At 48.9% G+C, this 71,062-nt stretch overlaps 2 protein-coding genes across 3 annotated transcripts; both read right to left on the bottom strand.

Annotated features, from left to right (window-relative positions):
• Positions 1–11,951: 11,951 nt before the first annotated feature.
• Positions 11,952–27,232, bottom strand: LOC121291767 (zinc-binding protein A33-like). Of its 2 annotated transcripts, XM_041213307.1 has the most exons (6): positions 26,813–27,232; positions 23,711–23,806; positions 20,448–20,681; positions 19,893–19,915; positions 19,687–19,802; positions 11,952–12,949 (listed from the first exon to the last, which is right to left on the bottom strand). In XM_041213307.1, exons 1-6 carry the CDS (start codon positions 27,218–27,220, stop codon positions 12,405–12,407), a joined length of 1,422 nt encoding a protein of 473 aa, XP_041069241.1. In that variant the 5' UTR covers positions 27,221–27,232; the 3' UTR covers positions 11,952–12,404. The 2 variants fall into 2 exon arrangements, with proteins under 2 accessions (XP_041069241.1, XP_041069242.1); XM_041213308.1 differs by lacking the exon at positions 23,711–23,806.
• Positions 27,233–29,785: 2,553 nt separating this feature from the next.
• On the bottom strand, positions 29,786–70,273 carry si:ch73-95l15.5. The gene is made up of 10 exons (XM_041212239.1): positions 70,017–70,273; positions 56,489–57,577; positions 53,924–54,064; positions 48,185–48,295; positions 46,653–46,769; positions 44,967–45,104; positions 42,370–42,549; positions 40,467–40,661; positions 36,571–36,762; positions 29,786–32,552 (listed from the first exon to the last, which is right to left on the bottom strand). Exons 2-10 carry the CDS (start codon positions 57,509–57,511, stop codon positions 32,448–32,450), a joined length of 2,202 nt encoding a protein of 733 aa, XP_041068173.1. The 5' UTR covers positions 57,512–57,577; positions 70,017–70,273; the 3' UTR covers positions 29,786–32,447.
• Positions 70,274–71,062: the final 789 nt, after the last annotated feature.

Here is a 71,062-nt window from a genome sequence, read left to right as displayed (position 1 = left end):
GTAGGTACACCCACAGTGCTGTTAGGGAGGGAGTTCCAGGATTTTGTCCGTGTGGTGTAGGTACACCCACAGTGCTGTTAGGGAGGGAGTTCCAGGATTTTGTCCATGTGGCGTAGATACACCCACAGCGCCGTTAGGGAGGGAGTTCCAGGATTTTGTCCATGTGGTGTAGGTACACCCACAGTGCTGTTAGGGAGGGAGTTCCAGGATTTTGTCCATGTGGTGTAGGTACACCCACAGTGCTGTTAGGGAGGGAGTTCCAGGATTTTGTCCATGTGGTGTAGATACACCCACTGTGCTGTTAGGGAGGGAGTTCCAGGATTTTGTCCATGTGGTGTAGGTACACCCACTGTGCTGTTAGGGAGGGAGTTCCAGGATTTTGTCCGTGTGGCGTAGATACACCCACAGTGCTGTTAGGGAGGGAGTTCCAGGATTTTGTCCGTGTGGCGTAGATACACCCACAGTGCTGTTAGGGAGGGAGTTCCAGGATTTTGTCCATGTGGTGTAGGTACACCCACAGTGCTGTTAGGGAGGGAGTTCCAGGATTTTGTCCGTGTGGCGTAGATACACCCACAGTGCTGTTAGGGATTTTAACCCAGTGACAGTGAAGGAACGGTGATATATTTCCAAGCCAGGATCGGGTGTGGCTTGGAGGGGAATATGCAGGTGGTGGTGTTCCTTTATCTGCTGCCCTTGTCTCCTAGATGGTAGTGATTGTGAGTTTGGAAGGTGCTGTCGAAGGAGCCTTGGCGAATTCCTGCAGTGCATCTTATAGACAGTGCACACTGTCAGTGGTGGAGGGAGTGAATGTTTGTGGATGAGGTGCCAATCAAGCGGGGCTGCTTTGTCCTGGATGGTGTTGAGCTTCTTGAGTGTTGTGGGAGCTGCACTCATCCAGGCAAGTGGGGAGTATTCCATCTCACTCCTGACTTGTGCCTTGTAGATGGTGGACAGGCTTTGGGGAGTCAGAGGTGAGTTACTCACCGCAGGATTCCCAGCCTCTGACCTGCCCTTGCAGACACAGTATTTATATGGCTGGTCCGGTTCAGTTTCTGGTCAATGGTAACCCCAGGATGTTGATAGTGGGGGATTCAGTGATGGTAATGCCATTGAATGTCAAGAGGCGATGGTTTGATTCTCAATTGTTGGAGATGGTCATTGCCTGGCACTTGTGTGGAATTGGAGTGCTGTTTTTGGGCTACAGTGGAGAGCTTTGCATGGAGTTTGGTGACTGAAGGAGTTTAAGGGTTAAATTAAACGTTAAATTCTATCTAAAGTCTTGGATTTCTTTAATTTAGCAATTAACTAAAAAGTTGCTGTTCGGGTTGGAAGATGGTGAGTTTTAGTCCAGCCTTAAAGCAGGGCAGTTTAAATTTTTAAAAAATTGCAAAATAAGTCATGGCAGTTGTTTCCAGTCTCGCCCTGGAATTTGAGGAGCTCAGCATTGACTATCCACTCTGTCATAACAACTCTGTTTTTCAGCAGTGAGGACCTGGGGCCTTTTGTTAAACTTGGCTAAAGTGAATTTCTGCTGTTGGATCTTCTGCTCCTGACATTGAATTAAAACCAAAATTCAGAAAAGAATTCAAATTCTGAGGGAGCAAACAGGGCAGGACAATAACTGCACTCACCTTCGCGTCAGAAATCTCTCGTTCTTTTGCTGAAACTCAGCAAGCCCCTCAGTCTATTTGAGGGAATGTGCAGTGATTTACTGAGGCCTCCATCTTCGTTGATGACCACGTAGGACTGGGATTGGCCATGACCACACTCCCCAGCGCCCGAGTCACTTCATGACTGGACGCAGATCCCACAAGTGACTCCCTCTGGAATGCCCTCCAGTTGCCATCAATGATACAGGGAGATGGGGAGCTTTGTCCCCAGTGTTTACGCCTGGTAACACCTGGTACCTGTTTAAAGAGTGGTTCATTCATACAGGCCCAAGGCTTCCTGGCTAATAAAACCCTGAAGCGATCCCACTATTGAGGCCTTGTGACACTCAGCTGCCTGATTGCTGCTGAATTTAAAGATAAACTTGAGCAAAGGGCAGCATTGCAAAGCCCCATATTGTATCCCTTCCTTGTATTTTGTATGCTGGCTGTCCTCATTGTGGAGCTCAGTTAACTCAGTTTGCAAAGCGTATGGTGCAGAATGCTGCCACAGCGCATGTTCAATCCCTGTGCTGACTGAGGTCGTTCTTGGATCCTGCCTCCTCACCTTGCCCCATACTGACATTGTTACGGACAGGATCAGCGCTAATTTCTCCTCTCAACTCACCCGTCCGGAAACAGAAAGGTATTTTGACTTTTTTTTCTCCCTCTTTATAAGCGGTTGCTTATTTCCCAATCCCTCACTTTTGGTGTGATGCAATTTTCTATTAATAGCCCCACAGCAAACTCGAGATAGGGTGAGCACAAAGGGTTAGTTTATTTACACATACTCAAAACGCAAAAAGAGGGATTGCAACATGCACCTCACCTTCAGATCGTAAAGAGAGGGATTGAGAAATTAAAGGTTTACAGTGCAGAGGCCACAGAGAAAAAAAAATTGTTTCATGTGGGTTCCAGAGACCAGAATCAAAGTCCAGTGACGTATTTCTTCATGGAGGTCAACAAGTTGAAAACGGATGCTGTATAATTCACTTTTCTAGTGGTGTTGGCTTCACATGATGAGATAGGCACACAGAGATGACTCAGTCCTATGGGTGAAAGTGCAGAATTTCTAGTAGAAGCGATGTAGATGAGGCCAGGCATTCACCTGGGCAGAGATTCCTTTCTATGCAGCTGCCAGTTAGATGCTAAACAGCAGACTGAGCCTTGCAGCTCCACAAGCCAGAGGCTCATATCACATGACTCCCACCTCACCACACTATCTTTGACAAAGGATGCATTTCCCTTGTTAGTGTCCCTGAGGTTGTTAAATGTCTCAACCATCAAGAATTCAATGGAAGGTTGTCGGGCCCTCTGTCTTAGCAGACGAGCAGAGACCTGTTAACCAGCCTGCATTATTAAATGTAGATGATTTTTGTAAAGCTCTCTTTGAATTGGATCTGTACAGCTCACGGGGTGGTGGGGGGGTGTTGTTAATGGCTCCCCAGAGATAACGATGTGCGAGTATACCTGACACTGCCTGGTCGGAGGTCACAGGCAGACATAGATTCAACTACTTTAAGGATCTGTGTTCAGGTTTTTTTTTAATTTTAGAAAGAGCCATGAGGTTATTTATATACATTTGATAAAAATGTACAGCATGAGGTCTTAGTCCCTCATGATATCGTGACATAAGCCACGATTAACAATCCTTGATGGGTAGCAGCAAAGGATGAAAGCAGATGACCACTCTGTGCTAGCTGTCCACTGCAGCTTGTAACAGGTAACCAGCCCACGCTTGTAAATTCCAAAAACACCTACCGTTAATATGATTCCATGATTGGACAGCACTTGTTGAACAATCCTGAGTGTGGTCACAGCTATGCTAACAACCAATTTAAGATAGTCAGTTGTGCTTGTAATGTGGCTCATTTACACCTGCTAGAAGTGACATATATTCATACACAGGGATCCATTCCCTGCAAACAAAAGGAATATCTTCAAGCCTCGTGCCTTTTTTGAATTACCCAGGACCTTTGGGAGCCTGTAGTTTCCTGTTGCTTTCTCCATGGTAACGCCTCGGCCAAACGAAGTCGACTTGTCAACCAATCAGCACGCAGTTTTTCCTGTGGTATGAATTGTTGTGATTGAATGTCACCGTTCCCACCCCCTTCACTTGTTCCTCCAGTTCTTTGTTTTATACATTCATTCCCGGGATGTGGGCGTCGCTGGCTGGGCCAGCATTTATTGCCCATCCCTAACTGCCCCTTCAGAAGGTGATGGTGAGCTGCTTTCTTGAACAGCTGCAGTCCATGTGGTGTAGGTACACCCACAGCGCTGTTAGGGAGGGAGTTCCAGGATTTTGTCCATGTGCTGTAGGTACACCCACAGTGCTGTTAGGGAGGGAGTTCCAGGATTTTGTCCATGTGGTGTAGGTATACCCACAGTGCTGTTAGGGAGGGAGTTCCAGGATTTTGTCCATGTGGTGTAGGTATACCCACAGTGCTGTTAGGGAGGGAGTTCCAGGATTTTGTCCGTGTGGTGTAGGTACACCCACAGTGCTGTTAGGGAGGGAGTTCCAGGATTTTGTCCGTGTGGTGTAGGTACACCCACAGTGCTGTTATGGAGGGAGTTCCAGGATTTTGTCCGTGTGGTGTAGGTACACCCACAGTGCTGTTAGGGAGGGAGTTCCAGGATTTTGTCCGTGTGGTGTAGGTACACCCACAGTGCTGTTAGGGAGAGAGTTCCAGGATTTTGTCCAGTGTGGTGTAGGTACACCCACAGTGCTGTTAGGGAGGGAGTTCCAGGATTTTGTCCGTGTGGTGTAGGTACACCCACAGTGCTGTTAGGGAGAGAGTTCCAGGATTTTGTCCATGTGGTGTAGGTACACCCACAGTGCTGTTAGGGAGGGAGTTCCAGGATTTTGTCCGTGTGGTGTAGGTACACCCACAGTGCTGTTAGGGAGGGAGTTCCAGGATTTTGTCCGTGTGGTGTAGGTACACCCACAGTGCTGTTAGGGAGGGAGTTCCAGGATTTTGTCCATGTGGTGTAGGTACACCCACAGTGCTGTTAGGGAGGGAGTTCCAGGATTTTGTCCAAGTGGTGTAGGTACACCCACAGTGCTGTTAGGGAGGGAGTTCCAGGATTTTGTCCGTGTGGTGTAGGTACACCCACAGTGCTGTTAGGGAGGGAGTTCCAGGATTTTGTCCATGTGGTGTAGGTACACCCACAGTGCTGTTAGGGAGGGAGTTCCAGGATTTTGTCCATGTGGTGTAGGTACACCCACAGTGCTGTTAGGGAGGGAGTTCCAGGATTTTGTCCGTGTGGTGTAGGTACACCCACAGTGCTGTTAGGGAGAGAGTTCCAGGATTTTGTCCATGTGGTGTAGGTACACCCACAGTGCTGTTAGGGAGAGAGTTCCAGGATTTTGTCCATGTGGTGTAGGTACACCCACAGTGCTGTTAGGGAGAGAGTTCCAGGATTTTGTCCATGTGGTGTAGGTACACCCACAGTGCTGTTAGGGAGGGAGTTCCAGGATTTTGTCCATGTGGTGTAGGTACACCCACAGTGCTGTTAGGGAGGGAGTTCCAGGATTTTGTCCATGTGGTGTAGGTACACCCACAGTGCAGTTAGGGAGGGAGTTCCAGGATTTTGTCCATGTGGTGTAGGTACACCCACAGTGCTGTTAGGGAGGGAGTTCCAGGATTTTGTCCATGTGGTGTAGGTACACCCACAGTGCTGTTAGGGAGGGAGTTCCAGGATTTTGTCCATGTGGTGTAGGTACACCCACAGTGCTGTTAGGGAGAGAGTTCCAGGATTTTGTCCATGTGGTGTAGGTACACCCACAGTGCAGTTAGGGAGGGAGTTCCAGGATTTTGTCCATGTGGTGTAGGTACACCCACAGTGCTGTTAGGGAGGGAGTTCCAGGATTTTGTCCATGTGGTGTAGGTACACCCACAGTGCTGTTAGGGAGGGAGTTCCAGGATTTTGTCCATGTGGTGTAGGTACACCCACAGTGCTGTTAGGGAGGGAGTTCCAGGATTTTGTACATGTGGTGTAGGTACACCCACAGTGCTGTTAGGGAGGGAGTTCCAGGATTTTGTCCGTGTGGTGTAGGTACACCCACAGTGCTGTTAGGGAGGGAGTTCCAGGATTTTGTCCATGTGGTGTAGGTACACCCACAGTGCTGTTAGGGAGGGAGTTCCAGGATTTTGTCCATGTGGTGTAGGTACACCCACAGTGCTGTTAGGGAGGGAGTTCCAGGATTTTGTCCATGTGGTGTAGGTACACCCACAGTCCTGTTAGGGAGGGAGTTCCAGGATTTTGTCCGTGTGGTGTTGGTACACCCACAGTGCTGTTAGGGACAGAGCTCCAGGATTTTGTCCATGTGGTGTAGGTACACCCACAGTGCAGTAAGGGAGGGAGTTCCAGGATTTTGTCCATGTGGTGTAGGTACACCCACAGTGCTGTTAGGGAGGGAGTTCCAGGATTTTGTCCATGTGGTGTAGGTACATCCACAGCGCTGTTAGGGAGGGAGTTCCAGGATTTTGTCCATGTGGTGTAGGTACACCCACAGTGCTGTTAGGGAGGGAGTTCCAGGATTTTGTCCATGTGGTGTAGGTACACCCACAGTGCTGTTAGGAAGGGAGTTCCAGGAGTTTGTCCATGTGGTGTAGGTACACCCACGGCGCTGTTAGGTAGCGTGTTCCAGGAGTTTGTCCCAGCGACAGTGAAGGAACTGTGATATATTTCCAAATCAGGATGGTGAGTGATTGTAGGGGAACTTCCAGGTGGTGGTGTTCCCATCTATCTGCTGCCCTTGTCCTTTCAGATGGTAGTGGTCATAGGTTTGGAAGGTGCTGTCAAAGGAGCCTTGGTGAATTCCTGCAGTGTATCTTGTAGATGGTACACACTGTGCTACTGTGCGTCGGTGGTGGAGGGAGTGAATGTTTGTGGATGTGGTGCCAAACAAGCGGGGCTGCTTTGTCCTGGATGGTGTTGAGCTTCTTCAATGTTATAGGCGCTGCACTCATCCAGGCAAGTGGGGAGTATTCCATCACACTCCTGAACTTGGTATATCTGTGTCAATTCATATTTACCATGTATTTACTCTCAATGTTAACTCAACAATGACAGGTTATAGAGAGAATTTTTTTTCTTAAAAATGAGTAAAATTTAAAAATGCCACTGAGCAGTCATTGTGAAGTAATTTTGATTTTTATTAAACACTAGTCTGATCACTGGGACACAGCACAGCAAAGCAATGTTTCTGATTGAGGCAAACTAATTGGGAAAATGGGAATCAAAAAGGCAGAAACCTTTGGCAGAATCATGTCATACAGATTTGAGAAAATTAATTATATATCCTTAATTATATTAATTATATATTACTAACCCGAGCTGTAAGGCAAGACAATGTATATCATGACAGGAAGTTAACTTGTAGGTAGAGAAAGTGATTCGAGTGTCAGGTGGAATATTGGTCTTTATTGCAATGTGATTGGGGTATAATATGAAGGAAGTCTTGTACAGGACATTGGTCAGTCCATCTCTGAAGGACAGACATACCTTTGAGGGTATTCAACAAAGGCCCACTAGCTTCACTGGAATGAGGGGGCTGTCCCATGAGCAGGCGCTAGTATGACTCGATATTCACTGGAGTTTAGAGGAACGGTGGTCTCACTGAAAAACAAGGTTCTGAAGGGTTTGACAGGGTTGAGGCTGGGAGATTGTTTCTGTCGGGTGGACAGACTAAAGCACCAGGCTGGGGGCTAAGGGGCTGATCATTTAGGGCTGAGATGAGGAGAAATTCCTTCACTCGGATCTTTGGAATTCTCCACCCCAGAGGGTTGGGGATGCTCTGTTGCTGAGTATATTCGAGGCTGACATTAACAGGTAGTTGGTCATTGAGGGGGAATCAAGGGGTTTGGGGAGGGGCCAGCAAAGTGGAGGCGAGAGTGTGAGGAGGAGCAGGTTGGGGACGGGTGGGGAGGAGCAGGTTGGGGTGGGGTGGGGAAGGTTGGGGTGGGGTGGGGAGGGTTGGGGTGGGGTGGGGAAGGTTGGGGTGGGGTGGGGAGGGTTGGAGTGGGGTGGGGAGTGTTGGGGTGGGGTGGGGAGGGTTGGAGTGGGGTGGGGAGGGTTGGGGTGGGGTGGGGAGGGTTGGGTTGGGGTGGGGAAGTTTGGGGTGGGGTGGGGAGGGTTGGGGTGGGGTGGGGAGGGTTGGAGTGGGGTGGGGAATGTTGGGGTGGGGTGGGGAGGTTGGGGTGGGGTGGGGAAGGTTGGGGTGGGGTGGGGAGGGTTGGGGTGGGGTGGGGAGGGTTGGGGTGGGTTGGGGAGGGTTGGGGTGGGGTGGGGAGGGTTGGGGTGGGGTGGGGAAGGTTGGGGTGGGGTGGGGAGGGTTGGGGTGGGGTGGGGAAGGTTGGGGTGGGGTGGGGAGGGTTGGGGTGGGGTGGGGAAGGTTGGGGTGGGGTGGGGAGGGTTGGGGTGGGGTGGGGAGGGTTGGGGTGGGGTGGGGAGGGTTGGGGTGGGGTGGGGAGGGTTGGGTTGGGGTGGGGAGGGTTGGGGTGGGGTGGGGAGGGTTGGGGTGGGGTGGGGAAGGTTGGGGTGGGGTGGGGAGGGTTGGGGTGGGGTGGGGAGGGTTGGGTTGGGGTGGGGAGGGTTGGGGTGGGGTGGGGAGGGTTGGGTTGGGGTGGGGAGGTTGGAGTGGGGTGGGGAGGGTTGGGGTGGGGTGGGGAGGGTTGGGGTGGGGTGGGGAGTGTTGGTGTGGGGTGGGGAAGGTTGGAGTGGGGTGGGGAAGGTTGGGGTGGGGTGGGGAGGGTTGGGGTGGGGTGGGGAAGGTTGGGGTGGGGTGGGGAAGGTTGGGGTGGGGTGGGGAGGTTGGGGTGGGGTGGGGAGGGTTGGGTTGGGGTGGGGAGGGTTGGGGTGGGGTGGGGAGGGTTGGGGTTGGGGTGGGGAGGGTTGGAGTGGGGTGGGGAGGGTTGGGGTGGGGTGGGGAGGGTTGGGGTGGGGTGGGGAGTGTTGGAGTGGGGTGGGGAGGGTTGGGGTGGGGTGGGGAGGGTTGGGGTGGGGTGGGGAGTGTTGGAGTGGGGTGGGGAGGGTTGTGGTGGGGTGGGGAGTGTTGGGGTGGGGTGGGGAGGGTTGGGGTGGGGTGAAGAGGATTGAGTTAGGATAAAGAGTGAGGAAAGATGAGGAGGGGCAGACTGGGCTGGGGTGGGGAGGGTTGGAGTGGGGTGGGGAAGGTTGGGGTGGGGTGGGGAGTGTTGGGGTGGGGTGGGGAGGGTTGGGGTGGGGTGGGGAGGGTTGGGGTGGGGTGGGGAGGGTTGGAGTGGGGTGGGGAGGGTTGGGGTGGGGTGGGGAGTGTTGGGGTGGGGTGGGGAGGGTTGGGGTGGGGTGGGGAGGGTTGGGGTGGGGTGGGGAGTGTTGGAGTGGGGTGGGAGGGCTGGGGTGGGGTGGGGAGTGTTGGGGTGGGGTGGGGAGGGTTGGGGTGGGGTGAAGAGGATTGAGTTAGGATAAAGAGTGAGGAAAGATGAGGAGGGGCAGAGTGGGCTGGGGTGGGGAGGTTGGAGTGGGGTGGGGGAGAGTTGGGGTGGGGTGGGGAGGGTTGGGGTGGGGTGGGGAAGGTTGGGGTGGGGTGGGGAGGGTTGGGGTGGGGTGGGGAGGGTTGTGGTGGGGTGGGGAGGGTTGGGGTGGGGTGGGGAGGGTTGGGTTGGGGTGGGGAGGGTTGGGGTGGGGTGGGGAGTGTTGGGGTGGGGTGGGGAGGGTTGGGGTGGGGTGGGGAGTGTTGGGGTGGGGTGGGGAGGGTTGGGTTGGGGTGGGGAGGGTTGGGGTGGGGTGGGGAGTGTTGGAGTGGGGTGGGGAAGGTTGGGGTGGGGTGGGGAGGGTTGGGGTGGGGTGGGGTGGGTTGGAGTGGGGTGAAGAGGATTGAGTTAGGATAAAGAGTGAGGAAAGATGAGGAGGGGCAGAGTGGGGTGGGGTGGGGAGGGTTGGGGTGGGGTGGGGAGGGTTGGGGTGGGGTGAAGAGGATTGAGTTAGGATAAAGAGTGAGGAAAGATGAGGAGGGGCAGAGTGGGGTGGGGAGGGTTGGGGTGGGGTGGGGAAGGCTAGGGTGGGGTGGCGAAGGTTGGGGTGGGGTGGGGAGGGTTGGAGTGGACTGAAGAGGATTGAGTTAGGATAAAGAGTGAGGAAAGATGAGGAGGGGCAGAGTGGGCTGGGGTGGGGAGGGTTGGGGTGGGGTGGGGAAGGTTGGGGTGGGGTGGGGAGTGTTGGGGTGGGGTGGGAGGGTTGGGGTGGGGTGGGGAAGCTTGGGGTGGGGTGGGGAGGGTTGTGGTGGGGTGGGGAGTGTTGGGGTGGGGTGGGGAGGGTTGGGGTGGGGTGAAGAGGATTGAGTTAGGATAAAGAGTGAGGAAAGATGAGGAGGGGCAGAGTGGGCTGGGGTGGGGAGGGTTGAGTTAGGATAAAGAGTGAGGAAAGATGAGGAGGGGCAGACTGGGCTGGGGTGGGGAGGGTTGGGGTGGGGTGGGGAAGATTGGGGTGGGGTGGGGAGGGTTGGGGTGGGGTGGGGAGTGTTGGGGTGGGGTGGGGAGTGTTGGGGTGGGGTGGGGAGTGTTGGGGTGGGGTGGGGAGGGTTGGAGTGGGCTGAAGAGGATTGAGTTAGGATAAAGAGTGAGGAAAGATGAGGAGGGGCAGAGTGGGCTGGGGTGGGGAGGGTTGGGGTGGGGTGGGGAAGGTTGGGGTGGGGTGGGGAGTGTTGGGGTGGGGTGGGGAGGGTTGGGGTGGGGTGGGGAAGATTGGGGTGGGGTGGGGAGGGTTGTGGTGGGGTGGGGAGGGTTGGGGTGGGGTGGGGAGGGTTGGAGTGGGGTGAAGAGGATTGAGTTAGGATAAAGAGTGAGGAAAGATGAGGAGGGGCAGAGTGGGCTGGGGTGGGGAGGGTTGAGTTAGGATAAAGAGTGAGGAAAGATGAGGAGGGGAAGATTGGGGTGGGGTGGGGAGGGTTGGGGTGGGGTGGGGAGTGTTGGGGTGGGGTGGGGAGTGTTGGAGTGGGGTGGGGAGTGTTGGGGTGGGGTGGGGAGGGTTGGAGTGGGGCTGAAGAGGATTGAGTTAGGATAAAGAGTGAGGAAAGATGAGGAGGGGCAGAGTGGGCTGGGGTGGGGAGGGTTGGAGTGGGGTGGGGAGGGTTGGGGTGGGGTGGGGAAGATTGGGGTGGGGTGGGGAGGGTTGGATTGGGGTGGGGAAGGTTGGGGTGGGGTGGGAGGGTTGGGGTGGTGTGGGAAGGTTGGGGTGGGTGGGAGTGTTGGGGTGGGGTGGGGAGTGTTGGGGTGGGGTGGGGAGGGTTGGGGTGGGGTGAAGAGGATTGAGTTAGGATAAAGAGTGAGGAAAGATGAGGAGGGGCAGAGTGGGCTGGGGTGAAGAGGATTGAGTTAGGATAAAGAGTGAGGAAAGATGAGGAGGGGAAGATTGGGGTGGGGTGGGGAGGGTTGGGGTGGGGTGGGGAGTGTTGGGGTGGGGTGGGGAGTGTTGGGGTGGGGTGGGGAGTGTTGGGGTGGGGTGGGGAGGGTTGGGGTGGGGTGAAGAGGATTGAGTTAGGATAAAGAGTGAGGAAAGATGAGGAGGGGCAGAGTGGGCTGGGGTTGAGTTGGAGGCAAGTGGAAGGAACAAACAGACCTCGATTTCTAATTTAACATATCCAATAAAAATAAAATACTGCAGATGCTGCCAAACTGAAACAAAATCCGAAAGTGCTGGAAAAACTCAGCAGGTCTGGTTGTGTCTGTGGAGAGAGAAACAGAGTTAACACTTCGAGTCCGTGTGACTCTGCTTCAGATGTGAATCGGGACAGGAAGGAATGGGATGAGTTTGCTCCTGTTGGAAAGGGTGGTGGGCAGCGAGAGGGGCAGGTGGAGAAAAAGAGAAGGTCATGGATAGGTTAGAGGTCAGGAACACAAGAAAGAGGGTGCTATTGACACTATTAAAGTCTAAAGCTTTGGTCCAGAGTAGGTGTTAATAGCAGAATAAAGGTCAGCACTGTCTGAAAGCTAAATAGCAGAATGTGTTAATAGCAGAGAAAGAGGTCAGTGCTGTCTGGGGGAGGGGGAGGGGGTGAAGGCAAAGAGGAAGAATATCAAAATGGAGGGCAGAATTCATCATCTGAAGGTGTTGAATTCAATATTCAGTCCGGAAGGCTGTAAAGTGCCTAGTCGGAAGATGAGGTGCTGTTCCTCCAGTTTGCGTTGGGCTTCACTGGAACAATGCAGCAGGCCAAGGATGGACATGTGGGCAAGAGAGCAGGGTGGAGTGTTAAAATGGGCAGCGACAGGGAGGTTTGGGTAATGGTTGCGGACAGACCGCAGGTGTTCTGCAAAGCAGCCGGCCAGTCTGCGTTTGGTCCCCAGTGTAGAGGAGACCGCATTGGGAGCAGCGAATAAATTAGACCAAACTGAAGGAGGTGCAAGTGAAGCTGCTTCATCTGAGAGGAGTTTCAGGTCCTGGGATAGAGAGGAGGGAGAGGTAAAGGGGCAGGTGTTATGCCTCCTGCAGTTGCACAGGAAGGTGCCATGGGAAGGGGATGAGGAGCTGGGGGTGATAGAGGAACAGACCAGGGTCTCCTGGAGGGAACGGTCCTCCCTTTGTGTTTCCCTCATCCAACTGGGGCTTTCAAAAGGGAATTGGATTATTACCTGAAGAGAGAGAGATGTTTGTAGGGCTATAGGGAATAGACAGGGTGGGTGGGGTTGTGGGACACACTGACTCACTCCTGCAGGGAGCTGTCATGGACACGACAGGCCGAATGGCCTTCTTCTGTGCTGTAACCATCGTGCGACTCTATAATTCAATCCAGCAGATTTTGAGGTCCCCGGCATTACTATCCCCCTCAGTCAGACAGGGGCTGAGATTGGGGTACAGCCTCTCGGTGAAGGTTTCAGTGAAAGTGTGGAGATGGGACATGTTGTCCGCGTTGTAGAACGACACCTGACCCCCCTCGTAGTCCAGGTACACCCCGATCTTCCGGGGTTTCGCCTTCGGGGTGAGGGGGGTAGGGGGTGAAGTACAGGCCTCGTACCGGTTGCCATTCCTCAACCCCACAAGCCAGTATCCAGTGACTGGCGCTACTGCAATGGCTCCCTTCCGGTTAATGGACTCTCTCACCATGCCCACGTCCCACTTGGTTTTGTCTCCCACTTGGACCTCCCAGTAGTGCCTTCCCGAGTCAAACCCCTGGGCTCCCAGGACGCTGACGCACTCATCAAACCTCTCCGGTGTGTCGGGCAGCTCGTTCCACTGGACCTTGTGCCTCACACTGCTCAGGTCCTCAGACAGGTTCAGCTCAGGATGTGCTGTCTTTGGGTCCAACGTTAGGGAGGCTGGAGCTTCAGGGAAAACAAGAGAGAGAAAAGAAATAAAAAACAGCGGCAGTTCCTTTTTTAAAAATCCAGACCGAGAGTCAGACAAAGAGTCTGCTTGGAACGTGACTAACGCTGTCACGTTTCTGCGTTTGTGGCTGATCAATGTTAAATCGATCGTTAGTGCAGCTATCGAGGCTCCAAGTCAATAAGCCCAATGACAGCATCACACCCAACAGAGAAACATAAGAAATAGGGACAGGAGTAAACCACTCAGCCCCTTGAGTCTGCTCCGCCATTCAATAAGATCACGGCTGATCTGCTGGTGTTTCGAGTTCCACATTCCCATCTACTCCTGGTAACCTTTGATCCCCTTGCCTAACAAGAATCTATTTGCTTCTGCCTTAAAAATATTCAGTGACCTCTTCTTCCCCCGCCTTCTGAGGCAGAGAGTTCCAAAGTCACACAAGCCTCTGAGAGAAAAAAATTCTCCTCATCTCTGTCCTAAAGGGGTGACCCCTAATATTAAAACAGTGACCCCCTGGTTCTGGACTCACCCAAAAGAGGAAACATCTTTTCCACGTCCACCTTGTCAAGGCCGTTCAGGATCTTGTACACTTCAATCAAATCACCCCTCACTCTTCTAAACTCCAGTGGAAACAGGCCCAGTCTGTCCAACCTTTCCTCATAAGACAACCCACTCATTCCAGCTATCAATCGAGTAAACCACCTCTGAACTGCCTCCAACACATTTACATCCTTCCTTAAATAAGGAAACCAAAACTACACACAGTATTCGAGATGTGGTCTCACCAATGCCCTGTATAACTGAGGCGTTACAACCTTACTTTTATGTTCAATCCCTCTCATAATTAAGGACAACGTTCCATTAGCCTTCTTAGGTGTTTTGAGGAAGAAAGAAACATAACAGCTTTTGAACAAGTGAAAGTGGGATCACAACGATTTACGCTACAGGAGAAAAGGGTGCTGATTGGTTGACAAGTTGAGTCTGATTGCTTCCTCCAACGCCTCAGCCAATGGGGAGCTATCGGCTCCCCGGGGACCTGGGTAATTCAAAAAAGACGTAAGGCTTGACCATGTTCCTTTAGTTTGCCGAGACCGGGTCCCTGCGAATGGTCGTATGTCAATTCTAGCAAGCGTGAACGTTACAAACTCAACTGATTACCTTAAATTTGTTGTTAGTGTAGTTATTAGCACACTCAGGATTGGTCAGAAAGTGCTGTCCAATCACAGAATCACGTCTAGCAGTAGACATTTTGTTTAGGGTTTTGTAAGTGTGGGATGTACTCTGCCTATTGCGAATATCTGGAGGAACGAGTTGTTTGATTTGATGCACGTGACTCATTTTCACCAGCTCAGAGCAAACGGGAGATTGGGAAGCCGATAGTCCCCTTTGCTTTCGGTGTGGCAGCACCGCAGCCAATCACAACTGACTTGCCGTTACTGAGGCAATATCACAGCTTGATTATGAACAACAAAAGGAAAACCTGTGAAGATTAAACCCAAAATGACAGAAAATATTGCTGGAACACACACTAAATAATAAACAGGAAATCAAGCTACCAGGTTAGCCCTACTTCTAACAAGAATCCTATCATTTCAACTGTTGCTACACAGAAATAAGGATAAACATTTTGTTTTGCTACTCTTGTCAGAAAGGAAGTTTTATGTACTTTTTACTCTATGTTTATTAATGAGATGTGGACATCACTGGCTAGGCCAGCATTTATTACCCATCACTAATTGCCCTTGTTCAGAGGGCATTTTTAACAGTCAACTACATGTAGGCCAGACCAGGTAAGGAGGGCAGATTTCCTTCCCTAAATGGGGCATTAGTGAACCAGGTGGGTTTTTATAACAATCAGCATTGGGTTCACGATCGTCATCAGATTTTGAATTCCAGGTACTTATTGATTCAAATTTCACCATCTCCTGCAGCCGGATCCGAACTCAGGTCTTCAGAGGATTGTCCAGGATCTCTGTAATGCTAGCCCAGTGACATGTGTTGTAGGTACACCCACAGTGCTGTTAGGGAGGGAATTCCAGGATTTTGTCCATGTGGTGTAGGTACACCCACAGTGCTGTTAGGGAGGGAGTTCCAGGATTTTGTCCATGTGGTGTAGGTATACCCACAGTGCTGTTAGGGAGGGAGTTCCAGGATTTTGTCCATGTGGTGTAGGTACACCCACAGTGCTGTTAGGGAGGGAGTTCCAGGATTTTGTCCATGTGGTGTAGGTACACCCACAGTGCTGTTAGGGAGGGAGTTCCAGGATTTTGTCCGTGTGGTGTAGGTACACCCACAGTGCTGTTAGGGAGGGAGTTCCAGGATTTTGTCCATGTGGTGTAGGTACACCCACAGTGCTGTTAGGGAGGGAGTTCCAGGATTTTGTCCATGTGGTGTAGGTACACCCCACAGTGCTGTTAAGGAGGGAGTTCCAGGATTTTGTCCATGTGGTGTAGGTACACCCACAGTGCTGTTAGGGAGGGAGTTCCAGGATTTTGTCCATGTGGTGTAGGTACACCCACAGTGCTGTTAGGGAGGGAGTTCCAGGATTTTGTTCATGTGGTGTAGGTACACCCAAAGTGCTGTTCGGGAGTGAGTTCCAGGATTTTGTCCATGTGGTGTAGGTACACCCACAGCGCTGTTAGGGAGGGAGTTCCGGGATTTTGTCCATGTGGTGTAGGTACACCCACAGTGCTGTTCGGGAGGGAGTTCCAAGATTTTGTCCGTATGGTGTAGGTACACTCACAGTGCTGTTAGGGAGGGAGTTCCAGGATTTTGTCCATGTGGTGTAGGTACACCCACAGTGCTGTTAGGGATGGAGTTCCAGGATTTTGTCCGTGTCGTGTAGGTACACCCACAGCGCTGTTAGTGAGGGAGTTCCAGGATTTTGTCCATGTGGTGTAGTTACACCCACAGCGCTGTTAGGGAGGGAGTTCCAGGATTTTGTCCGTGTGGTATAGGTACACCCACAGTGCCGTTAGGGAGGGAGTTCCAGGATTTTGACCCAGTGACAGTGAAGGAACAGTGATATATTTCCAAATCAAGATGGTGAGTGACTTAGAGGGAACTTCCAGGTGGTGGTGTTCCCATCTATTTGCTGCCCTTGTCCTTCTAGATGGTAGTGGTCGTGGGTCTGGAAGGTGCTGTCTAAGGAGCCGTGGTGAGTTCCTGCAGTGTATCTTGTAGATGGTACACACACTGCTGCTACTGTGCGTCGGTGGTGGAGGGAGTGAATGTTTGTGGATGGGGTGCCAGTCAAGTGGAGCTGCTTTGTCCCGGACAGTGTCGAGCTTCTTGAGTACTGTGCGAGCCGCACTCATCCAGGCAAGTGGGGAGTATTCCATCACACTCCTGACTTGTGCCTTGTAGATGGTGGACAGGCTTTGGGGAGTCAGGAGGTGAGTTACTCGCCACAGGATTCCCAGCCTCTAACCCGCTCTTGTAGCCACAGTATTTATATGGCTGGTCCAGTTCAGTTTCTGGTCAATGGTAACCCCAGGATGCTGATAGTGGGGGATTCAGCGATGGTAATGCTATTGAATATCAAGGGGTGATGGTTAGATTCTCTCTTGTTGGAGATGATCATTACCTGACACTTGGGTGCCGTGAATGTTACTTGCCACTTCTCAGTCCAAGCCTGGATATTGCCCAGGTCTTGCTGCATTTGGACAGGGACTGCTTCAGTATCTGAGGAGTCATGAATGATGTTGAACATTGTGCAATCATCAGCGAACATCCCCACTTCTGACCTTATGATGGAAGGAAGGTCATTGATGAAGCAGCTGAAGATGGTTGGGCCGAGGACACTACCCTGAGGAACTCCTGCAGTGATGTCCTGGAGCTGAGATGACTGACCTCCAACAACCACGACCATCTTCCTTTGTGCTGGGTATGATTCCAACCAACGGAGAGTTTTCTCCCTGATTCCCATTGACTCCAGTTTTGCTCGGGCTCCTTGATACCACACTCGGTCAAATGCTGCCTTGATGTCAAGGGCAGACACTCTCACCTCACCTCGGGAGTTCAACTCTTTTGTTCATGTTTGGACCAAGGTTACAATGATGTCAGGAACTGAGTGGCCCTGGCAGAACCCAAACTGGGCATCAGTGAGCAGGTTATTGCTAAGCAAGTGCCACTTGATAGCACTGTTGGTGACCCCTTCTATTAGTTTACTGATGATTGAGCGTAGACTGATGGGGCAGTAATTGGCCGGGTTGGATTTGTCCTGCTTTTTGTTTACAGGATATACCTGGGCAATTTTCCACATAGCTGGGTAGATGCCAGTGTTGTAGCTGTACTGGAACAGCTTGCCTAGGGGCACAGCAAGTTCTGGAGCATAAGTCTTCAGTACTATTGCTGGAATATTGTCAGGGCTCATAGACTTTGTGGCATCCAGTGCCTTCAGCTGGTTCTTGATATCACGTGGAGTGAATCGAATTGGCTGAAGACTGGCATCTGTGATGCTGGGGACCTCAGTCAGAGGTTCTGTTCCTTCACTGTCGCTGGGTCAAAATCCTGAAACTCCCTCCCTAACAGCACTGTGGGTGTACCTACACCACATGGACAAAATCCTGGAACTCCCTCCCTAACAGCACTGTGGGTGTACCTACACCACACGGACAAAATCCTGCAACTTCCTCCCTAACAGCACTGTGGGTGTACCTACACCACATGGACAAAATCCTGGAACTCCCTCCCTAACAGCACTGTGGGTGTACCTACACCACATGGACAAAATCCTGGAACTCCATCCCTAACAGCAGTGTGGGTGTACCTACACCACATGGACAAAATCCTGGAACTCCCTCCCTAACAGCACTGTGGGTGTACCTACACCATAGGGACAAAATCCTGGAACTCCCTCCCTAACAGCGCTGTGGGTGTACCTACACCACATGGACAAAATCCTGGAACTCCATCCCTAACAGCAGTGTGGGTGTACCTACACCACATGGACAAAATCCTGGAACTCCCTCCCTAACAGCACTGTGGGTGTACCTACACCATAGGGACAAAATCCTGGAACTCCCTCCCTAACAGCACTGTGGGTGTACCTACACCACACGGACAAAATCCTGGAACTCCCTCCCTAACAGCACTGTGGGTGTACCTACACCACATGGACAGCAGCGGTTCAAGAAGGCAGCTCACCACCATCTTCTGAAGGGGCACTTAGGGATGGGCAATAAAAATGCTGACCCAGCCAGCAACACCCACGCCCCATGAATGAAAAGAAATACATGGACTGCTCTGCATGGGCATGTCTTAACCCCCCGCACATCCTCACAACACATGTACATCAGCTGTTTGACCCCTTGCACCCAGCTGTCAGGAAGTATAAACACACACTAGTCAGGTGAAACATTGAGGCTGAATATCTCATGTCAAGGCTGAAAAGGGAGGGGGTGTGGCCCACTCATGCTAACCTACAGGGGGTCGGTGGGGGGGGAACAGATGGTGGTAATGTCATTGGGCTTGTAATCCAGAGGCACAGACAAACTCTCTCCGGAGAGAGGGTTTCGAATCCTATCACAGCAGCTGGTGGAGTTTAAATTCAATTAATACATCTGAAATTGAAAACTAGTCTCAGTGATGGTGTAACCATTGTCGATTGTTGTAAAAACCCATCTGGTTCATTAATGTCCTTTTGGGAAAGAAATCTGCCATCATTACCTGGTCTGACTCCAGACCCACAGAAATGAGGTTGACTCTTGGTATTGAAATGGCCAAGTCAGCCACTTGATTCAAGGGTCATTAGGGATGGGCAACAATTGTTAGTCTTGCCAGCAAGCCCACATCCCATTAAAGAATAAATACTAGTTTTCATTTGACTGTTAATTCATGATGAACTCGCTGTATGTTCATCCTAGGTGTTAGAATACAGGAGGCTATTTAAGATTGTCTCTAGGGTTTGCTTTGTTTGACTCTTGTATAATAAAAATTTTTCTGTTTTAAACAATGGAATCTTGGGGCTTCATTCTTTTTGTAACCAACTGGGATTTTGGATTTCTTTTTTTAAAAAAATACAGCTACTGGTCTCGAGTGAGGTCACAGCTACAAGCAATAACACAATTTTGGAAGCTGTGAAAATGGAGCCGGTTTATATGCCACAATCTACGGCTGGTTGAAGAGATGGGGAAGCCAAACGTGAGGCACTAGAGTGCTGCCACTGGCCAGGCAGTGTAACTACAACATGACAAGTTTATATACTGCAACAACCTGCATTTCTCTAGTGCCTGTAACATAGCAAAACCTCCCAAAGCACTTTGTCAGGACCGCTAACAAATACAGTTTGACTCTCTGCCAAAGGATCCAGTAAGATAGTCAGCCAAACATTTGATCAAAGGACGTGGACTTTAAGCAGGATCTTAAAGGTGAGGAGAGGGCAGTGGAGATGCAGTGGGATTTCAGCAGAGAGATCTCAAAGGGTTGTTGGGCTGGAGGAGGTTACAGTGATAGGGAGAGCTGAGGCCATGAAGGGCAAGGATAAAGGTTTCAAACTAGAGGCCATGGGGGACCAGGAGTCAATTTAGATCAGCGATCTCGGGGGTGATGGGTGAACAGGATTTGGTGTGAGTTAGGATGAGTCCGGCAGATAGATAAATACATTGACAGTTTGATTATCGGTGTAGGTAAAATAATAATGGAGCCAGTTGATAATGTGACAAAGGGGAGTAAGGTTTTCCACAGAATATATGTGCGCAGACACAATACTCCCATCCTGCATAACACGGCTTACCTGGACTAATATGGTGAATCATCTCTTTCCATACTTTATACTGTAAAGGGCCTTTGAATTCTCCCAGAGGGAGATGTCCGTGTTCCAAAGCCAACGATTTCCAATCTTGCATTTTACTGTAATTTTAAGCAGTTCAGATTGAAAAAGATGTAAAACAGCTGACTTCAATAATACCAGACGGGCTTATTACAAAGAAGCAGCCATACCTGATCACGTGACAGCTTGCCTCCTATAGGAAGAAACACACTCAGGATCAGATTTGAAATGAAAGCCAAGATTACAATGACAAGATCATGAATTTGCTGATGAGAGAGACATGCTGTCAAAGATTTTCATCTTGCACTCATCCCGGACAGATGCAAGAATGCCAGATTTCAAAGGAAACAACAATTTATACTGCATGAGGAAAGGATGTTGATTGGTTGGTAATTCAGCTATGATTGGTTGAGGTATTGTCATGGAGAATGTACCCCAAGATTTTGCCTAATTTTAAAAAGACACAATGCCTGGACATGTTGCTTTTTGTCTGCAGAGGACAGTTTGAATATATAGAGCTTCTAGCAAGCATACGTGAGTGGCATTGTGAGTCTGACTGATAATCTTAAATTGGTTTTTAGCATTATTCTAGCACACTCATGATTGTTCAGCAAGTTCTGTCCAATTGCAGAATCGTATCTAACCACAAGATTGGATTTGAACAGAGGAATGTTTGCAGATTAATGCAGCCCTATCGAAATAAAGTCACACCTCAGGACCTTTACCTTCAGAAAAGTGAGTTGGTCCTTTTCATCCAGCCTCCTTTGCAGCTCCGATAATTCCTGGTGAAAGAAGTCGAGGTCACGCTGAATTTGCTGGAGGTTCTTGTCTATTGTTTGTAAAATGCTCTCTTCTCTCTCTTTCAGGTCTTGGATTAACTCATTCTCTTTTGTGTTGAGAATCTGTCGGATTTCTTCAAACTCGGAGATAATGTGTCTGAGCAGATCTCTTCCCTGTTCCTGCCGGATTCACACAAGAGTTACAATATGAGAAACACATGACATGCGTCACGAGGGCCTGAAGCAGCGCGGTGAGGATACTGGGAATCCAATACTTTGTCAGGAACAAGCAGAAGGGGGACTAGACCTTCCAAACCCGCCTCCAAAGACAAGGACAGCAGATTTTTAAAAGTTATTCTTTCCTGGGATGTGGGCTTCACTGGCTGGGCCAGCATTTGTTGCCCATCCCTAATTGCCCCTTGAGAACTAGGAGGCTAGCCAGGGCATTTCAGAGGGGCAGTTAAGAGTCAACCACATTGCTGTGGGTCTGGAGTCACATGTAGACCAGACCAGGTAAAGACAGCAGATTTCCTTCCCTAAAGGACATTAGTGACCCAGATGGGTTTTTAGTGCCAGCTCATGTGGCAGTGTCACGTGGTGGGGGGGGGGGTGGTGGGGGGAACACACCATAGAAATTTTGTTCTCGTAGCTTTACCACTTTGAATGTGGCGCCGATCTCCCTGAGGCAGCACTGTGCCTCGGGGAGATGAGTGCGTTCTTCCACGCGCGTGGTGGGCGTCACATAAAATGCCGGCACGCCCCCAATCGGGGCACCAACTGGAGGCGCGCCTGTCCGTGCTCACTCCTGCACTTCCCCCCAAACGGAGGGTGGGGGGTTGTGGGGGGGTGAAATTCTTGCCTAGCTTTCAATTGCAGATTTATTACTGACCGACTTTAAGTTGCCAAGACGGGATTTGAACCCATGTTCCCAGAGTATTAGACTGGGTCTCTCGGTTATTCATCCAGTGACATTGCCATGAACCCCTCACCTAAAAGATCCGCTTTCCCCCCCACCAACTATTCCCCATCCTGACTTGGAAATATATCGGCCGTTTCTTCACTGTCGCTGGGTCAAAATCCTGGAACTCCCTCCCTAACAGCACTGTGGGTGTACCTACACCACATGGACAAAATCCTGGAACTCCCTCCCTAACAGCACTGTGGGTGTACCTACACCACACGGACAAAATCCTGGAACTCCCTCCCTAACAGCACTGTGGGTGTACCTGCACCACATGGACAAAATCCTGGAACTCCCTCCCTAACAGCACTGTGGGTGTACCTACACCACATGGACAAAATCCTGGAACTCCCTCCCTAACAGCACTGTGGGTGTACCTACACCACACGGAAAAAATCCTGGAACTCCCTCCCTAACAGCGCTGTGGGTGTACCTACACCACACGGAAAAAATCCTGGAACTCCCTCCCTAACAGCGCTGTGGGTGTACCTACACCACACGGACAAAATCCTGGAACTCCCTCCCTAACAGCGCTGTGGGTGTACCTCCACCACACGGACAAAATCCTGGAACTCCCTCCCTAACAGCACTGTGGGTGTACCTGCACCACATGGACAAAATCCTGGAACTCCCTCCCTAACAGCACTGTGGGTGTACCTACACCACATGGACAAAATCCTGGAACTCCCTCCCTAACAGCACTGTGGGTGTACCTACACCACACGGACAAAATCCTGGAACTCCCTCCCTAACAGCACTGTGGGTGTACCTACACAACATGGACAAAATCCTGGAACTCCCTCCCTAACAGCACTGTGGGTGTACCTACACCACACGGACAAAATCCTGGAACTCCCTCCCTAACAGCACTGTGGGTGTACCTACACCACAGGGACTGCAGCGGCTCAAGAAGGCAGCTCACCACCACCTTCTCAAGGGGCAATTAGGAGTGAGCAATAAATGCTGGGCCCAGCCAGTGATATCCACGCCACATCAATAAACCAAATGTTAAGGAGCAGGGTTGATTACAACAGACAAACAGAGAGTACAGGCCAGTGACTTGCAGGTGAGAAAGTGGTCTAACCTCATTTATAGTTAATGTTTAAAGAATGTGTTTTTCTCTGGGATGATGTGGCTCTGGGGGAGAACCTGCAGGTGGTGGTGCTCCCAGGCACCAACTGCCCTCTTCCTTCTAGGCAGAATGAACAAGGGGCTGGTGGAGGGCAGAACTAGATAATCTCAGCCGCTGTGTGATGTTTACCTCAGCCAATGGCATTAGAGAAACACACGCATTCACTAAAACCTGGGCTGCCGTTATATTACAGCTCTTCACCAATGCAAAGCAGCTTTTATCTCGGCGATCCCAAGAGAAATACAAGTGAGGAAGGCCATTCGGCCCATCGTAGGTTTCAGTAAAAGGCTCCATTGGACCAGTCCTGATATCATCCATGGGGGCAGTGGGGGTTTGGGTGAGGGGCGGTTTACCTGTGGTCGGAGGTTGGAAGCCCGTCCAGGACATTAAAAACAAGCAAAAAAACACCCCAGCCATATTCAGCATCGCTTCGAGTTAATGTTTCAGTAAGTTTAAGGTGATTGGCAAAGGAAGGAAAGGTGAGGTGAGGAGAAACGTTGTCCGGCAGAGAGTGGTTAGGATCTGGAATGCGGCGTCCGAAAGGCTGGTGGGGGGCAGGGTCAATTCCTGCTACCAGGATGGAGTGGGATTAGCAGCGACATGAAGAGAAAGGGAAACGCAGAGACACACATACAGAGAACGGCCCCTGAGTGGGGCTAACAGGGGCACAGCACAGACACAATGGGTCAAATGGCCTTAAACCATGCATTAACGAGCATTAATTAGAAGGATGGATTTTGGTGCTAACCACGCGGAGGGATAAAGCGCTCAGCAGCAAGGGGGTTGAAGAAGGGACAGAGACGGGCAGTAAGATGGAGGTGAAAACAGAAGCCTGTGTGTTGAGGAGGATTTGGGGTTGAAATGTCCGTTTAGCATCAGACTGCAGGGCGAGATCTGTCTTGGCCTGAGACACTAGTGACTGGACTTGGATGACCCGTTGGGTAGATGGTCACCAACGGCATCCAAAAATCCAACAAATCCGTGTGAGTAGAGCTGGTCTACAGGTAGGTGGAGTGTAAATACATCCAGTGTTAAAAGTGAACAAGCAGAGGGGTAAAGAAAACAGCAACCAATATTAACTCGACACCATCCCAATCTATCTTTAAATTAACTCACCTTCACCGCTATAATATCCTGCTTGTGTTTACGTTCGATTTCTAAAATAGCAGCTTTTTTCTCAGTGAGAAACTCGAAAGATGACTTCAATTTCTCCTGAAATGAGAGAGAATTGAGATTTGGTCCACCTCCATACCATTTTATACTCAGGCCAGAATGCCGCGCACCAAACCCTTCCACAACAGTACAGGCGGAGGGAACAGGAAAGTTCATCCCCCAACCACGGCTCAGAGTGGGTACAGCACAGGAGGAGGCCATTCGGCCTTTAGCATCATACTGGCCCCCTGCGAGAGCAACACACCTCATCCCACTCCCTCTGCCCTCTCCCCAGGCAATTCTGCAATTTCTCTCTCTTCAGCTAATGGTGTAATTTTCTATTCAAGCCTGGAATAACCCTGTCTCCACCACTCTCTCAGACAGTGCATTCCACATCCTAACCACTCGATTGACCCTGTCTCCACCACTCTCTCAGACAGTGCATTCCAGATCCTAACCACTCGATTGACCCTGTCTCCACCACTCTCTCAGACAGTGCATTCCAAATCCTAACCACTCGATTGACCCTGTCTCTACCACACTCTCAGACAGTGCATTCCAGACCCTAACCACTCGATTGACCCTGTCTCCACCACACTCTCAGAAAGTGCATTCCAGATCCTAACCACTCGAATGAACCTATCTCCACCACACTTTCAGACAGTGCATTCCAGATTCTAACACTCGAATGAACCTGTCTCCACCACACTCTCAGACAGTGCATTCCAAATCCTAACCACTCGATTGACCCTGTCTCCACCACACTCTCAGACAGTGCATTCCAAATCCTAACCACTCGATTGACCCTGTCTCCACCACACTCTCAGACAGTGCATTCCAGACCCTAACCACTCGATTGATCCTGTCTCCACCACACTCTCAGACAGTGCATTCCAGACCCTAACCACTCGATTGACACTGTCTCCACCACACTCTCAGACAGTGCATTCCAGATCCTAACCACTCGATTGACCCTGTCTCCACCACACTCTCAGAAAGTGCATTCCAGATCCTAACCACTCGATTGACCCTGTCTCCACCACACTCTCAGACAGTGCATTCCAAATCCTAACCACTCGATTGACCCTGTCTCTACCACACTCTCAGACAGTGCATTCCAAATCCTAACCACTCGATTGACCCTGTCTCCACCACACTCTCAGAAAGTGCATTCCAGATCCTAACCACTCGAATGAACCTATCTCCACCACACTTTCAGACAGTGCATTCCAGATTCTAACACTCGAATGAACCTGTCTCCACCACACTCTCAGACAGTGCATTCCAAATCCTAACCACTCGATTGACCCTGTCTCCACCACACTCTCAGACAGTGCATTCCAAATCCTAACCACTCGATTGACCCTGTCTCCACCACACTCTCAGACAGTGCATTCCAGACCCTAACCACTCGATTGACCCTGTCTCCACCACACTCTCAGACAGTGCATTCCAGACCCTAACCACTCGCTGTGTGAAAGTTCCTCCTCACATCTCCATTGCTTCTTTAGCCAATCATCATAAATTTTTGTCCTCTGGTTCTCGATCCTTCCACCAATTGGAACAGATGCTCTCTATCTACCCTGTCCAGACCTCTCGTGATTTTGATAATCTCTATCAAATCTCCTCTCAACCTTCTCTTCTCCAAGGAAAACTGTCCCAACTTCTCCAATCTATCTTCATAAATGAAGTTCCTCATCCCTGGAACCATTCTTGTGAATCTTTTCTTCACCCTCTCCAATAACTTCACATCCTTCCTAAAGTGCAGTCCCCGGAACTGGACATAATACTCCAGCTGAGGCCAACGCAGTGTTTTATACAAGTTTAACATAACCTCCTCGCTTTTGTGCTTTGTCCCTCTATTTATAAAGCCCAGGATTCCTTCTGCTTTATTAACCATAGCACTGTGAGATGCAGAGGGATCTGGGTGTCTTAGTGCATGAATCCCAAAAGATTAATATGCAGGAACAGCAAATTATTAGGGAAGCAATAGAATGTTATTATTTATTGTGAGGGGAATTGATTACAAAAGTAGGGAAGTTATGCTTCAGCTGTATCGAGCATTTAGTGAGATCACATCTGGAGTACTGTGTACAGTATTGGTCACCTTATTTAATGAAGGATGTAAATGTGTTGGAAGCAGTTCAGAGAAGGTTTACCAGGCTAATACCTGAAATGGCTGGGTTGTCTTATGAGTAAAGGTTGGACAGATTAGACTTGTTTCCGCTGGAGTTTAGAAGAGTAAGAGGCAACTTGATCGAAACCTTTAAGATCCTGAGGGGTTTTGACAGGGTGGATGTGAAGAGGATGTTTCCTCTTGAGGGAGAATCTAGAACTAGGGGTCACAGTTTAAAAATAAGGGGTCACCCATTTAACACAGAGAAAAGGAGAATTTTTTTCACTCACTCAGAGTGGGGTGAGTCTCTGGAACTCTCTTCCTGAAAAGGTGGTGGAAGAAGAGTCTTTGAATATTTTTAAGGCAGAGGTGGATAGATTCTTGGTTAGCTGGGGTGGGGTGGGGGGGCGGGGGGGGGTGAAAGGTTATCGGCGGTGGGTGGGATGCAGATTTCCGGTTACTATCAGGTCAGTTATGACCTTATTAAATGGCGGAGCAGGTCTCGAGGGGCTGAATGGCCTACTCTTGCTCTCGGCCTTTCCTGTCACTTTCAATGACTTGTGCAGAGAGACCCGAAGGCCCCTGTCTTCCTGTGGCCCCTTTAGAATTGGGCTCTTTATTTTATTGCCTGTCCCCATGCTTCCTCTGCGGTAACACTTCACCTGCCACATGTCTGCCTGTGCCAGTGGCCTGCCTGTGTCACCCTGAACTCGGTCACTATCCCTCTCCCAGTCCTTCCAGGCGTTGTGACATCTGCAATTTGTTGACATTGTGCCCTGTAGTCTCGGCCATTAGAATAAACCAGAGAAAAGCGGAATTCCAAACACCGGGAAACCGGGACACCCGCTGTGTAATAAAATTGACTCCGCTGCGAACGTGGAGCTTTGCAGGGCCCACGTTGTTTACACATTATCGCGGCCGGCTTCGAGACTTAAAGAGAAAGCTGTCACCTTATGGATCTCAACGGCGTCGGCTAGCGGCCTGCATCGGTGGTCCCTGTGCTCCCAGCCCTCTCGGCACACAACACAGATCAGCTCGTTGTCTGTTTCACAAAACAGCTTCATCTCCTCTCGGTGTGCCAGGCAGCAGTGAGTGGCTCCCTCCTCACCCAGCTGGTGAGCGGCACGGGCCAAGCTGCTCAGCACCTGGTTCACCCGCAGGTTGCGGTGAGGGAACACCTCCAGGCACTGCGGACAGGCTTGCAGCTTCTCCTCTCCCTCCTCCGCTCTTTTCTCCAGGATACAGAGGCTGCAGAAACTGTGGCCACACTCCAGGGTCACCGGCTCCCAGAACAGCCGTCGGCAGATGGGACAAAGCAGCTCTTTCCCAAAGCACTCCACATTTTTCCTTGCAGCCATATGGAAAAGTTAAACGTTGCACCCTCTCTCTCTCTCTAAGATGCCAGCGTTTTACTGGAAGGTCCCTCGGACTGATTTGAGAGAGGTTTCACTTTCACATACTGACTGGAGCAGCCCAGCTCAGTCCCGCCTCTGCCCCCTTGGCCACTGGGTGGCGCTGGCAGCACAGGGTTTCAATGGTGGGCACCAAAATGGAGACCTTGGTCTCTCCCACCAATGAAGTCCTCTCAATGCGCAGCCACTGTGAGATTGTAGGGAAGGCTGGCAGGCGTTTGCCATGGTGCGGGGTAATGTCAGCGGACTAGGCATGGAGAGGCCCAGGCAAATGCTCTGGGGGACGCAGGGTTCAAATCCCACCGTGGAATTTAACTTCAATTCCTGAAGGATGGGGTATAAAACTAGTCTCAGTAATGGTGACCATGACAGCTTATTATTAAGAAAAATGCCATCGGGTTCATTAATGTCCTTTAGGGAGGGAAATCTTCCCTCCTTACCCGGTCTGGCCTACATGTGACTCCAGACCCACAGCAACGTGGTTGACTCTTAACTGCCCCTCTGGAATGGCCGAGCGTGGCACTCAGTACAAGGGTAACAGATGCTGGTCCTGCCAGTGACACCCACACCCCATCACAGATTACAGGAAGCCACAAACAGCAGTGTGGTGTCTAGATATTCCGGTTCAGGACGGGCAATATAAAACCAAGGATACTAATCTCAGGGAGGTACCAGACCTGGGTGTATATGTGCAGAAATCATTGAAGGTGGCAGGGCAGGTTGAGGGAGTGGTTAATAAGGCTCGCTGGGCTTTGTCAATAGGGGCACAGAGTACGTAAACAAGGAGGTTACGTTGCGCTTGTATAAGACACTAGTTGAGCCTCAGCTGGAGTATTGTGTCCAGTCCTGGGCACCACACTTCAGGAAGGATGTGAGGACATTGGAGAGACGATGGAAAAGATTCACGAGAATGGTTCCAGGGATGAGGAACTTCAGTTATGAGGATATATTGGAGAAGTTGGGACTGTTTTCCTTGGAGAAGAGAAGGTTGAGAGGAGATTTGATGGAGGTTTTCAAAATCATGAGGGGTCTGGACAGGGTAGGTAGAGAGAAACTGTTCTCATTGGTGGAAGGATCAAGAACCAGAGGACACAGATTCAAGGTGTTGGTTAAAAGAAAGAGGCAGAGGCAACATGAGGGAGTACATTTTGAGGCAGGGCGTGGTTAGGATCTGGAATGCACTGTCAAAAGAGAATTGGATCATTATCTGTAGAGAAAAATCATACAGTCTGGAAACATTCAGACCAATAAAATCAAACACAGCACCTTCCTGAGGTATCATTTCACCTTTAATTCACATCGAAAAATAGAGTAACAGATGATCCACTATACATTAAAGAGTTTGAAATACATCGGAAAACGGTCACTATAATTGTTTTGGATACATCGCTGTGTATTCCTAATGCTGATCCCTGGACACCCCTTGCCCTCTCTAACAGTCATGTGTGTGTCTATACCACACACACTGCACTTCACCAATTAGGGATGGGCACAAAATGCTGGTCTTGCCAGTGATGCCCATTCCCCAGGAATGAATACCGTATATTCAAAAAAAAAGACATTTTCCCAAAATTATTTGGGAATCATTCATCAAATGTGAAAATGTCCCCATTTACTGGCAGATTTGAAACATTTACCTGAGTGGAGAAGCCTTTCACTGGGAACCCAGAATTATTCACAAAGACAAGAGTGAGTGAGTGAGTGAGTGAGTGAGGGAGGGAGGGAGTGAAAGAGAGAGAGAGTGTGTGAGTGAGTGAGGGAGAGAGTGAGTGAGGGAGAGAGTGAGTGAGGGAGAGAGTGAGTGAGGGAGAGAGTGAGTGAGGGAGAGAGTGAGTGAGGGAGAGAGTGAGTGAGGGAGAGAGTGAGTGAGGGAGAGAGTGAGTGAGGGAGAGAGTGAGTGAGGGAGAGAGTGAGTAAGTGAGAGAGTGAGTAAGTGAGAGAGTGAGTGAGTGAGAGAGTGAGTGAGTGAGAGAGTGAGTGAGGGAGAGAGAGAGTGAGGGAGAGAGAGAGTGAGGGAGAGAGAGAGTGAGGGAGAGAGAGAGTGAGGGAGAGAGTGAGGGAGAGAGTGAGGGAGGGAGAGAGGGAGGGAGAGAGGGAGGGAGAGAGGGAGGGAGAGAGGGAGGGAGAGAGGGAGGGAGAGAGTGAGGGAGAGAGTGAGGGAGAGAGTGAGTGAGGGAGAGAGTGAGTGAGGGAGAGAGAGAGTGAGTGAGAGAGAGAGTGAGTGAGAGAGAGTGAGTGAGAGAGAGTGAGTGAGAGAGAGTGAGTGAGAGAGAGTGAGGGAGAGTGAGTGAGGGAGAGAGAGAGTGAGGGAGAGAGAGAGTGAGGGAGAGAGAGAGTGAGGGAGAGAGAGAGTGAGGGAGAGAGAGAGTGAGGGAGAGAGAGAGTGAGGGAGAGAGAGAGTGAGGGAGAGAGAGAGTGAGGGAGAGAGAGAGTGAGGGAGAGAGTGAGGGAGAGAGTGAGGGAGAGAGTGAGGGAGAGAGTGAGGGAGAGAGTGAGGGAGAGAGTGAGGGAGAGAGTGAGGGAGAGAGTGAGGGAGAGAGTGAAGGAGAGAGTGAAGGAGAGAGTGAAGGAGAGAGTGAAGGAGAGAGTGAAGGAGAGAGTGAAGGAGAGAGTGAAGGAGAGAGTGAGGGAGAAATCAGCACTATCCTCAAATCCTGATCACACACAAAGTGGGGAACAGTGTGTCTCTCATCTCCCACAAATCCCCCACCCAGCGTAACCCAATACATAACCCAAACAGCCAATCACCCTTTTGTCCCAGGTAGTAATGCCCATGTCATATTGCACTTAAAACACAATGTGCATTGCGCAACCATGTATCAGAGGGAGGTGTAAAACAAGTCCAAGTCTCCAGAAACTAGGAAGTGTAATTCCACCTCAAAACCATTCTCTTCTCTCTCTCTCCCCCGAGGCTGGAGCTGCAAGTAACTCCCCAAAAGTAGAAGCTCCTTCAAGACCACAGGAACGAGAGATTAATATTTCATCCAAAGACCAGCTAGCACAACCTCTCTTTATCCACCAGGCACCTGGTCACTGGATCCAATTCCCTCTGAACATCGAGTTGTTCTGCTGGAGGATGTCATGGTTTGGGTGTGGCTGATTACCCCAAGGCTGAAGCAGTGACCGTGTCAGGCTCTGCTGCAAGTTACATTTTTACTTTAAAGTGCATTATTCAAGAATCGGCATTGTTTTTTTATTTGAATTAAGCAGCGCTGCGTCGAATGTTCACATTGCACATCGCAAGGCACCGAGTCACCCTCAGGGGGCTGACGAAGGGCTAGATCCCTGGCTCTCGATCAAAGCGAGGGCCCATTAAACTCAGGACAGGTGGACAGAGTGACCTGTACAGAAGCAGGGTGGGCATGTCAATTTACAGACACGGGGAGGAGGCTGGGGGAGAAATGAAGAGAGGGGGGAGAAGAAAGTGGGGAGTAAAAGAGGGGGCAGAAAAGAGATGGGAGGAGGGGGTGGGGGGAAGTGAGAGAGAGAGAGAGAGAGAAAGAAAGAGTGGGGTGAAAGGTGGGCAAGGAGGGGAAAGGGAAAAAGAACGAGGAAAGAGAGATTCAAAGTGTGATGGAGAAACTGTAATCTGAGGGTGCCACATCACACCTACATGGACCACTTCATACGACTATGGCAAGGTAAAGGACCAGGCTGCAGCAGCAGAGAAAATGGTTCATCAGCATTGGTGCTATTTACTGAAAAACCATAAGGCACTTTAAAGGCCATTCCCACAAGTACAAGAGAAAATATATTTAAAAACCACATTCCCTCCCAACCCACTTCCAATCTCGCAAAGTTTCAACAAGTCTGACCAGGAGAGGGGAGATAATTTGGCTGGCTGGCAATTTTTGGCTATTCAACTCCTCTGCTCTGGGGAACATTGTTCTCCAGGATCAACGTGACACCTTCGAAAAAAAGAGAGAACATTGCGAATACTCCAGAGGCTGACATGTTGACAATGCAAAAGCCGGACTGTATGCAGCTGGAGGCAGAGTTTAATGTTCGGGCTCCACACAGTCTGTCTGCAGCTGGAGGCAGAGTTTGATGTTCAGACTCCACACGGTCTGTCTGCAGCTGGAAGCAGAGTTTAATGTTCAGACTCCACACGGTCTGTCTGCAGCTGGAAGCAGAGTTTAATGTTTGGGCTCCACACAGTCTGTCTGCAGCTGGAGGCAGAGTTTAATGTTCGGGCTCCACACGGTCTGTCTGCAGCTGGAGGCAGAGTTTGATGTTCAGACTCCACACGGTCTGTCTGCAGCTGGAAGCAAGAGTTTAATGTTCAGACTCCACACAGTCTGTCTGCAGCTGGAGGCAGAGTTTAATGTTCGGGCTCCACACAGTCTGTCTGCAGCTGGAGGCAGAGATTAATGTTCGGGCTCCACACAGTCTGTCTGCAGCTGGAGGCAGAGTTTAATGTTCAGACTCCACACAGTCTGTCTGCAGCTGGAGGCAGAGTTTAATGTTCGGGCTCCACACAGTCTGTCTGCAGCTGGAGGCAGAGTTTAATGTTCGGGCTCCACAGAGTCTGTCTGCAGCTGGAGGCAGAGTTTAATGTTCGGGCTCCACACAGTCTGTCTGCAGCTGGAAGCAGAGTTTAATGTTCGGGCTCCACACAGTCTGTCTGCAGCTGGAGGCAGAGTTTAATGTTCGGGCTCCACACAGTCTGTCTGCAGCTGGAAGCAGAGTTTAATGTTCGGGCTCCACACAGTCTGTCTGCAGCTGGAGGCAGAGTTTAATGTTCGGGCTCCACACAGTCTGTCTGCAGCTGGAAGCAGAGTTTAATGTTTGGGCTCCACACAGTCTGTCTGCAGCTGGAAGCAGAGTTTAATGTTCGGGTTGCACACTCAGACCCATTGCATCCTTCACCCAAAACCTTCAGCAGTTTCTGATGTTGCGGCAGCAGCGGTGTCGAATTTCTGTAATAACCTCAAACATGCGATACAGAGAATGATTAGGCAGGACGTTTCTCAGCTTGCTGGGTTAGTCATTGTATGTGGAGTATTCAAATTTCCATTGAACAGAGAGAGCTCAGCTTTTGTTCATGTCAGGAAGAGAGATTCGAATCAGTAAAGCACAAGACAGCCACCATGTTGCAGTTACTCTGGGTAGGTGCAGGGTCGAAGGGCGTGTGCCAACCTGGTGAACGACCTTTCACCTATAACCTTCAGCCTCAAAGGGTCTGCTTCACACCGACCTTCAGCAGCACACTGTCACGTAGCTGGTCCTGGAGGCACAAGAGGACCTGATCTCTCGCCTTTCCATCGTCCAATAGGTTCTGTTCCAGAGATAGAAGGAATTTTAAAAACCAGGATCCATTTGGTAACATGTTAAGCTAATAACAAGCCATCAGTTTGTAAAGGAGGGAGGGGAGCCAGAGTTTTTATGGTTTCGCTTTATAATAAATGAGCCCCGATGACACCAGGGGACCTGATTCGAAGCTAATGATCCCAGAGTGAAACCAGTTATTGGTCAAGAACACAATGCTCGCTCCCTCACTGCCTGCTTTCCAGTCCAATGAACTCCAATTACATGGAGCATTAGGAGCAAGAGTAGGCCATTCGGCCCCTCGATGCTGCTCTGCTATTCAAAAAGATCATGGCTGATCTGATTGTGACCTTAACTCCACTTCCCTGTCTGCACTGCACCTCCCCATCCCCTCCCCCCCACCACCATAATCCTCGACACTCTTGTCGATCAAAAGTTTGTCTACAAAGAATCTCCCCAACCCGCCCCCAACCCCCCAATCGCCCACCCCTACAGTCAGCAATTCAGGAACCCATTGACAGTGGTCTAGCTATTTACAAATCTGAAGGGGGGTGTAGGAGCAGAGGGACCTGGGTGTATATGTGCATGTCATGAAGCTATTAATGTATATAATATTATTAGAAAATATGTTTCTTTTAAAATATAGAGGTTTAGTCTGCAAGTACATCTTAATTGAATTAAAGAGAGCTAGCCTGGGTGCTTTGATCATGAACTCTCTCCTCCATCCCCACCCCCTTTCCGATCCCCCCTTTTTTTCCAATAATTTATAGAGATTTTTCTTTTCCCACCTATTTCCATTATTTTTAAATGTATTTCCATCCATTGTTTTATCTCTACCTTTTAGCCTATTTCAATTCCTTCACCCCACCCCACCCCCACTGGGGCTATCTGTACCTTCCCCCCACCCCACCCCCACTAGGGCTATCTGTACCTTCATCCCCACCCCCACCCCCACTAGGGCTATCTGTACCTTCAGCCCCACCCCACCCTCACTAGGGCTATCTGTACCTTCACCCCCACCCCACCCCCACTAGGGTTATCTGTACCTTCACCCCACCCCACCCTCACTAGGGCTATCTGTACCTTGCCCCCACCCCACCCCCACTAGGGTTATCTGTACCTTCACCCCACCCCACCCTCACTAGGGCTATCTGTACCTTCACCCCACCCCACCCCCACTAGGGCTATCTGTACCTTCACCCCCACCCCACCCCCACTAGGGCTATCTGTACCTTCACCCCCACCCCACCCCCACTAGGGTTATCTGTACCTTCACCCCCACCCCACCCCCACTAGGGCTATCTGTACCTTCACCCCCACCCCACCCCCACTAGGGCTATCTGTACCTTCACCCCCACCCCACCCCCACTAGGGCTATCTGTACCTTGCTTGTCCTGCTTTCTACCCTTAATTAGCACATTCCTTAGATAACATCACCACCTTCGACACCTCTTTGTCCTTTTGTCTGTGACATCTTTTGGTTATCTCCACCTATCACTGGCCCTGTATCCAGCTCTACTTGTCCCACCCTCCCTTAAACCAGTTTATATTTCACCTCTCTTCTATTTCTCCTTGGTTCTGCTAAAGAGTCTTACGGACTCGAAACATCAACTGTATCTCTCTCCGCAGATGCTGTCAGACCTGCTGAGTTTTTCCAAGTATTTTTGTTTTTGTTTTGGATTTGGATTTCCAGCATCCACACTTTTTTTGCTTTTTGCTTTGATATGTACTCGTTTTGATACGTGCATTTGCATTTTTTCAATAGAGCATTAAGAAATGGGGTGAAATCTGGCACCTAGCTAGCAGAGATCAAGCAACATTACTAATAAAATTAGTGCTATGAAAGGGGCTTTATTGTTAAAAGAGTTGGAGTTCAAAGAGACTGGTGATGCAATGAGGATTTACATTCAATGAGATGTGCTGGGAATAACCGATAGCAGTTTGTGTGTGTGGGTAGAGGCAAAGAAAGATCAAAGTAGCTGCAAACCTCCAACTGATTCCACAAGAACCAAAGTGAGAGGAACCTCATTCTGAATTACTAAGGAGAAAATGCTTTGCCTGGTGTTTGGTTAAATTTATGGGTTGCTGTTGCCTTAAATGGAGATAAGTTTAGGAATTTGTTAAAAGTTATGACAGTGGTAATTGTACCACGTGTACATGTTTAACTTGTGTAAATTAATAAAATGTCTCATGTATTTGAATGTAAAACCTCTCGAGAACTAGTGGTCTTATTCCTGAATTTAGAGTTGCATCTTAAACACACCACTGGAAAATAATAGGTTATGACAGTTGTTTAAAGTTCTACTCTAGGATTTTTAAATAACTCAGCTTTACCAATTACTGGATCACAACAATGCATAAGCCATTGAATGTGGCACACGGGTTGCAAGGAGGTTAATTAAGTGTACAGTATCCTAGGCTTGGAGTACAAGAGTAAGGAGGTTATGATGAATCTGTATAAAACACTGGTTCGGCCTCAAACTGAAATATTGCATACAGTTCTGGGCACCATACTTTCAGGTGTGAAGGTACTGGAGAGAGTGCAGGAAACATTCTCAAGAATGGTTCCAGGGATGAGGAACTTCAGTTATGAAGTTAGATTGGAGAAGTTGGGACTGTTTTCCTTGGAGAAGAGAAGGTTGAGAGGAGATTTGATGGAGGTTTTCAAAATCACGAGGGGTCTGGACAGGGTAGGTAGAGGGAAACTGTTCCCATTGGTGGAAGGATTGAGAACCAGAGGGCAAAGATTTAATGTGATCAGCTAAAGAAACAATGGAGACATGAGGAGAAACTTTTTCAAACAGCGAGTGGTTAGCGCCTGGAATGCACTGTCTGAGAGTGTGGTGGAGACAGGGTCAATCGAGTGGTTAGGATCTGGAATGCACAGTCTGAGAGTGTGGTGGAGACAGGGTCAATCGAGTGGTTAGGATCTGGAATGCACTGTCTGAGGGTGTGGTGGAGACAGGGTCAATCGAGTGGTTAGGATCTGGAATGCACTGTCTGAGGGTGTGGTGGAGACAGGGTCAATCGAGTGGTTAGGATCTGGAATGCACTGTCTGAGAGTGTGGTGGAGACAGGGTCAATCGAGTGGTTAGGATCTGGAATGCACTGTCTGAGAGTATGGGGGAGACAGGATCAATCGAGCGGTTAGGATCTGGAATGCACTGTCTGAGAGTGTGGGGGAGACAGGGTCAATCGAGTGGTTAGGGTCTGGAATGCACTGTCTGAGAGTGTGGGGGAGACAGGGTCAATCGAGTGGTTAGGGTCTGGAATGCACTGTCTGAGAGTGTGGTGGAGACAGGGTCAATCGAGTGGTTAGGGTCTGGAATGCACTGTCTGAGAGTGTGGTGGAGACAGGGTCAATCGAGTGGTTAGGATCTGGAATGCACTGTCAGAGCGTGGTGGAGACAGGATCAATCGAGTGGTTAGGATCTGCAATGCACTGTCTGAGAGTGTGGGGGAGAGGGAATTGGATTTTTATTTGTATAGGGAAGAATGCGCAAGGTTACGGGGAGAAGGCGGGAGGAGAGCACTAGGTGAACTGCTGATTCGGTGAGGCAGTGCAGACATGAATGACCCTCCTTCTGCGCTGTCGCAACTCTATGATTCCTGGATTCTAGACACAAACCTTCCCCTTTCAGTGAGCCCCTGGTTATACAGGTCTCACATTGACGGTAGATTTCTTACTCCAGGAGAGCTGATAGCCTGCGGAATTCTCCTCCCCAGCGAGCATAAAGGTTGGGTCATTGAATATATTCTTGGATGAGCTGGATAGATTTTTGATTGAGAAAAGGAGTTGAAGCCACAAGCAAGTCAGCCATGATGGTATTGAATGGTGGTGGGGTTGCCGAATGGCCTACTCCTGCTCCTGAGTCTTACAGACAAACAGAGGCTGTCCCCAAATCAGTGTCAGGGAATAAACACTGTTACAGAGCCCTCGAGTGTGCTGGGAGTGCGATTACACACCATTGCCTTAGTCTGTTTCCTTGTGTGAATATTTATCTGTAAAATTCAGCAAGGTTCATTACCACAATCAGTTGATCCTTATCATCGAGAAGCATCTTCAGGTGAGCTAGTTCAATGAAACACTCCTGTGCTGCTGTAGAATCCAACTTGGCCAATTTGTCCAGCTCTTTGGCTTTGGCAGAGAGCTGCTGTTTGAGGGCATGAGCTTCCTGAGTGTGAACTGCAAGCGTTTCCATGTGGCGATCTGATATTTCCTGGAACGGTGAAGGGAGATCAACAAAAAAAGATTGACAGATTGTTACCTCAGTGCAGAATACAGCTTGCTGGTCGGAGGGAGTCAAGGCTACAACAGATTCAGTTTGACACAGCAAACACCGAGTTCAGCAATGGTCGCAGAAGACTGGGTTCATCCTACGGGTTGTAGAGTTAACCAGTGTCATGGAGTCATTACAGCACAGAGAGAGGCCATTTTGCCCATTGGATCCATACCTGCTCTCCGGACAGTGATCCAGTCAGCCCCATTCCCCAGCTCTGCCTCCATAGCCCTGCAAGTGTATTGCCTTCAAACACCTGCCCAATTTCCTTTGGAAATCATTCATGGTCTCCGCTCTCTCCACCCTCATAGGCAGCAAGTTCCAGCGCATTACCACTGCCAGTGGCCCGGGAGTAGCAAGCAGGGAGCTATAGAGACTGCTGCTGTAGGCAGACGAGATACAGTCAGTCAGACATAACCTGTCGTCAGTCAGACATAACGTGTCAATGCACCACTCAGGAATATATGCAGATTTGGAGGAGCTGCTACAGAGGAGTGACCATTCCCCATGAGTTTTTATTCTGTAACTCAACTGATGGAGGGCCAAACAACCTTTAGTTATTATGGGAAATATGTTAACATGTCTAGAATACCTGCAGATTATGCTACGGACCAACTCCCAGTACATACACAGGCATTTGAGGCATTTAATTAAAAAACACTCCTGAATACAAAGTGCACACTGCAAATAGATATTAGTGTAAAACACTGGAACACACGCCTAATAAAAGAGGAACAGGAGCAATAATAAACTGAAGGTATTGAGACAATGTTCAGCGGCAGTGAAGAGATTCATTGAAAAGTCAGTATTGAGCAGAGATGCGAGAGTAAATGCTGTCACAATGTACAGCATTTCTGTGGGTTCATTTCAGGATACAGTGTGACACAATTGTTATTGTCAGGATTCGAATGACCCTGGGAATAATGTTGCTCCTGATAAAGCTATTTCATCGTGTCCAGAGCAGTAAAACCCCAAAAGAGGGTACAGCCTGTATGTGAAGGGATGTAAACTTAAGTCTTATTGATGGGCAACATACCAGTGAGTGAATGAGCGATCAGACTATAAAAGTGGCTTTGTAGGGAAATAGCAGCTGATTGAATTAACACATTGGATAGATCTCTTCCAGAAAAATAACCTGTTGGGATACAGCGTATGTAATACAGGATAACCATAAGACCATAAGACATAGGAGCAGAAATTAGGCCATTCAGCCCATCGAGTCTGCTCCGCCATTCAATCATGGCTGATAGGTTTCTCAACCCCATTCTCCCGCCTTCTCCCCGTAACCTTTGATCCCTTTACCAATCAAGAACCTATCTATCTCGGTCTTAAATACACTCAATGACCTGGCCTCCACAGCCTTCTGTGGCAATGAATTCCAAAGATTCACCACTCTCTGGCTAAAGAAGTTTCTTCTCATCTCTGTACTAAAAGGTCTTTCCCTTACTCTGAGGCTGTGCCCTCGGGTCCTAGTCTCTCCTACTAATGGAAACATCTTCCCCACGTCCACTCTATCTAGGCCTTTCAGTATTCTCTAAGTTTCAATCAGATCCCGCCTCATCCTTCTAAACTCCATCGAGTATAGACCCAGAGTCCTCAAACATTCCTCATAGGGTGCTTGGGTGGAACAAGTAATTTTGGACCTGCTCTTCCTAACGCTTTCTATCATTGGGATCTCTCTGCGTATCATTTCTGAATCAGTCCTAGACCCATTTTATTTTTGTCCATGGGATGTGGGTGTCTGTAGCAAGGCCAGTGCTGGGTTGTACATCCCCAATTACCCTCGAGAAGAGTCAACCACATTGCTGGAGTCACATGTAGGCCAGACCAGATAAGGACAGAAGATTTCCTTCTCTGAAGGACATTAGTGAACCGGATGTTTCATATTTTAAAAAGTAACAATTGATGGTAAACAGCATGGTCACCATTACTGAGGCTATCTTTCAACTCAGAATTTATTAATGAAGTTAAATTCCACCGGCTGCCCTGGTGGGATTTGAACCCTTATCCCCAGAGCATTAGGCTGGGCCTCAGGATTACCAGGCCAGTGACATTATCACTACGCCATCATCACCTCAGTTGATAGAGACATGCATAGTTATTCAATAACTTCATTCTCATCATACTGTGAGACTATCAGGATGGTAAATAAGATGAGCTGTGATCTTTCCACCTCACTCCCACCCTTGGCAATTCACAAGTTCCCACCCAGATCCCACCCAGGTCTCATCCCATTCCCCAGACCTTGGATCAGACCCTGGGATTGCTGGCAATCCAGGGACGATAGGGGCCTAGCCTGCAACGCCCGAATCCCGTGAAAGAATAAAAAAGGCAAACGCAGGAACTCGGTTAAACAAGCTAAATGTTCCTGAAATGTGGGACTTAGCGAGCAGTGTCGGGATTGTTTTAACACCCGCTCAGGGTTACTGCTTTAAAAAGGGAGCATGAGAACTTAGTCACTCTGTCAGGACTCAGGTGAATGGCTGCCAAGTCTATACCTCACACTCACACTCAGACGTTTACAGAATAGAAGGAGGCCATTTGGCCCATCATGTCTGTGCTGGTTAACAAAGATCTGACTCCACTAATCCCATTGTCCAGCACTTGGCCCATAGCCCTGGAGGCTATGGCAACACAAGTGAATATCTAAATACTTCTTAAATGTTACAAGAGTTTCTGACTCAACCACCCTTTCAGGCAGTGAGTTCCAGACTCCCACCGCCCTCTGGGTGAAAAACTTTCTCCTCAACTCCCCTCTTCGCCTTCTACCTCTTAACTTAAATCTATGCCCCCTGGTTATTGACCCCTCTACTAATGGAAAAGCACCTTCCTATCCTCCCTATCTATGCCCCTCATAATCTAATACACCTCTATCAGGTCCCTTCTTAACCTTTGTTGCTCCAAGGAAAACAACCCCAGCCAATCCAATCTTTCTTCAAAGCTCAAACCCTCCACTCCAGGCAGCATCCTGGTAAATCTCCTCTGCACCTTCTCTGGTGCAATCACATCCTTCCTATAATGTGGTGACCAGAACTGCCTGCAGTACTCCAGTTGTTCCCTAACCAGCAGTTTATACAGTTCCAGCGTAACCTCCCTGCTCTTGTATTCTGTGCCTTGGCTATTAAAGGTAAGTATCCCATATGTCTTCTTAACCACCTACCTGCCCTGCTACCTTCAGGGATCTGTGGATATGCACACCACAGTCCCTCTGATCTTCAGTATTTTCCAGGGCCCAGCATAATTCCTTGCCTTATTAGCCCTTCCCAAGTGCATCAGCTCACATGTTCTGGGTTAAATTCCATTTGCCACTGCTATGCCCACCTGACCAGATCATTGATATCCTCTTGCAGTTAATGGCTATCCTCCTCACTATTTACCACCTTACCAATTTTCATGTCAACCGCGAACTTCTTGATCACACACCCACATTCAAGTCCCAATCATTTATGTACACCACAAACAGCAAGGGCCTCAGCACTGAGCCCTGTGGACTCGATTGGAAACAGACTTCCAGTCACTGAAACAACCCTCGACCATCACCCTCTGCTTCTTGCCTCTCAGCCAGTTTTGGATCCAATGTGCCACTCTCCTTGGATCCCATGGGCTCTTACTTTCTTGCCCAGTCTGCCATGGTGGGGCCTTACCTTGATAACCTGATCCTTCCTACCAATGCTGTTTAAAAGCTCCTCGATGGCTTTCACTTGCTCAGTAGCCTGGCGATCCTGTTCTACAAGGGCCTGGGACAGAAGACGCTCCTTGTCTTTCAGTCTCAGGCAGAGGCGTGCGGAGCTGTCGGAGCCTTCACTCAGACCCTGGCTGAGCAGAGAGTCTGTCAGGGCCTGAACGTGTGGAAAGGAAAGGAGACGTAGTTCAGAACAGAGAGAGCAGCTCCCAACCCACCAACCCCACCATATCCCCAGACCGACAACCAGCCCCGATTTCAGAGGCTGACCCCACACGGGTGCTCTGCTGTCAGTCTCGGCACATACAGAACATGACCAGCGAGTATTCATCACACCAAATGGCCTCCGCACCATGGACAGGACATGTACCCCGAGCCAGTTCAGAAAAGAAGGTGCCATCATGGGGGTAGGTTTCACCCCGATATGGAATATGAGCATTGCTGGCATGGCGGCTTTTAGAGAAGGTGTTGAGTGTGTTGGAGGGTCACTTCAGAAGGCAGTTAAGATTCAATCCCACTTGGGGATTCCTTCCATTTGTCTCTCTGCTTCACTCCCCTCCTCTAAGATGCTCCTTAAAACCTATCTCTTTGACCAAGCTTTTGTTCACCTATCCTTCTGTGGCCCAGTGGTATATTTTGTTTTATAACGTTCCTGTGGAGCTCTCGGGGATGTTTGATTACATTAAAAGCACCAGAGAAATAGGAGCAGGAGTAGGTCATTCAGCCCTTTGAGCCTGCTCTGCCATTCAATGAGTTCATGGCTGATTTTCTACTTTAACACCATCTTCCTGCACTGCCCCTCGATGTTTTTAATATGTAAAAATCTACCGAGCTCAGTCTTGAACATATTCAGTGACTGAGCCTCCACAGTCCTATGGGGTAGAGAATTCCAAATATTCACCACCCTCTGAATGAAGAAATTCCTCCTACTAAATAACTTGCCCTTTATTCTGAGACTGTGCCCCCTGGTTCTAGACCCACTCCCCCCAGGTGAAACACCCCTCCTGCTACTACCCTGTTGAGCCCTGTAAGAATTTTGTATGTTTGAACGAGATCACCTCTCATTCTTCTAAGCTCCAGAGAATAAAGGCCCAGTCTCTTAATCTTTCCTCATAGGACAATCCCTCCAACCCAGGAATTAGTCTGGTGACCTTTTGCTGCACTCCCTCTATGGTAAGTATATCTTTCCTTGGGTAAAGAGACCAGAACTGCAGACAATGCTCCAGGTGCAGTCTCACCTCTATATAACTGCAGTTAGACATCTTTCCTCCTGTACAACAACCTCTCATAATAAAGGCCAACATAGCATTTGCCTTCTTGATGGGCTTGCTGTACCTGCATGTTAGTTTTCAGTGACTCAATAACAAGGACACCCTAGTCCTTTTTTGAAGTTTGACACTTCCTGGCCTCTCACTATTTGAGAAAGACTCTATTTCTGTTCCTCCTACCTCACATTTGTCCACATTGTGTTCCATCTGCCAATTTTTGTCCACTCGCTTTGCCTCTCCAAATCCCCATTGCATCCTCCTAACAACCCACACCTCCACCTAGTGCAGCATCATCTGCAAGCTTTAACCCCTCCCACACCCACATTGGTATAGATTATGAATAGCTGGGGTCCCAAGCGCTGATCCAGGCAGTAACCCGCTAGCCCATTCCTGGCAACCTGAAATGCCGGCTGCTGCGAGATTGGCTTCAACAAGGGTGTGTACAAATTGCAGATCCCTTCCCTGAAAGACAGGAGCGAGGCAGCTGGACTTTTCTGGCAATTGGTACCAGATTCTTTAAAATAAAAACAAAATGTAAATTCTAACAAGCACCGAGAGATTCACCCTCATGGCCAGTAATTCTTTCCCCCATCGTACCTCCACATCTTTGGCACGGTTCTGGAGAGCTGCTTGGAGCTGACTGATGATGCTATCTTTCTCCCGCAGGGCACACACTCTCTTCTCATCCCGCTGGCTAGACAGTTCCTTCAGGCTTGTGCACAGTGTCTCCAGCTGTTCAACAGCAGCATGCTTCTTCTTCAGGGTGTGGTTCAACATCTGGAATAGAGACAGGGGACAGCCTGGCTGAGCAGAGCCATTATAGGTAAACCCGTCCAGAAGAGGAACTCTCCGGAGATAGACAATTTACTGATTAAAGGGTGTAACATTCCCCTCCTATAATGGGATCACCCATGGACATTACAGCTCCTGTCAGGCTTTGGAGATGCAATTCTAAAGGGAAACAGGAGCAGAAGGGCCAGGGGGTATATTTGCACTAATCATTGAAGGTGGCAGGGCAGGTTGAGAAACATAGAACTTAGGAGCAGGAGAGGCCATTCAGCCCCTCGAGCCTGCTCCACCATTCAGTAAGATCATGGCTGATCTGGTTGTGGTCTTAACTCCACTTTCATGTCGGCCCCCATCCTCCCCTCATGACCGGCGACTCGCTAATCTAACTCAGTAAATAATAACCAGCCACCACTGCTCGCTGGGGAAAGAGAACGCCACAGGCTGATAGGATCAAACTATTATTGAATCACGTCATTATGTTTTCATTAGTTCTAGATTTTACAAATGTATATTAAACACTGTTTTTGTACTATTTCACATCTCCATGAGGAATTGTTGAGAAAGGTGTTAACAGCTGTGGAGTTGGAGGGGTCCTCATTGTAAGTCAACAGCTATTCCTACCGCCAGTTAATAAAGTTAAGTAAAACGTTCAGCATCCTGGGCTTTATAATATAGGACTTGAGTGCAAAAGCAAGGAAGGTATAATAAACCTACATACAAAGAAAAAAAAAAACACCAGTTCAGTCTCAACTAGAGTATTGAGTCCAGTTCTTGGCTAGTGAAGGGATTAGACAGACAGGAAAGATTCACGAGAATGGTTCCGGGGTGAGGAACGTCAGTTATGAAGATAGATTGGAGAACATGAGACTGTTTTCCTTGGAGAAGAGAAGGCCAATAAGGGATTTGATAGAGGTTTTCAAGATCGTGAGGAGTCTAGACAGAGTAGATAGGGAGAAACTGTTCCCATTGGTGGGAGGATTGGGAACCAGAGGGACACAGGTGATTGGCAAAAGAAGCAATGGAGACAGGAGGAAAAACTTGCTCTTTAAAATATAGCGAGTGGTTAGGACCTGGAATGCAGTGCCTGAGACAGGAGGGGAGCAGGGCAGAGGGAGGCCCAGAGAGGAGAGTAGATGAGAGGGGGGAGGGGGAGGAGATTCAATTGCAGCTTTCAAAATTGGATCGATATCTGGAAAGGGAACATCTTCAGGGCTGAGTGGTGAAGGCAGGGGAGTGTAGCTGCTTCAGAGGACCAACACCAACACGATGGGCTGACAAGGTTCCTTCTGTTCTCTTAAGGATTCTATAATTCTATAGAGCTCCTGTCTGGATTGTAATACTAGGAGCAAACATACCTCTTAATAGAGCTGAGAGCTAATAGTGCACATGGTGGACAGTGACGTTGTACATAAAGAGAGAGCAAGACAATGACTCTGCCTGTGGTGCAGAGGAAGGCACTAGGAGAGCAGGCTTGTGTTGTGACAGACACAACACTGGAGATAGCCTAGAGGAGAGAAATCGCAAAGGAAGGCCAGGGTGGTTAGTGGCAGCAGGAATTGAGGGTGTGTCAGTCACGGGCAAGAATATCGATTGGGATCCAACGAGGAGTGGAGTCAGAAAGAAAAGTTTGGTGTGTGTTAAAAACAACAGGTCTGGCAGTATCAGTGGAGAGAGAGTGTTCATGTTTCAGGTTGTGTTGATCTTTCACAATGAAACATCGACTGTTTCTCTCCACAGATGCTGTCCAGCCTGCTGGGCATTTCCAGCATTTTCTGTTTTTATTTCAGAATTCCAGCATCCCCAGTATTTTGTTTTTGTAATAGTTCAGTGCTGGGGTGTGTGTCTGTGTGTGCGTGTGTGTCTGTGTGTGTGTGTGTGTGTGTGTGTGTGTGTGTGTGTGTGTGTGTGTCTGTCTGTCTGTCTGTCTGTGTGTCTGTCTGTGTGTGTGCGTGTGCGCGCGTGCGTGTGTGTGTTTTAGATAATCAGGGGTGTAATACACCTTTAAGAGTGTATGAGCAGATTGACCACGTGACTGTAAGACCCAATATCTGTGTAGCGTGGGCACCCATGTTAACGTTAGTCTGGAGTAGGGTCTGGCTGGAGACGCACACATCGCGTTCATGCTCTGTTGTCTGTGTAAATAATTAGTATGTGCTTCATTTCACATTGGTCTCTGCTTCTGCTGTATATTGTAATCGACTCACCCGTCGACAGATAAACCTGCATGAGCGGTTCATGAGCAAAGCGACCCATAGTGAACACATAAAAGAGTGTAGAGGGTGGGGAGAACTGAGCCTGCATCACTTCAAAGGGGCACAGGAGGGTGTGGGGCAGGGAAATGAGCCATGGGGAGGGGTAGGGAACGTGGCCCGGAGGTTGGGAAGCGTGTGCACTGCAGGTCTCACATTGATCAATTCCTCATTGTTGGCGAGGAGCTCGCTTAGACGGTTCACATCCTGGTCCTTCTCCCTCAGGGCTGACCGCAGCTGCCCGATTTCAGCCTCCTCCTCCTCAATGGCAGTGAATTTCTCATCCGCAGATTGCTTGAAAAAAGAAATAGAAATAATTTACAGGTAACTGGGACAAGAGAGCGTAGAGAGATTTAGGGTTGACAATCCTGCCTGCCCTGACACTGCTAACAACACCAGTCTCTATACGCTCAAGATTCACAGTTATCAAATCATGTTCTCCCTCCCTACTGAATACAGCCCTAAGGCCCCAGGCTCCAGCCTGTACCCTGCGGGGAGATAGCACAGTGGTAATGTCACTGGACGAGTAATCCAGAGGCCCAGTCCGATGTCTGGGGACAAGGGTTCAAATCCCCCCACAGAGGAATTTAATTCAATTAATAAATCTGGAATATAAAGCTTGTCTCATTAATAGTGACCATGATGATATAGATGGGTTGGTGGAGTGGGTGGTGAAGTGGCAGATGGATTTTAGCGTAGAGAAGTGTGAGGTCATACATTTAGGGAGGTCAAACAGTTACAGGGATTACACAATAAATGGGAATATACTAAGAGGGGTAGGTGAAGTGAGAGATCTTGGCGTACAAGTACACAGGTCCCTGAAGATAGCAGTTCAAGTTGTAAAGAAGGCAAATGGAATGCTCTCCTTCACTGGCAGAATTATAGAATATAAAGGTAAGGATATAATGTTGGAATTGTATAAAACACTGGCGAGGCCACAACTGGAGTATTGTGTGCAGTTCTGGTCACCACATTACAGGAAGGATGTAATAGCCCTGGAGAGAGTGCAGAGGAGATTTACAAGAATGTTGCCAGGGTTAGAAAAGTGTAGCTACGAGGAGAGATTGGATAGGTTGGGGTTATTTTCCTTGGAACAAAGAAAGCTGAGAGGTGACTTGATTGAGGTGTATAAAATTATGAGGGGAATAGATAGAGTGGACAGGATAAAATAGTTTCCCTTGATGGAGAATTCAATAACCATGGGATACAGATACAAGATAAGTGGCAGAAGGTGTAGGGGGGACATGAGGAAGAACTTTTTTTTACGCACTGGGTAGTGGGTGTCTGGAATTCGCTGCCCAAGTTGGTGGTAGAGGCAGAAACTCTAAACTCTTTTTAAAAGTACCTGAATCTGCACCTTAAGTGCTGTAAGCTGCAGGGCTATGGGCCGGGTGCTGGAAGGTAGGATTAGAAAGGGCACCTGAGTGTCCTCGGGCTGGCATGGACAAGATGGGCCGAATAGCCTCCTTCTGTGCTGTAACTTTTCTATGGTTCTAGGACAACTATCACCATAAAAACCCATCTGGTTCACTAAACCCTTTTAGGGAAGGAAATCTGCCATCCTTATCTGGTCTGGCCTACATGTGACGCCAGACCCATAGAAATGTGGTTCGCCCCTTTCTGCCCCCTGAAATGGCCAAGGAAGCCATTCAGTTCAAGGGTAATTAGGGATGGGCAACAAATACAGGCCCTGCCAGTGACACCAATACCCTATGTAAGAATAGATATATTTTCATAAATAAACGAACTATTACACTAATTCTGTGCGTCTACGGATACAAATTCAGAAGAGTTCCCAGCGGGATGGGAACTGTCTCAGGCGAGGTGGAGTCACCGGTTTACCTGCAGAGCTTTATCTCGATCCTTCAACCGCATTCGGAGTGTTCCAACCATGTCGGCCTCTGTGTCACTCACAGACCTGGTGCCACGAGTGAGCTGTGAGATTAACTCCACACACTCCTGACAGAGGGATCAGAGGAGGGGAACAAACATTACACACAGAGAGAGAGAGAGAGAGAGAGAGAGAGAGAGTGAACAGATACCAGATTTAAGCACTGCTTCAGCACAATAGGAAAGAGGCAGCAAAGCAATACAATGACATTCCAAAAACGGATCCACCACAGCACAGTCAAGCCCACAATAAGCTAGTGTAGAAAAACAAACAGAGGTTCAAATTCGTTCCTATCTGAAACAAGCTAATCTCTCGACAGCGAGACCTGTTCACCTCGTCCTGGTACAGAATAGAACCAAAATGCCAAGCTTTCCAAACTAGTGTAGACCAATCACAAGCTTCAACAACACTGCCCTCAAATCTCCATCTACTGTCACCCCTTCCCCCCAGAATATCTACCTTGCTGGTCTCTCTTAGACATCTCAGGGATCATACAGCACAGGGTGACCTCTGACCTCTGACCCATCTTGCCCAGGCCAGCTCTTTCCACAGAGCTAACCAATTAGTCTATCACTTCCCTGTTCTCTCCTATGTTTTTTTTTTGGTCAACTATTCATCCGGTTACCTTTTAAAAAGTTACAGACGAATCTGCTTCTGCCAACCCTTTCAGACACTGCATTCCAGATCATGATTTGCTATGCTAGAAAAAAATCTTACTTGCCACTTGGCCAGCACAGAACTCAAATACGACTGATAAAAAAAAAAACATGCTGTTGATGTTCTTCATTTTGCTGTCATGGGGACAGGTTCAAGAATACCAAATTTCAAAGGGAACAACAATTTATACTGCACGGGAAAAAAAAGGTGCTGATTGGTTGATTGGTTGAGGCATTGGCATGGTGAGTGTACCAGGGAACTGTTACACCCGACACTTTTGTTCAGTTTAAAAAAGGCGCAATGCCTGGGCATGTCCCTTTTGTCTGCAGAGGACAATGTGTATGAATAAATGGAGCTTCTAGCAAGCATAAGTGAGCCACATTGCAAGCCTGACTGATGATCATAAGTTGGTTAGTCTAGTTCTTCACACACTCTGGATTGGTCAGCAAGTTCTGTCCAATTGCAGAATCACATCTAAATGCCAATCAACGCTGCTCCTTTTTGAAACTTGGTATTCTGGCATCTGCCCTGATGAGTGCAAGAGAAGGATGCTTTGATAAGATGTCTCCTCTTTCAGCCAAGATTTTAACCCCTCCTCTCTGCTTCTTTTGCCAATTATATCTTATTATCTATATCTCCTGGTTAGTGACCATCCTTCTAGTGGAATCATATTTTCCATATCTATTCCTTCAAACCCCATTCCCATCTTCCAATATTGCACATCTCGATTGAACTTCCCCTTAACCTTCGCTAAGTCAAACAACAATTTCTCTAGTCTCTCCACAAAGGTGAGGGCCTCCATCCACAGTGTGTAAAGGCTCTTTACCTGTAACAGCTGCTCCTTGCTGTGTAGTTCACATATCAGGCGCTGTATCATTTGGTTCTGACAGCTCTGATCACCTAGGCTGCTCTTTGTCCCAGTTTGTAAACGCAACTCCTGAAAGAGGAACATAGGACAGAGAAACTGGAGGAACGATTAATAGAACAGTGTCGATTGTCACTTTATTTCATTAACTTTAATTAAATTATGTAAATGCATTTATTAGCTGAAATTTATTTAGATTCAAATGTCAAAAACAAAGATTCAGAGGTAGATTGTCGCAATGGTTCATACTGTGTCTGCTTGACTCAGGATTTTAAAAACTTGTCCTAGCTGTAGCGTTCAGTTATTCTGCAGTTGATTATGCAAGTCTGTTTACTATTAATGCTCACTGTGCTTGATTAGTGAAGCCTGGGTTTGGACTCAGTAAAGTAAACGAACTGTTGAAGTTGCTGGAAGCAAGTGCTGCAAGCGTGGAGCAGACATTTTAAAGCACTGAATAAATTCCTGTTACACACATGGAAACTAGTGACATCTCTGCATAGCTCATATATAAAATATACAACAGCAGCATTTCAGTGCAGTACTGAGGAAGTACTGAATTTCACATGGGACAGCTAAATAGGAGTGTTGAAGAATGGTTGTTATGTTGCTGGACTAATAAAAGGAAACTTGCATTTACATTTGGGGTATCCTTTTGACTTTACAGCCAATGAAGAACTTTTGAAGTGTAGTCACTGTCGTAATATAGGAAACAGCAAACTCATGCACATAAATTCCCATAAACAGCAGTGTGAAAATAACCAGGTTTCTGGTTTTGATGATGTGGATTGAGGGACAAATATTGGCCAGGACAACAGGGATAACTCCTACTCTTCTCCAAAAAAAGCACCATGCGGTCACCTAAGCGGACAGACAGAGCCTCGGTTTAACAGATAGTAATCCGGAGCAGAGTCATAATGGCAGCACTGGAGGCCATTAGGTCCATTGAGTCTATGCCAGCCCCCCTGTGGAGCAATCCCATCAGTCCCATTTCTCCCACTTTGTTCCCATTCCCTTTTGGGATCATTCATCAGCTCCAGTTCTACCACTCTCATAGGCAGCAGGTTCCAGGTCATGATCACTCACTGTGTAAAGAAACCTCTTCCTCACATTCCCCCCTTCCATCTCTGAAACCAGAACGAGGTTAGTGCTCTGGGACATGGGGTTCAAATGCCAACACAGTAGCTGGGGCAAAATAAATTCAATTCACCTTAATAAATCTGGAATTAAAAGTTAGTCTCAGTAATGAACATGAAATTATCAGTTCACTAATGCCCTTTAGGGAAGGAAATCTACCATCCTTACCCGGTCTGGTCTACATGTGACTCCAGACCCACAGCAATGTGGCTGATTCTTAACTGCCCTCTGAAGTGGCCTAGCCAGCCAGTTGATCACAAGGTAGCTCACTGCCACTTAAAGGGCAATTACTATTGGCCTCACCAGTGACAGTCACAAATCATGAGTGAATTAAAACAGGCCCAAGAAATCCCAATGGATTTAATTTTTTGAATAGCAGGGAATGGTGCCAGTGTATGTGCTGCACAGAGTACAGGTTAACGGGTTTGCCTTGAAACAAAACACTTTTTGTAAAGCATTGAGGCACTTGATCAACACAAACTGGTTAGTCCCCTTCTTCCAGATTTAGTGCTCGGCTTGTGTGGAGTTACCGGGGGTGGTGGGGGGTGGGGGGGGGGGGCGGGGCGGGGGGGGTAGAGGGGTGGGTGGTCACTACCTTGGGAGGATGGGCAGCAGGAAGTAAATCTTCCAGCATTTCCATTCATTATTGCTAACCAGTGCCCTTGTGAGAAGCAAAAGAGGCTTAGTAGCTATTCAACTGTAGAGGCATCACACAGATTGGCCACTTAGGTAGCCAGCAAACGATGACTAGAAAGCCTTCAACCACCTTGTGCCGACTAAGATAGGGATCGCTACAGGGTTGAAGGAGTTACATCTATTCAACTTCTGTCCACTCATTTCATTTTAAATGCCAACAGAACCTGGTTGTTGAAAGGATTAGCAGAGTAATTCCACGATTGCGCAAGACTTGCCGAGTGTGCTAATAGCTACACTAACAACCAATTTAAGGTCATCAGTCTAGCTCGTGGCACAGCCCATTTATGCTTGCTAGAAGCCACCCATTCTATGCAAACAAAAGGAATATGTTCAAGCCTGGCACCTGTTCCAAATTGTCTAGGAGCTGGGGGAGCCTATAGTTCCTTGTTTCTATCTCCATGGCAATGCCTGGTCCAGAGTCGACTTGCCAACCAATCAGCGACCTTTTCTCCTGTAGCAGAAGTTGTTTGAAATTTGGTATTCTTGCATTTGTCCTGATGAACGCGAGACAACAAGCTTTGGTGAGTGGCCTCTTTTTTTTTTTAAAAAGAAGATTGACGAAGGATTCCAATGCCTGGATTTGTCACCATCAAGGGTTAACCCAACCCTTCAGGTTGTACAGAAAAACATTCATCGCTATGCAAAGTGGATCGCGAGATTATTCTGACACATCCCTGCCTGAAGCGGTCTGTTCATCTAGTATATATAGAATCAGACGGGGTGAAGTTCATTGGGCCTTGGAGGGGGGAGAACTTCACTGTGATCGTTTCCAATATCCTGAGCTGTTAGACTTGGTCATGGACTAGCCTGCTGCAGATGTCCAACTACTTGAGGGATTTGATTGTACTGTCGATAGGGTCTCTATTTTCATTCTACAGAGAAAAGGCAAACCATAGATACATAGAAAATAGGATGAGTAGGCCATTCAGCCCTTCGAGCCTGCCCCACCATTCAGTATGGTCATGGCTGATCCTCTATCTCAACGCCGTACTCCCGCTCTCTTCCCAGACCCTGTGATGCTTTTAGAGTCCAGAAATCTATCTATTTCCTTCTTAAATATATTCAGTGACTTGGCCTCCACAGTTTCTGTGGTAGAGAATTCCACAGGTTCACCACCCTCTGAGTGAAGAAATTTCTCCTCATCTCAGTTCTAAATAGTCTACCTCGTATCCTGAGATTGTGACCCTTTATTCTAGACCCGCCCCCCCACCAGCCAGAGGAAACATCATCCCTGCATCCAGTCTGTCCATCCCTGTCAGAATTTTATACGTTTCAATGAGATCCCCTCTCATTCTTCTAAACTCTAGTGAAAACAGGCCTCGTCGGCCCAATCTCTCCTCAGACGACAATCCTGCCATCCCAGGAATCAGTCTGGTGAACCTGAACTCTGCACTCTCTCTATGGCAAGTATATCCTTTCTTAGGTAAGGAGACCAAAACCGCACACAATACTCCAGGTGTGGTCTCACCAAGGCCCTTTACAACTGTAGTAAGATATCTTTGCTCCTGTACTCAACTCCTCTTGCACTGAAGACCAACATACCATCTGCCTTCTTAACTGCTTGCTGCACCTGTCTGCTTGCTTTCAGTGATTGGTGTACAAGGACACTCAGGTCCCTTTGTACATCAACATTTCCCAATCTATCACCATTTAAATAATACTCTGCCATTTGTTTTTCCTACCTAAGTGGATCACTTCACATTTGTCCACATTATACTGCATCTGCCATGTATTTGCCCACTCATTCAACTTGTCTAAATCACCTTGAAGCCTCTTAACATCCTCTACGCCACTCACATCCCCACCAAGTTTTGTGTCGTCAGCAAACTTGGAAATATTACATTTGGTTCCCTCATCCAAATCATTGATATATATTGTGAATAGCTGGGGCCCAAGCACTGATCCCTGCGGTACCCCATTGGTCACCGCCTGTCATTCCAAAAAAGACCCATTTATTCCTACTCTGTTTCCTGTCTGCCAACCAATCCTCAATCCATGCCAATATATTACCCCCAATCCCCTGTGCTTTAATTTTACACATTAACCTCTTATGTAGGACTTTATCAAACCAATGCAGAAAGACAGAGGTCTTCACCAGTAAACCCACTGATGATGCCCTCAGTATAAGTCAGATATGCACAGAACGAATGAGTCACTTCCTCTGACAGATGTCGGGATTTAGCGCCATGACGGTAACCAGAGGTGCGATACCACCTGCTGCCACTCCGGCAGGTAGAATTGCCAACTTCTAGTGAGAGTATACCAGGAGGTTATCATATGGTTCCCCCTCCTTCTGACACCCCAGAGGACAGGACATTATCCTGGTGATGCACCACCTTCCCACATCAGTTAGAAAGCTAAATTGTTCATTACCCAACGGGATAAATTCTAATTTTTTTGTGCTGTGGATGAGAGCTGTTCATCATTTTGCCATTCACACCTCTTCTGGCCACATCTTTACTTGGCCCATTTCCACTCCTTCTGACTCTGCCCTGTTGTGTATGAAATATATCTAGGAGCAATGCAGAGATGACACTCGTTTCTACATGTGCAACAAGTCTATATACAAGAGTTTATCTCTGCGATCACAAAATATCTGCAGTTGTACTCAGCCAGGCCTAGCAGCTTCTGGTGGCTGTAACTCCGAGTCAACACCTAGGCTAAAGCACGATGAAGATAGAGCAGTTACCAGACTCTCAGTCAAAGAGCAACTGAACGCTACATGCCCCACCAACTCTTTGGTCATGTCCTGTCTTCCATCCCATCACAAACTTCTCCTTTCACCCCATTTCCACCCACTCAAAACCCATCAAATTTCTAACTGCTCCCAGTTCTGATGAAAGGTTACAGCCTGAAACCTTGTCTCTTTCTCTGTACTCTCTCCACAGATAATGCCAGTTTTTTTTTTTCAGTGTTTTGTTTTTATTCCAGGATCCAGCATATTTTGCTTTTGGATAAATTTGAACAATTGGAAGGTGGAGAAAAGGTCATTATAAACGAATGTGTAGAAAATAAAGGATTCACTCTCATTGGTTACAGGACAGTGAAGGTTCACTAGATATGAGATTGGTCCCTGGGATGAGGGGGTTGTCCGATAATGAGAGGCCGAGTAAATTGGTTTTATAATCTCGGGAGTTTAGAAGAATGAGAGACGATCTCATTGAAACACACAAGATTCTGAAGGGGTTTGACGACGTGGACGCTGAGAGATTGTTTCCCCTGGTCGGGGAATCTAAAACACAGCGGGGGGGCTCAGTCTCAGGATAAGGGGCCGATCATTTAGGGCTGAGATGGGGAGAAATTACTTCACTGAAAAGGGTTTGTGAATCTTTGGAATTCTCCACCCCAGAGGGTTGTGGACGCTCCATCGGTGAATATATTTAAGGCCGGGGATGGACGTATTTCTGGTCTCTTGTCAAATTAAGGGTAATGGGGATCGGGCAGGTAAGTGGGAGTTGAAGCCTAAGATCAGCCATGATCATATTGAATGGTGGAGCAGGCTCGATGGGCTGAATGGTCTACTCCCTGCTCCTGTTTCTCGTGTTCTTTTGAAATACATTCTTTTCTTGTTAAGACCCAGGGAACGTTTCTCCCAGGTTGCTGCTGGTGTCCAGTGCAATGTCAGAGTAGACCTGGCTGTATGGTCTTACAATACCCAGGGTGACTGGATTGCTAATGCAAGGGAAACGCAGGAATTATAGGGCTGGAAGGACCACGTACACTCAAGCGGACCCTGTAACTCTGCTACTTTAACCAAATCCAAGCTGAGGAATGAGAAATTGTGCAAATTCCCTCAAGCAGGCTTGGCTCTGTGTTTCGGGGAGAATTTGGAGCCACTTTCAGTGGGTGCAAGTGGATTGCTGGACTGACCTGCTGGTGGGAGACTCTTTCCTTTTCTTTGATCTGAGCCTCCAGGCTCTGGATGCAGCTCCTGGCAACTTCGAGTTGTTCGCTCAGCTGTCCGACTGTCTGCTGCAACCCATCGCGTTTAGCTTCATGTTTATGAAACTTCTGATTAGAACAAAGATTGGTGCATAGAGGCTTTTATAAATTAGTCAGTACTGAACAGAATAAACTCATGAATCTGACTGAACAACTGTATCGACTTACCGTAAGGGCAATTTAACCGAGTGGCACGCCCTCACCTTCTCCCCCTGACCCTGCACCTTCTCCCTTTACAAATAATAAACCAACTTCCTCTTAAATGCCTTGATTGACACTGTCTCCACCACACTCTCAGGCAGTGCATTCCAGACCCTAACCACTCGATTGACTCTGTCTCCACCACACTCTCAGACAGTGCATTCCAGACCCTAACCACTCGATTGACCCTGTCTCCGCCACACTCTCAGACAGTGCATTCCAGATCCTAACCACTCAATTGACCCTGTCTCCACCACACTCTCAGACAGTGCATTCCAGACCCTAACCACTCGATTGACCCCGTCTCCACCACACTCTCAGACAGTGCATTCCAGATCCTCACTATGTAAAAAAGTTTCTCCTCATGGTCACCATTTCTTCTTTTCCAATCATCTTAATGCACTCTCGTTCTCAATCCTGTACATTCTGTCCTGACCCCTCATGATTTTGAACATCTCTATTAAATCTCCTCTCAACCTTCTCTTCTCCAAGGAAAACAGTCCCAATTTCTCCAATCTATTTTCATAACTGAAGTTCCTCATCCCTGGAACCATTCCCGTGAATCTTTTCTGCACTCTGTCCAAAGCCTTCACATCCTTCCTACAGTGTGGTGCCCAGAACTGGACACAATACACCAGCTGGGACTGAGCTAGTGTCTTATACAAGTTCAACATAACCTCCTTGCTCTTGTACTCAATGCCCCTATTAATAAAGCCCAGGATACTGTATGCTTTATTAACCTCTCTCTCTCCACTTGTTCTGCCACCTTCAATGATTTATGTACATATACACCCAGATCCCCCTACTCCTGCACCCTCTTTAGGCTGTACCCCTTATTTTATGTCTCTCCATGTTCTTTCTACCAAAATGAATCATTTCACATTTCTCTGTATTGAACTTCATCTGCCACCTGTTCACATATTCCATCAATGTCTATGTCCTTTTGAAGTTTTACACTATCCTCCTCACAGTTCACAATGATTCCGAGTTTTGTATCATCTGAAAACTTGGAAATTGTGCTCTGTATACCAAGGTCTAGGCTATTAATATATATGAGGTGGAGGAGGAGTTAGGGTCCCAACATTGACCCCTGAGGAACTCCACTACAAACCTTCTTCCAGTCTGAAAAACATCCATCAAATCATCGCTTTCTGTCACTCAGCCAATTTTGTATCCAATGTTATTCCACGAGCTATAACTTTTCTCACAAGTCTGTCATGTGGCACTGTATCAAATGGTTCCTGAAGCCCATGTACACTACATCAATAGCATTGCCCTCATCAACCTTCTCTATTGCCTCTTCAAAAATGATACTCAACATGCTTTTAAAGATTGGCTCTATCAGAACCCAGTGCAGGGTTGATTTCCCATCTAGTCCTCCATCTTTAACACCTCAAAGTGAGACCACAAGGATGAACTGGCTTAAAATAGATCCAAATAAACTAGAGAGGCAAATGTATGGTCAGAGCAAGGTGAGCAGATCTACCGATTACTCCCAAATGAGCTGTGAACCAAACAGGACAACTGGCAAAAAGAGGTGGGGAGTAGCTAATAAAATCTACATGAAAAATTATTCAGCATGTTAACAGTGCCAGTTGTTAGAAACTGGCTGTTCCTCATCTTTTATCTTCACTGAGGTTTATCCAAGAATTGTTGGTGTGAACATTAATAAACTTCAGCACTGCTTCAATAGAGGGCACTCAAAAGTGGAGATCTGGACACATTCTCGGGCAATGGGGGAAGATGGTGGTGTAGTGGTAAGGTCACTGGATCAGAGGTCCCACCAAATCCCATCAAAACTCTGCTCTGTCTTAACCAGCACTAAGTCTCATTCTTCTGTCACCCCTGTGCTCTCTGGGGTTTTCAATGTTGCTGGACTGGAGCCGGTGTCTTGTTTTTAAAATTTTCACCCTGGTTTTCAAATCTCGCCCTATCTCTAACCTCCTCCAGCCCCCAAAACCCCCCCCGAGATCTCTGTTCTCGTCTAAATCCCAGCCTCTCGAGCATTCCTGGTTTTAATCTCTCCACCGTTGGTGGCTGGGCCTTCAGCTGCCTGGGCCCCGAGCTCTGGGGTTCCCTCCCTAAACCTCTCCGACTCTCTATCTCACCTTTCCTTTAAGACGTTCCTTAAAACCCACCTCTTTGACCAAACCTTTGGTTATCTGGCCTATTATCATTTTTTTAATATAAAGTAACATTCTGAAGTGCCTTGGGATGTTTTATTGTGTTAAAGCCGCTATATAAAGGCAAGTTGCTGTAGCAGGAGTAAAAAGAAACAAAAAAGATTCTTGCCTCCAGATTGAAGGGGAGATACTCCACAGAGAATTCACTCCTCAGCTCCCGAAAGGACTCCTCATCTCCGCCATAGCTGAGCTGTCGCTGTGGGGTCACCGGGCTGCTTGATGTTATTCTACTGCTGCTCCAGATACGGACTGGGATCTTGCTGCCGGGCAGAGTGTGAACAGGCCGATACACGACACCCCTCATCCACTGCAACACGGCGGCCAGTGACTGGTCTAGCGTGGAACTCTGAGACAGGCTGTCATCGAACACTAGATCCTCGCTCCCTTTGACAGAGCTGGGGACTGCACCGAGTGAGGAAATGGACGTCGAGCGGGAGCTGGGCTGGGAACTGTCGGTGTAGAGCGACTGGACAGAGCTGCTGCTGGAAACTCTCCTCTCTGGGGTCTGAAGCCAGTCCAGGGGCATGCTCCGTGACTTGCTCTTGGAAAGCTGAGAGAGGTGCCCCTTAGACAGGGCACGTGCCAGCCGACGAGGGATCTTGCACACTGACTCGTAGGTGGAGTCAGAGACCAGTAAGGCGCTGCATCCAGAACAGTTCCTGTGCTGGCAGGAGCAAGCGTTCAATTCACTCCCGCTCTGCTCTGACCAGCACTCATACTCAGACATGGCCAGGTCGTCCTGGAGCAGGGTGTTATACTGGACGTGTGGAAGGTCAGCAATGTCCACCGTGATGTCCTGGCCCTTGTAGCATAGGCCTTTGGCCGGAGGGTGGTGCTGCCCATGGAGGTAACACAGGCACTGCGCCAACCTATCCTTCTCGGTCAGGAGGCGTTGGATCTTCTCGATGGAGAGGGCCTGGACGCGGGCAATGACTGTGTCGAAGCGGTAGACCCTCTCGAGCGAAAAGGTGCACTTGCCGCACAGGAACTCGCCTTGGCCATCGCGGGTGACCTTCTGTCCCAGCACGTGCGAGAGAACCACCTGCAGGTTCACCGCTGCTCGGGAACTGAAGATCCAGCGCCGTTGGTTTCCCTTCAGCTCCGAAGCACAGACTCGGCACTGCTCCTTCATCCCTGATAACTCCTCACCACCCAGGCAGCGGGGGAGAGCGGGCTCTGTCTAATCGGCGAGATTCACCTTGTGGAAGGGGTTGGAAAGAGAGCCATTAGAACCCAAGGAAAGCCACGTTAAAGAAAGGGAAACAAGTTAGTCAATGCTCCAGCTCAGTGACGCTGCTGCCATTACCCTCCCAAACTAAATAGTGCCAAGCTGACAAGTTTTGCCAAGTCCCCTAGAGTTAATGTCAATCTGGATCTCAATGCCCTCCCCCAACGCCTTCAGTGGATAGTGCTGTGGATCCTAAACTTTGCGGGGAGGTGGTGGTGTAGTGGTATTGTCACTGGGCTAGTAACCCAGAGACCCAGGGTTAATGCCCTGGTTTCAAATCCCACCACAGCAGATGGTGAAATTTGAATTCAATAAAAGGTCAGATGATGATCATGAAAACACATTTTGTGGATTGTCAGGAAAAACCCACCTGGTTCACTAATACCCTTTAGGAAATCTGCCCTCCTTACCCGGTCTGGCCTACATGGTGACTCCAGACCCACAGCAATGGGCTTTTAATTGCCCTCGGAACAAGGGATGGGCAATAAATGCTGGTCTAGTCAGCGACACCCACATCCCAATGAACGAATAAAAAAGTAGGACCAGAGAATGATTCTTATACCTCGATCCCCCAATGGAGTTACCCAACTCAAAAGAACCTTGCACCGTTTACAATCCCAGAACATCAAGAGACTTTTCCACCCAATTACTTCATGAAATGTGTTTGCTGTGAAAATGCAACTTCCAAATTTCACTGAAACAGCAATAAAACCAAACGATAGTTAGAGGGATGAATGATTGTTTAACTCCCCATCCGAATGTCACCTGACAGGGCAGCACTCCTACAGGACTGTAACATAGTGACTGCCCGGGTCCAGTGCTCAAGACTCTAGAGTCCGCAATCTCGGATTTAAACAGCAGGTTGTTACCACTGATGACAAACAAGACCAAGATCAGGGAGGTCAGAGAATTTCTAGATTGGTAATGAAAATGCTGGTAAAACTCAGCAGGTCTGGCAGCTTCTGTAGAGTGAGAAAGTGTGTTAATGTTTCGAGTCCATGTGACTCTTCTTCAGACTCTCTGTTCTCTCCACAGATGCTGCCTGACCTGTTGAGTTTTACCAGCAGTTTTGTTTTTGCTTCAGATTTCCAGCATCCACAGTATTTTGTTTTTACTAGATTGGCCCCTGGGATGAGGGGCCTGTCCCTATGATGAGGGGCTGAGTAAATTGGGTTTATAATCTCGGGAGTTTAGAAGAATGAGAGACGATCTCATTGAAACATACAAGATTCTGAAGGGGTTTGACGGGGTGGACACTGAGAGATTGTTTCCCCTGGTCAGAGAATCTAACACACGGGGGCATCAGTCTCAGGATAAGGGGCCGATCATTTAGGGCTGAGATGGGGAGAAATTTCTTCACTCAAAGGGTTATGAATCTTTGGAATTCTCTACCCCAGAGGGTTGTGGATGCTCCATCGCTGAATATATTTAAGGCCAGGGATAGACAGATTTTTGGTCTCTCAGGAAATTAAGGGATATGGGGAGTTGACAGGAAAATGGATTTGAGGTAGAACATCAGCCATAATTGTATTGAATAGTGGAGAAGGATTGACAGGCCATGTGGTCTACTCCTGCGACTGTTATGTCCTGTTTTTATCCTCCTCAACTGTAGTTCTATGACATAAAATTTTGCTTTGGAAAAGGAAACCCCTTATTATCCCACCAAAAACCATCCATTAATTTTTTTGTTTATAGTTTGAGACTTCAAATTACAAAAAAGATCAGACATACACATCCTGAGTTCAAAAGGATGATAGTAATTAAACCAGAACAAAAGGCCACATACACACAATGCCACCCATATTGGCAGCAGGGCACTGCGCCAACATTGTACAGGGGTACAATTCTGTCCAGTGGTTGTACACTGATCCAGCAGCATTACATCCAACCAGGATGTAGTACAAAATTCAGGTTTGTTCATGCTAAACAAAACACAGGAAATACGAGAAACATTTAAAACTGGTCAGGTAGCACCTGGAGAGAGAGAGAAAGACAGAGTTTGGGATACAATTCCATCAGAACAACTTATGGTGCTCTATTGCCTGACCTGCTGTTCACAGCCAGCATTTTCTGTTTATATTTCAGGATTTCCAGTGTCTGCAGCATTTTGACAATATTTCAGACACCTGCTCCTACAAAACAGTAGGAATTTGTTATAGATGTAAAATGCCTTCAGCAAGCTGGCACACACACGCACATTCAGATGTTACACTTTGCAGTTACACCCCTCGATCATGTTACGAACAGGTCCCGTGGAAATGGGGGAGGGTCATATTTTTGCCAAGTCCTCGATTCTCAATATCAGTGGCAAATCCCACCAGGAAACCTCTCTCCTCACCCATCCGATCTTAAATGTTTTGGGAAGTGGAGATGTCCAAAGCCTTCCTCAGGGCTGTAAACACTGAGGAATACTACATCCTCCATCAAGGATTAAGACACCAGTTCCTCAAACAAACCCTGCATAGCTGATATCCTACAGAGAACATAAGAAATAGAGGCCATTCAGCCCCTCAAGCCTGCTCTGCCGGTCAATAAGATCATGGCTGATCCGATTGTGGTCTTAATTCCACTTTCCTGTCTGCAACACCATCCCCCTTATAACCCTCGACTCCCTTGTCGATTAAGAATCTGTCTAACTCAGCCCTTAATATATTCAATGACCCAGCCTGCCGCTCTCTCTGCGGCAGAAAATTCCAAGGTTGGCGATCCTCAGAAGAAATTCTCTCATCTCCATCTTAAATGGGAGACCATTTATCTTCAAACTGTGCTGCCCAGCTCTGGATTCCCCTACAAGGAGAAACATCCTCTCAGTAACTCCCCTGTCAAACCCCCACAGAATTCCACATGCAGTCTCAGTGTAGGGTTTTTGAAATTATTCTTCAGTTTAGTCTAAACTCCCACCTTCACTCTACTCTCAGTAACGCTGTTTAAAAATCGGCGATCCTTCGTTCCTGATCCCCTTAACAAGGGAAGTCGTTTCTCCATCCAAACACCCTTTAATTTGAAAATCTCTAGCTCAGTCCCTTCACCGCACCAGGAAACAATCACCACCCCCCTCGCCATATAACCCCATCCCCATCCTAGTGGGTAATACCCACCCCTCTCCACATAACCCCATCCCCATCCCAGTGGGTAATACCCCCCCCTCCCCTCTCCATATAACACCATCCCCATCCCAGTGGGTAACCCCCACTCGCCATATAACCCCATCCCCAACCCAGTGGGTAACCCCCCCTCTCCATATAACCCCATCCCCATCCCAGTGGGTAACCCCCCCTCTCCATATAACCCCATCCACATCCTAGTGGATAATACCCACCCCTCTCCATATAACCCCATCCCCATCCCAGTGGGTAATACCCACCCCCTCTCCAAATAACCCCATCCCCATCCCAGTGGGTAACCCCCCCTCTCCATATAACCCCATCCAATCCCAGTGGGTAACGCCCCCTCTCCATATAACACCATCCCCATCCCAGTGGGTAACCCCCCCTCTCCATATAACCCCATCCCCATCCCAGTGGGTAATCCCCCCTCTCCATATAACCCCAACCCCATCCCAGTGGGTAACACCCCCTCTCCATATAACCCCATCCCCATCCCAGTGGGTAACACCCCCCTCTCCATATAACCCCATCCCCATCCCAGTGGGTAACCCCCCCTCTCCATATAACCCCATCCCCATCCCAGTGGGTAACACCCCCTCTCCATATAACCCCATCCCCATCCTAGTGGGTAATACCCACCCCTCTCCACATAACCCCATCCCCATCCCAGTGGGTAATACCCCCCCCTCCCCTCTCCATATAACACCATCCCCATCCCAGTGGGTAACCCCCACTCGCCATATAACCCCATCCCCAACCCGGTGGGTAACCCCCCCTCTCCATATAACCCCATCCCCATCCCAGTGGGTAACCCCCCCTCTCCATATAACCCCATCCACATCCTAGTGGATAATACCCACCCCTCTCCATATAACCCCATCCCCATCCCAGTGGGTAATACCCACCCCCTCTCCAAATAACCCCATCCCCATCCCAGTGGGTAACCCCCCCTCTCCATATAACCCCATCCACATCCTAGTGGGTAACCCCCCCTCCCCTCTCCATATAACCCCATCACCATCCCAGTGGGTAACCCCCCCTCTCCATATAACCCCAACCCCATCCCAGTGGGTAACCCCCCCTCTCCATATAACCCCATCCCCATCCCAGTGGGTAACACCCTCCCCTCTCCATATAACCCCATCCCCATCCCAGTGGGTAACCCCCCCTATCCATATAACCCCATCCCCATCCCAGTGGGTAACCCCCCTTCTCCATATAACCCCATCCCCATCCCAGTGGGTAACCCCCCCTCTCCATATAACCCCATCCCCATCCCAGTGGGTAACCCCCCCCTCTCCATATAACCCCATCCCCATCCCAGTGGGTAACCCCCCCTCTCCATATAACCCCATCCCCATCCCAGTGGGTAACCCCCCCTCTCCATATAACCCCATCCCCATCCCAGTGGGTAATACCCACCCCCTCTCCAAATAACCCCATCCCCATCCCAGTGGGTAACCCCCCCTCTCCATATAACCCCATCCCCATCCCAGTGGGTAACACCCTCCCCTCTCCATATAACCCCATCCCCATCCCAGTGGGTAACCCCCCCCTCTCCATATAACCCCATCCCCATCCCAGTGGGTAACCCCCCCCTCTCCATATAACCCCATCCCCATCCCAGTGGGTAACCCCCCCTCTCCATATAACCCCATCCAATCCCAGTGGGTAACGCCCCCTCTCCATATAACCCCATCCCCATCCCAGTGGGTAATCCCCCCTCTCCATATAACCCCAACCCCATCCCAGTGGGTAACACCCCCTCTCCATATAACCCCATCCCCATCCCAGTGGGTAACCTCCCCTCTCCATATAACCCCATCCCCATCCCAGTGGGTAACCCCCCCTCTCCATATAACCCCATCCCCATCCCAGTGGGTAACACCCCCCTCTCCATATAACCCCATCCCCATCCCAGTGGGTAAACCCCCCTCTCCATATAACCCCTTCCCCATCCCAGTGGGTAACCCCCCCCTCTCCATATAACCCCATCCCCATCCCAGTGGGTAACACCCTCCCCTCTCCATATAACCCCATCCCCATCCCAGTGGGTAACACCCCCCTCTCCATATAACCCCATCCCCATCCCAGTGGGTAACACCCCCCTCTCCATATAACCCCATCCCCATCCCAGTGGGTAACCCCCCCCTCTCCATATAACCCCATCCCCATCCCAGTGGGTAACCCCCCCCTCTCCATATAACCCCATCCCCATCCAGTGGGTAACCCCCCCCTCTCCATATAACCCCATCCCCATCCCAGTGGGTAACACCCCCCTCTCCATATAACCCCATCCCCATCCCAGTGGGTAACACCCCCCTCTCCATATAACCCCATCCCCATCCCAGTGGGTAACCCCCCCTCTCCATATAACCCCATCCCCATCCCAGTGGGTAACCCCCCCTCTCCATATAACCCCATCCCCATCCCAGTGGGTAACCCCCCCTCCCCTCTCCATATAACCCCATCCCCATCCCAGTGGGTAACCCCCCCTCTCCATATAACCCCAACCCCATCCCAGTGGGTAACACCCCCCTCTCCATATAACCCCATCCCCATCCCAGTGGGTAACCCCCCCTCTCCATATAACCCCAACCCCATCCCAGTGGGTAACCCCCCTCCCTCTCCATATAACCCCATCCCCATCCCAGTGGGTAACCCCCCCTCTCCATATAACCCCATCCCCATCCCAGTGGGTAACACCCCCCTCTCCATATAACCCCATCCCCATCCCAGTGGGTAATCCCCCCTCTCCATATAACCCCATCCCCATCCCAGTGGGTAACCCCCCCTCTCCATATAACCCCATCCCCATCCCAGTGGGTAATCCCCCCTCTCCATATAACCCCATCCCCATCCCAGTGGGTAACCCCCCCTCTCCATATAACCCCATCCCCATCCCAGTGGGTAACCCCCCCTCCCCTCTCCATATAACCCCATCCCCATCCCAGTGGGTAACCCCCCCTCCCCTCTCCATATAACCCCATCCCCATCCCAGTGGGTAACCCCCCCTCCCCTCTCCATATAACCCCATCCCCATCCCAGTGCGTAACCCCCCCTCTCCATATAACCCCATCCCCATCCCAGTGGGTAATACCCCCTCTCCATATAACCCCATCCCCATCCCAGTGGGTAACCCCCCCTCTCCATATAACCCCATCCCCATCCCAGTGGGTAACCTCCCCTCTCCATATAACCCCATCCCCATCCCAGTGGGTAACCCCCCCTCTCCATATAACCCCATCCACATCCTAGTGGATAATACCCACCCCTCTCCATATAACCCCATCCCCATCCCAGTGGGTAACACCCTCCCCTCTCCATATAACCCCATCCCCATCCCAGTGGGTAACCCCCCCTCTCCATATAACCCCATCCCCAACCCGGTGGGTAACCCCCCCTCTCCATATAACCCCATCCCCATCCCAGTGGGTAACCCCCCCTCTCCATATAACCCCATCCCCATCCCAGTGGGTAACCCCCCCTCTCCATATAACCCCATCCCCATCCCAGTGGGTAACCCCCCCTCTCCATATAACCCCATCCCCATCCCAGTGGGTAACCCCCCTTCTCCATATAACCCCATCCCCATCCCAGTGGGTAACCCCCCCTCTCCATATAACCCCATCCCCATCCCAGTGGGTAACACCCCCCCTCTCCATATAACCCCATCCCCATCCCAGTGGGTAACCCCCCTTCTCCATATAACCCCATCCCCATCCCAGTGGGTAACCCCCCCTCTCCATATAACCCCATCCCCATCCCATTGGGTAACCTCCCCTCTCCATATAACCCCATCCCCATCCCAGTGGTTAACCCCCACTCTCCATATAACCCCATCCCCATCTCAGTGGGTAACCCCCCCCCTCCCCTCTCCAACGTTTTGAATTTTTCTGGCAGACATGGTGTCCTGAGACCCCAGTACTCCAGCAGAGACGCGAGCTGGAGATTAAGGTTTAGCTAACTTGGTGTTTACATTCCGCGTTCCCACCTACAGTGCCAGCTAGGCATCCCATTAGCTTGTTCTAAAAGATTTGAGAATGTGCCCCTGCCCCACAGGTCACCCGGTTGCCAAGATCCCCCAGGAGTGTAGCTAAGATTGCCCTGTCTCCCCATCCCATAGTGCATTACTAACGTGAAGCTTAGAACCAGCTTCAACACACTGGACACAGTAACTGGAAACATTACTGACTGTCATTTATATGTAATTATACGAAACAAGTGTCCTAGTCAGTACTTATCCACCACTCAATATCACTATAAACAGATTATGTGGCCAGGCTCCCACCAACAGCAATTTCTTTTCATATAAATGTATTCATTCCTGGGTTGTGGGCATTGCTGTCTAGGCCAGCATTCATTGCCCACCCCTACTTACCAACACCTTCAAGGGCAACTAGGGATGGGCAACAAATGCTAGTCTGGTCAGCACTGCTCACATCCCATGAATTAATAAGTTGAAAATAAAACTTGTTGTTTATGGGAGCTTGCTGTGCACAAATTGGCTGCTGCCACACCTACATTTCAACAGTGACTACGCTTCAATTAAACAAAAACAGGGGACGTAGCTGGCTGTCAAGTGTTTTCAGATGTCTGGGGTTCATGAGAAGTGCTATTTTTTATTCATTCACAGGAGGTGGGTATCACTGGCTAGGCCAGTGATTGCCCATCCCTAATTACCCTTGAGAAGGTGGTGGTGAGCTGCCTTCTTGAACTGCTGCAGTCCATGTGGTGGAGGTACACCCACAGTGCTGTTAGGGAGGGAGTTCCAGGATTTTGTCCGGGTGGTGTAGGTACACCCACAGTGCTGTTAGGGAGGGAGTTCCAGGATTTTGTCCGTGTGGTGTAGGTACACCCACAGTGCTGTTAGGGAGGGAGTTCCAGGATTTTGTCCATGTGGTGTAGGTACACCCACAGTGCTGTTAGGGAGGGAGTTCCAGGATTTTGTCCATGTGGTGTAGGTACACCCACAGTGCTGTTAGGGAGGGAGTTCCAGGATTTTGTCCGTGTGGTGTAGGTACACCCACCGTGCTGTTAGGGAGGGAGTTCCAGGATTTTGTCCGTGTGGTGTAGGTACACCCACAGTGCTGTTAGGGAGGGAGTTCCAGGATTTTGTCCGTGTGGTGTAGGTACACCCACAGTGCTGTTGGGAGGGAGTTCCAGGATTTTGTCCGTGTGGTGTAGGTACACCCACAGTGCTGTTAGGGAGGGAGTTCCAGGATTTTGTCCGTGTGGTGTAGGTACACCCACAGTGCTGTTAGGGAGGGAGTTCCAGGATTTTGTCCGGGTGGTGTAGGTACACCCACAGTGCTGTTAGGGAGGGAGTTCCAGGATTTTGTCCGTGTGGTGTAGGTACACCCACAGTGCTGTTAGGGAGGGAGTTCCAGGATTTTGTCCGTGTGGTGTAGGTACACCCACCGTGCTGTTAGGGAGGGAGTTCCAGGATTTTGTCCGTGTGGTATAGGTACACCCACAGTGCTGTTAGGGAGGGAGTTCCAGGATTTTGTCCGTGTGGTGTAGGTACACCCACAGTGCTGTTGGGAGGGAGTTCCAGGATTTTGTCCGTGTGGTGTAGGTACACCCACAGTGCTGTTAGGGAGGGAGTTCCAGGATTTTGTCCGTGTGGTGTAGGTACACCCACAGTGCTGTTAGGGAGGGAGTTCCAGGATTTTGTCCGTGTGGTGTAGGTACACCCACAGTGCTGTTAGGGAGGGAGTTCCAGGATTTTGTCCATGTGGTGGAGGTACACCCACAGTGCTGTTAGGGAGGGAGTTCCAGGATTTTGTCCATGTGGTGTAGGTACACCCACAGTGCTGTTAGGGAGGGAGTTCCAGGATTTTGTCCGTGTGGTGTAGGTACACCCACAGTACTGTTAGGGAGGGAGTTCCAGGATTTTGTCCATGTGGTGTAGGTACACCCGCAGTGCTGTTAGGGAGGGAGTTCCAGGATTTTGTCCATGTGGTGTAGGTACACCCACAGTGCTGTTAGGGAGGGAGTTCCAGGATTTTGTCCGTGTGGTGTAGGTACACCCACAGTGCTGTTAGGGAGGGAGTTCCAGGATTTTGTCCATGTGGTGTAGGTACACCCACAGTGCTGTTAGGGAGGGAGTTCCAGGATTTTGTCCATGTGGTGTAGGTACACCCACAGTGCTGTTAGGGAGGGAGTTCCAGGATTTTGTCCATGTGGTGTAGGTACACCCGCAGTGCTGTTAGGGAGGGAGTTCCAGGATTTTGTCCATGTGGTGTAGGTACACCCACAGTGCTGTTAGGGAGGGAGTTCCAGGATTTTGTCCATGTGGTGTAGGTACACCCGCAGTGCTGTTAGGGAGGGAGTTCCAGGATTTTGTCCATGTGGTGTAGGTACACCCACAGTGCTGTTAGGGAGGGAGTTCCAGGATTTTGACCCAGCGACAGTGAAGGAACGGCTGATATATTTCCAAGTCAGGATGGTGAGTGACTTGGAGGGGAACTTCCAGGTGGTGGTGTTCCCATCTATCTGTTGCCTTTGTCCTTCTAGATGGTAGTGGTCATGGGTTTGGAAGGTGCTGTCTAAGGAGCCTTGGTGAGTTCCTGCAGTGCATCTTATAGATGGTACACACTGTACTACAGTGTGTCGGTGGTGGAGGGAGTGAATGTTTGTGGATATGGTGCTGATCAAGCGGGGCTGCTTTGTCCTGGATTCAAGTGTTTCTTTCTAGACTTTTACACTTATCTGTACGCACCTATGTGTGCAAGCCATCTCGCTCTATATCCTTTTGAATAGCACAACAGATATTGGAAATCTGAAACAAGACCAGAAAATGCTGAAAAAACTCAGCAGGTCTGGCAGCTTCTGTGGAGAGAGAGACAGAGTTAACGTTTCGAGTCCATGTGACTCTTCTTCAGAACCAAGAAAAGCTCATCGGCCCAAAACATTAACTATTCCACTCTCGCTTTCTCCAGAGCATTGCCAGTATTTTCTGCTTTATTATAGCAGACTTCATTGAGACATGGGAAGCTAGAAACAGGATTCCATGTCCTCTTAAACTACTCAACCACTAGCCGCATAACTAAAGACATTCAGTCAAGTGTGTACTGATGGGATTATCTCAGATCCCTCCAGTGTCTCTTAATTAGTAAGAATAGGTGTTTAATTAAAAATAATATTAAACTGATGATGTTAACCCAAGAGACTCACTGTCTGCAGCAGATGACAGTTAGGGGTTTGTACAAGGTGACAAGATAGATGAAAGCTATCTGGCTGAATTATGTGAACAAAGACAGCTATCAGATGAGGAGAACAGGACAGCAAACAAAGGCAACAGTGTCCCCATTCAAAATCAAGAATAGACAGGTAACCTAATCAATTTGGATGTGATCAACTCTTTCGGTTTGGAGACAATCTCTCCGTGTTACAACGGCTGCACTGATAACAGAAGAAGCGATTAAAACTCAAGCAGACAGTAGTATTGCTTAGCCAAAGAACACGAACACACACACACACACACGAACACACACACACACACACGAACATGATGGTTGGCAGCCAGGATTTGGTATTGCAATAGTTTGAGGGTTTACAAAGGGGGTCCAATCAGACAGGAGATGTAGATTTCCGAAGGGGCTCAGTCAGTCTGAGCCAGAAACTCATTCCTCCTCCTTATGCTTCTACACAAGGCATCAGGCAGGATCGTACAACACTCAATTATACCCAGAACCTTACTGCTCCTGATACTGTTTAAAAAATATTCATTGATGGGATATGGGTTTCGCTGGCTAGGCCAGCATTTACTGCCCATCCCTAACTGCCCTTGTTCACAGGGCATTTAAGAGCATTGCTGTGGGTCTGGAGTCACATGTAGGCCAGATCAGGGTAAGATTTCCTTCCCTAAAGGACATGAGTGAATCAGGTGAGTTTTTTTAAAAACATCAGCATCAGGCTGGGAATTCCAGATTCTATTTTTATTGAATTCAAATGTCACCGTCCACCATGGTGGGATTTTGAACCTGGTTCCCCAGAGCATTACCCCGGGTCCCTGAAATACTAGTCAGTGACAGTACCACTCCACCACCACTGTCTGTGTGTTAAGCCTTATTTGTGCTGAATGGGTTTAAACGAAACCTGTGGTACATTGACAGACCTTGTAAACACCAGATAATGGTTAGAACGCGGGAACATAGTGTAACTGGTAGAGGATGAATCATCCTGCTGCCCCTCATGGTCACTCTCAGGCCAGTCACAGGTTCAAGGGTCACTCCATCCCAGAGAGTGCAGGGCACAGTGCGTCAAACACACTGGGAAACATCAGCACAGGCTGCCCATGCTGATAGTAAATAGACAGGAGCTGCTCAGTTTTAAAGGCCTGTAGGAAGGTTATACTCACCTCACTGTGACAGTGAATCGCACAGCTAGGGATAAACTAACACAATCAAACACTTCATGGCATTTAACCCAAACTGTCTGCAGCACTCTCTTAGGGAAATGCCAATTCCCTGGAAAACACATGGATCCTTCAACGTAGTGTGTGTGTGTGTGCGTGTGTGTGTGTGTGGAGGAGGGGCAGAGACAGGGGGAAACCAACCAGAGCCCTTGGCTGGGCTGACTGGCTGCCTCGCGAATGGGTTTTGACAGTCACCCTGGGTTAGAGGGCACAGGGAGATTCCTCATTTCTGCACACCAAGCCCAAAAATTAAACAGGAAGGAACGATCTCTGTGGGAGGAGAGGTTCCCAGCTCAGAATTCAGCCACAGGAGCACAGAATAAGGAGAGAAAGGAGAGTTTTCTCACTGGACTTCAGCATTGAAAGCAACTTCTCAAACCCAGTCACACCCAGGACATCCCCAAACACACTTCTCAATCTCAGTCCAGTGAGCTCCCACCCTGGGTACTCCAAATCCTTTAGGAGTTCATTGATGGGATGTGGGCATCACTGGCAAGGCCCAGTATTTATTGCCTATCTTGCCCTGCAGGGAAGGTGATGGTGAGCTGCATTCTTGCCAGGTTTACCCAGTTCCCTGGGCTCCAGGTATTACAGCAGAACCTTCCGGTATCTGTCAATCAATAGTAGAAAAGGTTTAATTAATACGTTTATGCCAGAGCGACAGCTTAGATTCTTGAGGTAACAGCGTTTAAATTCAATATCACAAAGAGAGCCACAGGCAACAGCAGATGATAAACTGACACAAAAAAAAATACAGGAGAACGGAAACAATTACAATTAAAGTGACAATATTAGAGACCAAAGGATTCAAACTCATTTCATCTCATGTAGTTTTCACACTTGCTCAGACAGACCATTTTCCCCACTGGTATTCACTCACCATCACCCCTAAGGAGGTCAAATCTACCTCCAGGTGAAGTTCACGTTAAATCCCTTCAAGTCCAAACATGTTTTCTTCAGTCCAACCTGCTCTCCCACACAAGCACACTCGGCCGACTGGAGCTAGTGCTGAAAAATACCCCTTTGGACGCCTCATCACCTGCAGCAACTTGTTAAAACTCCCACAAAGAGCTAAACTAGTTACGTGGAACAAGCCAGGCTAAACCCACCCCACCCTGCTTGACATGACACGACACTTCCTGCAACACCAGCACACAGCTGCCCTAGGGAAAGGGAGGGATGCATTTTACACTGTGTTACCTGCACAGCAACTCCGAGCCTCAACCACCGACCGAAGGAGGAGTATTTCTGCCAAATCGAATGCTTGGGTTTCTGATTTAAACCTGAAAGGGGAAGCCAAATTTTTATTTCGACAGACATTGAGACTGCTCAAAGCAACCTCAAAGATTAACTGAAAAGTTGGAGGAGCAAGTTAATTGCTGTCAGGTGCTATTTAAAGTCCCCCCACCCCCTGTTTTTTAACACAGAGTTCACAATTGGCACAGCCCAGCCCTGTCTAAACACTGACAGACAGATAAAAGGCCTGACTAATCCTTTCAGAGCTCAGAGACAATTAACCCTTTCAACACCAAGATAACTTTGTCAGAATTACTTTTATTCTTTCATGAGATGTGGGCTTCACTGGCTGGGCTGACATTTTTTGCCCTTCCCTAGTTGCCCCTTGAGGAGGCGGTGGTGAGCTGTCTTCTTGAACCGCTGCAGTCCAAGTGGTGTTGGTATTTTGTATGCTGGCTGTGTGGTCTACCCTATCTTGAGTAAATGAGGTCTGATTCAGATTGTTACTTCAAACTGCTTTATTTGAACTATATAAGTAATAAGCTGCTAGGTGGGCACATCTCTCTTGAGTGCAGATTATGCCATCTGACTCCTGATGTCACTGTTACATCATCACTCTATTAGTAATTATTGGATCATTATACTACACCTAGCCCCAAGCACACTACCAACTCATTCAATAATGATGTT

Source organism: Carcharodon carcharias, chromosome 19, assembly GCF_017639515.1.
Source record: "Carcharodon carcharias isolate sCarCar2 chromosome 19, sCarCar2.pri, whole genome shotgun sequence".
In the NCBI taxonomy this organism is placed as follows: domain Eukaryota; kingdom Metazoa; phylum Chordata; class Chondrichthyes; order Lamniformes; family Lamnidae; genus Carcharodon; species Carcharodon carcharias.
Note: the sequence above shows the minus strand (reverse complement) of the source record. Positions and strands in the feature narration are given on the sequence as shown.

Bases quoted from the DNA above. Each gene is read 5' to 3' on its own strand.
- si:ch73-95l15.5 (XM_041212239.1), bottom strand. From the start codon at position 57,511: ATGAAGGAGCAGTGCCGAGTCTGTGCTTCGGAGCTGAAGGGAAACCAA. The intron at 45,105-46,652 runs GTAAACCGGTGA...TCTTTTTTCAAG, and splicing joins ATCGAGATAAAGCTCTGCAG to CAATCTGCGGATGAGAAATT. The intron at 42,550-44,966 runs GTGAGACCTGCA...TCTCTATTCCAG, and splicing joins ACAATGAGGAATTGATCAAT to ATGTTGAACCACACCCTGAA.
- LOC121291767 (XM_041213307.1), bottom strand. From the start codon at position 27,220: ATGGCTGCAAGGAAAAATGTGGAGTGCTTTGGGAAAGAGCTGCTTTGT. The intron at 23,807-26,812 runs GTGACAGCTTTC...CTCTCATTTCAG, and splicing joins ACGCCGTTGAGATCCATAAG to GAGAAATTGAAGTCATCTTT. The intron at 20,682-23,710 runs GTGAGTTAATTT...TGAATCCGGCAG, and splicing joins AGGATATTATAGCGGTGAAG to GAACAGGGAAGAGATCTGCT.